Raw genomic sequence first — 72,089 nt, 5'->3', positions numbered from 1 at the left:
TCGTCATAGAAAATTTGTATTGTTTACGAAGTTCCCAACCAAAGATATATACATACTTACGTACTTAAATACATACAAAGTCTCTTTCGAAATTTTATAACAGAGAAGCTTTATATATTTAGATATGAAACAATCGTACTAGTATTTATGTATTTATTTTAGGTTTTAGGTTTTAACCAAAATCAATTCTAAAAAGATTCTGAAAATCCAATGATCCAATTGTACTCTATGGCTATGTCAAAATATATACATACATATATGTACATATATTTAATTGTTTCCGATATACATACATATTATATATCTAATTGTTTACTAAGTGTACATGTGATACAAACTATTAGGTATGCAAGTGTATTTTAAATCGTTTATCACATCCTCTATGTATTTATGCTTACCCTGGGTTGCAATATTTTTAATATTAGCAGAAATAGGAATTATAACAACATGGGATTTTCCATTTCAAACATTAGGTTTTGAAATGGGAAGGGTTAAAAGATTTTGACAGCTCAAAACACCTGGTGAGTCTCTTTCAATAATACTTTTGACTATTATCACTTAGTTTGTTCATAAACGAACCGGAGTGAATACTTGTACTGTAACATATATACATATGAAGTTAAACTTCTGTAGCTCGGACCACTTCAGTAGTTGAGTGGTCTTTATTAGTATTTGAAGTAGTTGAGTTTATGAGTCGGTTAATAATGCGAACATAAGAAAATGAAATGACATTTTGATTGCTTCAAAAAAATATATGTCTGAGCTGAAAGCGTTTAAATTTCAAACACTGTTAAAATAATATTAAGCTCTTGATTAATATTGCGTTATCTGTAGTGCAAAACTATGCAAGTTCCCACAGTTTGAGCATTTGTGTTATCGTTGGTGCGCCGAGCGGACAGCGACAGTTGCGCAACCACAAAATTGGTTTTACAAATAATTCATTGTGCGTTTTTATTGTGTTAACTTTTTTCAACTCTGTCCACTTTTTTAACATTAAAGCGAGTGAGTGAGTGTGTGTGTATATGTGTATAGTCTGTTTGGCAAAAGTGGCACCGTTTTGTGAACAACGGCCGAGGCTTGCGGGCTTATCGCGATCAACTTGCGCTTATATGTATTATTCACATTTAATATCACCAAAATGTGTTTTTATGCGCTATCACAATCATCAAAATGGTTTGAAACATTAGTCCAAAGGTCATATTTAAAGCGACGAGACAATTTAATCAATTATAATTATGTTTTTAATGATGATTACATCTGCTTATTGATATATTACTTATATAATCATAACATAATATAATATGTACAATTATGTATGATATACATACTTCTAGCTAGCACAAAATATAATCCAACTTTCATTAATTGTATTGCTTCTCGATCAAGAATATGAATAATAGTTTTCTAACTTACCAATCATACAAATGCAGCTCAATAAATTCCCTATGTAAATAAATTTGCTTATCGGTTGAGAGGTCTTTGATTTAAATTTCGAATAAAATTGAAAAAATCGATTCTATTTATTCGATGATTACTGTCTGAGAATAGATGAACATCTGAATGATTATAAAACTCAGATGACAGGGCTCGATATGGAAATTTTCACGAATGGGAGGGCTCGATAATTTTCAAAACATGATATAATATTTTTTATTGTACCTATTATTTACATTAGATATATTGTTAGATATTTTGGAATTTGAGGTAAACGGAAAACATTGCGCCCCTGTGTAATTTAATTTTTTATTTTCAATGAGTATTTCTTAATCGGGAATAAGATATTATCCTTTTAGAGTGTTTGAGATAGCCCGGGGGAAGAATATGAGCTCAATGGGCTACTGTTAGAAGAAGAGTATCTTTAAAAGTCTTCATATGTATATTATATTACATGTATTTATATTAGATTGACATATTTGATGGGTCAGGGTTTCTCAAATTAATTACTTGATACGTTCGCTAAATTCAAGTTTTCTCATCAGAGACTCGAAAGATTTTTAAATTTACGAAAGGATACGGAAATATTGGTCTCTGAATTTCACGAAAGGGAGCGGCGTTCCCATGCACTCCCGTCCATTTCAATCCCTGCCAGATGAACTAACTCATATCAGTGCGGCCGATTTTCTTTGAATTAATTGGCAAAATAGTTTGACCTGTACATTAAAATTGGTTACATCAAAATTTACCCATTAGGTATGTTTTCATGTATAAAAGTATAGTCTAGTTTTTCCTTGATTTAGATAACTGAACTTTTGTCATATGAGATATATGTATGTATGTATGTTTTCTTACTCGTAGGTAGAAAACTACTTTAAAATATATCTCAAATCCATTGAAGTGGATAACATTGGAATGAAGAAAGCAATGGAAAGTGGTTCGGTGAGTAGGGTGAATGTTTAGTGGTGCCATACAAATTGTGGGCACTATTAAACCAGAATTTGAAAGGTAGATACTTTAATAAACGAAACCATATGCCAAAATAAATACTTCTATTACTTGTGTTTTACAATCTTCATACATATGTACGAACACGTATAAGCCATTCCTGAACAATGCTGACTCGAGAAAGCATGTTGTGAACATTTAACATCCTCTTTCAGATAACGAGGTTCAACTGTACCTACGCTACACTATCAAGAGCTATCAAAGTTAATTCAATAAGTATGGTCCTGTCGGAAGAAAATGGTAGCGTAGTGGTTTTGCGCTGAATTTACGACGTGCAACATCTCCCGATTGCCGATTTACGATTTGGCGAGCTTTGGGCACGATCTCCAACTACCCATAAGCTAAGTCAATACGTTGATCGTTTCGTGACTCTCAGGCTGTGTTTGCCTCCTGCAATCAGGTCGTTGAGTGGCTGGGTGGTTGGGCGGTCTTGAGCGGGATGTATTTCAGCCACAATGGCGGTCGCTGTATGTAAATTACACACAGAACAATCCCGACAAGCACAACTATCTAGTTAACTTTACTTCACTCATTTACATGTAAGCTCACTGTGCGAGACTGCACCAAATTCAAAATGGAACACTGCGACGACACACAAAAAAATCAGAATTGGATAAACGTTGACTTACAACCCCTAGTAAGATGATTTGAATGGTAGTGTAGTATATCTCAAATGGATAAATATGGCTAAGGGACTACTTTTATTTTGAAATAATAAATAACCTTACTGATTTCTAACCATTGTGAAAGACTATGAAATGTCCAAGATTTTATTGTAAAAATTTGACAAATTAATCACACACACATTGCAAATATGCATATTCAATGAAATAAACAAACGTATTCAAGTGGAAGACTGTCATCTATATGAATTGATGATCTCAATTTTAATTTCATCTACATATAACAAAAACACGGTTTATAAAACAAGTCACAAGCATTATTGGGAAATCATTTTACTAAAACATTGAGTTTCAAGTTAATTATCATGACAAATGTTAGGCTTATATGCTTATTATTGTAGCGTGGATGTATAGAGGGATTTCCGAGATCGGAGTGAAAGACGCAGAAATAGTGGTAGAGGTTTTTTATTGTTCTTGATCCGTCGACCTGACAGCTCTGAATGAAGCACGGACCAAAACCGCCTAATATTTATATCCATCGGGTACTCTCCACACAGAAGGATCATCGGTAGATGATCGCGAGACATTAGTGATTGTTGTACATGGCTTTTTAATACGACGAGGCCTTTTTGTCGCGAACTCGAAATCAGGTGATTAGCGCTAGTACACCAGTGTTTGACGAGCGCCACTCATCTAATCTCTACGTTACACTTATATATGTATTTCTTTAAAAAAATATATTTACCATGGTGCCAATACGGGTTTTTGCTTCAAAGCGAAACCTGTGGCCAAATTCATACATATGTATTTACTTTATATAAATTTATAAAATTATTATTATAAATTTGAAATTTTATTAAAATAATGGTGACAAATAGGTTGCCAATTGTTTGGAACTGTTTTAATAATGAAATCAGATAAGTTGACAAACTTTTCTATGAAATGATCAATCTGAAGTCACATACATACATATATCCAAGGTCTGGCCAGCAGCCTTGGGTCACGGATTGAACCCATGAACCTTCAGTTGATAGCGTTATACGCTCACCACTGAGTTATTTTGCTAGTTTATAAAAAACATGTTTCGATTACCAATCAAAAATTAAAAAAAAAAAAAACAAAATCAAGTGGTAGCAAGTTCAAAAATCTTTAAGATGGTTGTCTTTCTTCAAAAAAATTTATGAAACGTGTTGCAGATAACTAGATTGTGTCAACTTTTGAAATAAATCTTTATAAAAGTAAAAGAAAAAATCGGCGCAATGTTCGCCTGAGCGTAATGTTTAGTATTTTACAGTCGGGTGAGTTTCCTTGAAGAAGCCAACAAGGCGCAGACACGACTATGAATATTTACCCTTATTAATTGTTGTCTCTCTAATTGCATACGGCCAGGGGTAGCAGTGCCAAGTTTACGTGAACGCGACCCTTCACTCAACGACCCCTGCTCGTATCATCCCCCTCAGAGCCAATAACGTTCATTAGTACTAACGTTCATACAAAATCCCATCACACAGGCACTTGCCTAGATAAATATATCCATTTTGAAAATTTGTTCAACTAATATGAAAATCAACTGTGACACAACAATTAAAATGTATAAATGCTATGCCACTCATCTCGTTATTTTTTTCATACTGGGATCGCATTCAATTTTGTCCGTTTGCGATGAAATCGTATGCGAACAAGTGCAAAGACTCGATTCAAATGAATAATAAATCATATTGTGTAATTTGTAACCCTAGATGACTGAGAAAGTTTTTAAAAATAGTATACTATTCCAAATTTTAACCACACTGTTTGAAAATAAAAAAATCTATAATTTAAGATATACCTCTCCAGCGTTTGAGAGTACGACCTGTTTTTTTTAAACTTTAGAACTTTAGGAGGCTAATCAAATGACAATTTTAATGGCTATTTATAATTTCGTAAACTTCAATTAGATCTTCTCTCATTTTTCTCATCTCCAATGTGAAGAGATAAATATATCATTGAACCTCTTCAATACAAATATGTATTAGTCTTTTTAAAACGAGGGTGCCAAATAGCATATAAAAATTTCAATTTAGATATAATATAAAAAAAAAATAAAATAAAACCAGTTGACTTATGTGACTTGTTCCATTCCATTCAAAAATTTTTCAAACATACTAAAAAATTCTTCATTGAACACGTTATCATAATTAAGATAAAATTTATCATTATTTCAATCAACAATTATGCGCTATTAATTTTTCAATAAAATTATAATTAATTGAAAATTAATCACTTACAAAATTTTACCAAAAACTTATCGCCCATATCGATCTTATCAATTTAAAATCGATTTGCAAAGCGTTACGTAGAAAATTTAAATAATTTAAATAAAAAAAAACCAACAGCTCTAATCACATGCCGTTTTTTTTTTTGAACCGACTTGCTTAAGCGCCATTTCGACTTGAAATTATGGTTATTCGATGGTTGTAAAAAGAGATGGCTGGCGTGAGAATTGAAGTTGCGAACGGCATAGAATGAATGCAGATACGTTAATTGTTTGAGAAACGCTCTTAAGAATTTACAAAGAGAGACACAACAACCACCACCGACCACCAAACACAGAGCGAAAGAGCGAGATAAGAGACATACAGATTTTAAGATTAATTAGTCGAATTAATTCGGTCGGTTATGAGCAGCCGCCGTAACGGTAACGACTCGAGAAGAGATCCGTTTAAACGACGACCCCCGCGAACAAAAACCATCTCAAACCAATCCACATCCCATTATACTTTATTACACATCAATTCGAAATCGACACACTGAGCGATAATTCGTACATACGTACTCGGTCAGTTATCATTATCACCACATAGGTACATACGATATAATCCAATATTGCTTATATCGACTCGCTCGTTCGAAACGACCGACGCGTTTTCGTTAGCGGTAATTGGCGAAGTCATTAGAGCCGATTGACAGGTGGTAATGTGGGTGTTTAAGGTGTTATCCGGTACTCCTTGTGTACTCTCCGAGTCTAACGACGAAGCCGCTACATATCACAAATGTTAATAATAATCGATCGAAACGAAATTCGTACTCGAGCTTAAAGTGATACGGTATTTTCAGATCACGATTCGACAATTTGGTAAGCGTTCGACAAATCGGTCAAAAGTTGGTCGGTAATAATTGGCGTATATATGAGTGTGTGTGTCGAGATCAGGTAGTGGTTTATTTATGTATGGATGTGTGGAAGTGGAACATATCCATTGTACAATGGGGCGCTGCAGACCAGTTTGTTGTACAATTTCACAGGTAACTTTTATTATCTATTAAGCAGATACGATCGCTAGCGGCTTGGGTTACGTGAACAAAACACAGACCAGATCCAGTGATACCCATCGCCATTTTCGTAACAAAAACTGCCTTTACATGTTATTAATTTTCGTGTTTCATTTTGCTGACAATCGACCGTGACAATTCAAGGCTCGGTAATTTTATCCTAGTGTGAATTCAATTGAATGGCAAGGTTTAAATGTGACGAAAGGGAAAATTATATATAAGTACGATGAATTCATCTGTATTTAAGAAAAGGAATTTCAAATTAAATATTGCAACATTATAATTAGGAAATTATCAATGCAAATTTCAGTAAGTGTATGGTGATTTTTATATATAAATGCCTGTCTATTTTAAATATAAACAATGGTATTAAAATTTTTTTTCAACATTTGAATATGTATTCATTATAAATTTTTATTTTTTATTAAATTTATATCTCTTGTTGATGTTTAATTCAATATTACTAATAATTATACTATTTTAAACATTTAAATCGCATAAGATAATAATACTATATATGCCAAAAACCAGATAAAACAAATTCTACAATGAACTTTATCTCTATGTACATATTTAAATAAACATACGATAGAAAATTCATTATAATATTTGTTTATAAAAAAAAATACATTTATATATGTATACAATACTTGCCGATAACATATAAATAAATATTAATAAAAAAGCATTTAATAATGGAAGTGAAATATTTTCCGACGTTGAATTTGCTTCAAATAATCTTTTTTTAACTTTATTTTGCTTTAACATCAACATTGTCAATTTTACAAAATATTATTAATATACATCGGTGTTTTATTTACAATTAAGTTTGAATTTAAATCTTTAATAAACTGCTACGAAAAAGTACAACTGGTTCACCGATTGGAAAGATCTGTCTTTCAATATGTGAGATTTATCTCTAATTTGAATAAATATAAAAATATATTATTATTTAACTTCATAAATACATAAGATCATATGTATGTATATTTTACCATGATGCCATTACCGGTTTTACCCCTGGCATATGGTACTAAACTTGTACATATATAAATTTATAGATTATAAACTGGAAATCATATTCAAATAGTGGGTAGGATATTTTTGCAAATTTGATGAAGGGCCGTTTCAACAATGAAATCAGATGAATCGGCAAACTCCGATACGAAAAAAATCGACTTGGTGTCAAAAATATCAAAGTCAGACCAGCAGTAGGTTTATAAATTCTCATCAATCGAGGTGAACCCAGGGTTTGAACCCTGGAACCTCTCGGTGGTTAGCATTAACGCAACCACCGAGCTACACTGCTATGCAAATATATGTACATATTTTCTGTTTTTAATAATCATACAAAGGTATGTATTCATTAACAAAGCTATTTGTTACCCATAAAAGTTGACTTCTATTAGATTTATTTATTTAATTTAATATTGAAAATGATTTTATTATTAGAAAAACATTTAATATAATATGTTGTACTTGGAACACTCTGTACGTGTACGATGCGCCAGTTACGTGAGCGCTCATTCCGATTGTGATTGTTCAGGTGATTGTCTGTAAATGGCCAATTAAAAGCGTTTTTAATTACCGACGCTCCCTACACGCCAACCATTTATGATAGTTTCTCCGCCAAAATAATTATATACACACAATTAAAATCAAAGGATGACAAAAGCACTCTTTAACTACACACACATACGTTTTTCAGATTGTTCATACGTATGTACATACTTGAGCATACTTAAGTTCTTACAGTAGTATTGAAGCAAATTTGTATACACTTGAAAAGGGTGGTAGCTGAGAGTGAAGCAAGGGAGTGTGTACTTATGTAGGTATATCCGTATAATAAAAAATAATAAGCGGAATCCTAACCGGACTTTTGTTGAAGATGTTCTTTATTGCGGTTGTTTTTAACATAAACGGAAACAAAACGAGACTGGAGGCGGCCATTATTCGAGCTGGCGTTGAACATTGTGTTGTGATACGAGATCAACGCGATAATGGACGACTGATTAGCTATTTGACGGCCAACAGAACATACCTACACATACACTCACATCGGCGATTGTACAAGGCGAGTTGAGCTTTGAGATCGTTCCATTGTCTCCGTTTCGAAATATCGTTTATGTAAAAGAAGCAATTAACTTCGATATAAACGAGCGAAACCATAATTAGAAAAACAATGTAAAGTCATACTAAGTAGAATTTTTTCCTTAGATATAAAGTGAAAATAGTTTTACACGTATGTATCTAACAGATTAGTTCCATCTAATATTATACATATAGATATGCAAACTACATTGCAGGCAATATATATACATATATGCTCATTAAATATATATATATATATATATATATATATATATATATATATATATATATATATATATATATATATATATATATATATATATATATATATATATATATATATATTTAAATTCACAGTATTGTATATATGTACATACATCCATATTTAACTGCATACATAAAATTGTACCAAAATGTCTTTTTTTGCTTTATATTACTATAAAAACAAGTATAAAAAGCTTGTTGAAAATGCCAGACGATGAAGGTTCATCTGATTTGTTGACCTGATTCGGTAAAAATATGACACAAGTTGCGAAATTCAGCATTTATTAATATTACAGACTCTAAATTTATCTATGAGTTTTATCTATTCTATGCAAGTCCAGAAATCGTATGGTGTCATTCATTCATAAGTAAATCTTAGGTATCTTTGTACTTAAGTACCTATTACAGATATGTATATCCATATAAATTTTAAATAACACAAAATAAAGTTCCTACAGTCTCCGTACCCATCTATGTATACGTATGTACATACATACATAAATCAATGGAAGCATTTAATATTATGTCCAATCAATATAAAGATGAAAAATATGAAATATCTTTATAAAAAAAATTAAATTATTCCAAATGTGTCATAATATAAAGAACACGCAAATAAAAAAGTTTTTACATATATTGCTAATGTATTTATGAGTCTTATAGATATGATCCATTATATTTGAAAATGGCGGAAGTTCAATTTTCGATTTCAAAAACACTACGTATTTCTGTTTCACAAATTGTTATGACTTCATTTAATTCAATATGTCTAGAATGTCAAAATGAATAAAAGTGGACATATGCCACTTTTAATTATTATGGCTCATATATAAAAAAAATAAAAACAATATAAAATGTCAATAACAAGTAGGTACCTATCAAATATAATAGATTCAAAGTCGTTAAGAGTTAATTGTAAGATCTTCTTGCGTTCATATTTCATACTCGTACACAATAATTGCCGGTTTTTAGTAAATTAGCTCTTAAGGAAAACTTTTTACGAACGCAATTTGCATTAATTAATCGCCACATAATTTATTACACCATACATGCTCGCTCATACGTAGGTATTATACATTGTGTATAGGTAGCCAGCGCGAGGTTCAAAAGAGAATTTATCGCGTTAAAAATAATGTTTTAACCGTCAGTTGAATTTTGGGCGAACGGCGTTAATGTATTCAATTTGCGTGCGTGCCGTGTTAACGAGTGTTTATAATAAATAGTGCGACGATAATTTATTATAATCGCTAATTTATAATATTTACAAACGAATATCGAACGCTAGGATCGTGAGAAAATGTAACAGCCGTGTGTGTATTAAGCTGTATCGAAAAATCGCTTAATATTCGTCCGTAAAAGTACTTCCAATTTTTTTTGCTCACAAAATTTGCGATACTTCTCTCTAGATTAATTTAAATAAATTTTCAATTTAGTATGTGAAAATGAACTTAATAGTAGTTAAAATTACTATAAATAAATAAAAAACAGGTAAAATAATTGTGATAAATTATTATAACACCGAGTTTAATAGGATGAATTTTCCTATGCTAATGTTAATAATAAAGTCATATTATTTGTAGCTTTTTTTTAATTAGGATGGCTCTTTTATTAATGATTGTTATAATTGTATTTTTTTATTTTTAAAATAACTAGTAAAACCATTCCATTTTCCCATAATTTGATTTAGAGTTTTTCTACTGGACTCAAATTAGATTCCCATTTAGAACATTATAACTAATAGTTTCCCATCAAAACTCGGAGTTTTTCTTTGACAAACATGTTCCATTTTAATTTGTGTTAGTAAGTATAAAATTAGTATTGAATGAAGCATTTATTTAATCATTCTATAGTAATTTTTTATGTTTTTATGTCAGAATATTTGAATTTGTTTGTAAATCTGGGTATCTTCCATTGTAATATATTTTGACTAGTTGAAATATATTCCATCTAACCAGATACCAACTACCGTTGTAGTTGAAGTGTATTTTCAGTTGTAATATATTTTAACTAGTTGGAATATATTCCGTCTAACCAACGCAAGTTGATTCATATTCCAACTGATCAAAATATATTATAACTGAAAATATAAATCAACTATAAATTGGTACCAAGTTAGATGGAGAGGTTAGGTTTTCATCAAAATGTCATTCGACTAGTTTATTTTGAACACATTCTTACAGTTATCATAATACGGTACTCATTTATTCGTAATTTCTAACAAATATTAGGGCATCATTGAATTCTAAAGCATTCGCAAAAACATCAGAGCTGTCAAAACTAAACTGCTATATTACAACTGGCGCACATTGTTGAAAGTGTATTTGTACTTGTAGAGATATAATTTACGAGTTGAATTTTATTCTTATATGAATGATTTAAGACACCAGTTGGAATATTTTATAACTGAAAATACACTTCGACTCTAACATATACACCTAAATATATGTAGATATATTATATGTTTATATGTAGAACGATGGGGATTGCAATATTCTCCCTATCGTATGGAATAAAAAGTTATTATTATTATTATTATTATAGAATTTTATAAAAAAGGAAACTATACTTTTTAATAAACTAGTGGTTTTACCCGGCTTCGTTCGGTATTTGTAATATAAACCGCTTAAACATGCCTAATCGAATAGCAAACATTTTATTAAATTTATTTTGAATAGTTTTAATTTTATTTAAATTTATTTTGAATAGTTTTAATTTTATTTAAATTTATTTGAATATTAATTTGTTTTGATATTAAATTTAACATCACAGATTCTACGAACCAAACTTTCATACACACATACATACAAAGTCTCTTTAGAAATTATATACATAGATATTACATGCAAAATAAATATCATTGGAATTTTCATATAGATATGTATGATTGAGGTCTACCTCACGGCACCGAAAGTCAAAAGATCATAAAAGCAAATATCGAAAATGGAAAGATCTAAGTCCAAAATTAAAAAAAGGGTGCATGGTAAACGGTACTATGTACATATATGAATTTAGAGGTAGGATAGTCACAGTGCTATTCATTGTTCCATTGTTGTAAATCCTTTGTAAAAAAGGTTCGGCAAACAATGCATTTGAACAATACGCGGAACCTTCTGGGTCCGGTGAATATATATTATAAATATCAGTGGCATGCGGTGAAATTATCTCTCTTTTTGTCATATACATAGCCTTGTTTAATGTGCGCACGCAGGATACGGGAGGAAAAGCCTGTTCCTCTTGTTCCTATTGTATCCAGCTCGCGCAAATTAAGTGAGGATGTACGACGGGGGGGGGGGGGGGGAGAGAGAGAGAGAGAGAGAGAGAGAGTTTTATCGCACGCCACTGATATACATATATACTAACCGTTTTTCATATGTGTGCATGGTAAACGAACATTTTCGATTTTTCGACTGTCGGTGCGGTGACGGTCACCCGTATGATTGAATAATTGTAACATAATTGTATTTGGCAGCCGTCCAATAGATAAAAGGTCACCGAAAAAAATAAAAAAATGTCAACGTCATACGATCGCAGTCGGAATTTTCCACCGAAAATTCCCATACAAAGATTTTCCGCGAAACAGAATCCCATCCCGTTGCAAGCAAGTTCCCATGAAAAACGGCGCGAATCGATACACGGCATAAATATTCATCGTCTATTTTGAGCGAGGTGCCACAATTGTAGCAGCGGCGGCAGCCGTGATATAAAGTCTCATCTCAGATCACTGCAGGATTCTGTGGCGCAGACGAAATCAAAGAGACGACTCCGCCCCCCACGCTCGTGCCCCACCCAACGGCGCGAACGAAGCGCAGCGATTGGCCGAAGGGATTCCGACCACCACTGCGATTGGTCAACGGATAAGAGCACACAGGTGGGGATCAAACAGTGCGGAGCGAACGGCTCAGTCGCGCTCAGATAGCGGAGTGGGGAGGTGCGCGCATTCGCACTCCGCTCTACGTATTCTACGACACATCGCTACACACCTGCGATCAATTCAAAATACATATATATATATATATCACACGGTGATAACAAGTGCACGGACTGATCCAACACCAACAAAACGAACAGTTTCAAATCAACAAGTGTAATAATATTAAATATAAATATTGTTTTTAAATTTGAAAGTGTTTTTAAAATTGAGAGACATGTACGAATCATTGAGAGTCGATGCACTTCCTATGTCGGTAAGATGATATGGAAGCGTCCATTGTTCGTAGTCAGTCGGACTCGTTGAGCGCGCGCGCGCGTATTAATTGCTCATTTCCCCTTTTGTATGTAAGTAAGTACCCGGTGTGTTTTTAAAAGCCGTCTGACGTAACCCGGGCGTTTTGTATGAAAAGTGAACGGATTCTTCGCGCTCATCCACCGTGACATATATATATACCTACCTATATACACACATATATACACGTGCAGTAGCTGCTGTTGTTGTTGCTTTAGACACGATATTAATTAATTGCGATGCGGATGTGTTGTTGAGACGAGTGTGGACACACGCTAGAGTGGTGGTTTGTCGATGAGGGTGGTTGTGTTGTTGTCGTCGTCAGCGCGGTGTTGACAGTGGGTGGTGTCGGTGTGGCGGGGGCGGCTCAGATGACAGTACGGGGGGGCGGCATGCCGCAGCAGCAGGCGCCGCCTGGGGCGCCTATGCCTCGCGGCGTTTCTCAGCCGGCGGCGCCGCGCTCGCGCTTCATGATCACCGACATTCTGAGCGAGCCCAGCAGACATGTGCACCATCGGCTGCACCACGACGACACCGACTCTGACTCCAGCCATCATGACAATTCCAGTGTCTGTTCGAACGGTTAGTAAAACTTCATTTATTTGCATAAAAATCAACTCTGCCTCTGAATTTGTATGACTGGCTGTCGTCCTGCGTGTGCTTTCCTCGTTGTTCTGTGCGGTGTGGTTAGGGTGAAGTTTCGTGATTCCGTCGGAAAGGTCAAATGTTAGTCGGAGGGGTTGTGGCGTCAGATGGAGGAGCGTTCCACGTGTGTGTCACGCTCTATTGCTTGACAAATTCACTTTAAAACGTAGACTATAAAATCTGAGTGCTTTTGAAACGATTGTTTAAAAATTTTTAGCAAATAATGATTTTGCATTGAAGATGTTCAGGGTTGACGAAAGGAGGGGTACATGGTATGATAATATACAGGGCCCAGTTTCGGAAAAACCCCGGTCGTAATATTATTTTATGTTTTTTGAAAAGTATAGAGCGTTATGCTCTATATCACCAAATTCACTTTAAAACGTTGACTATAAAATTTGAGTGCATCTGAAGCGATTATTTTAAAAATTCCAGCTAAAATTGTAGCAAATGATGGTTTTGTATTGAAGATGAACAGGACTGACGAGAGGAGGGGTACAGGATGGACAAATAATGATGGCGCAGTTTCGGAAAAATCCCGGTCGTAGCATTATTTTATGTATTTTAAAAAGTATAGAGCGTAACGCTCTATACTTTAAAAGATTGCTCACCAAATTCATTTTAAAACGTTGACTATAAAATTTGAGTGCATCTATGTAAAGCGATTATTTTAAAAATTTCAGCAAATGATGGTTTTGTATTGAAGATGAACAGGGCTGACGAGAGGAGGGGTAGGTGCAGGATGTGCAAATAATCAGGGCCCGGCTTCAGAAAGATCCCGGTCGTAATATTATTTTATGTATTTTAGAAAGTATAGTTCAGAAATAGTCGATATTTTTGCATCGAAGGAAGTCTGAAAGGCTGAAATCAATATGTTGTTTGTATTTGAAAATATTATCAAATATATTTTTGTTTATTATAATTGAGTGTAATTTGAATACGCACAATTTTTTAACTTTTTTATTATATGTTATAAACACTTAATTTTTTTGGAAATTGCACATGGTTTTTCTCTCGACGTAAAGTAAAATAAAATAGATTTAGAACTTTCTAAAAAAAATCTCAATCAGTATGTATCTGGTTTTATACAATTATAATAATTAAAAACTTGACGAAAGTTGATCATTTTGTATACATTTCAAAGTTTTAAATCTTTGTTAAAATTATGTAGGTATCTACGAAAAGTTTCCAATCTGGATCAGTTTTCAATGAGATTAATTCTAATAGATCCTTATAATTCTAATAAGTTAATACAAATTATGTACATATGACTTGTAACTAATTGTTATAGATGCTTATAGCAATGAATTTTATATTATATCTCATCTTATTATGAATATTTCATCTACATTTAAAAAAAAGGTATATACATAAATATATATAAATATATATACGTACATATATATGTATATATTTTGAACTAGTGCGTACGATATTTAAATGTTGCATTCAAAATATTCATTAAGTTGAAAATAAATATGTCCGTCGGAATATTAATGAACAATTCACGAGTCATTCACAACACATAAATTCAAATAACTAGGCTGCACTACAAGTACACTTTTAATAATAATAAAATTAATTTTGATAAGCACACTGGATTTGGCATGTTTATGTAGCAATTAAAAAAATTTAAAACAATTCAAAAGCGCAACACTAAAATCTTTCAATTTTAGTTTCGAACAACTAATTATTTAAATATAAATACGCTCTAAATTATCTCTGTTGCATTAATAAACTACGTACAAAAAAATAAAGACTAAACATGCAAATGAGCTATTTATTCAAATCAAAAAGTTCACAGTTGCGCCAAGTATTTAGAGACGCGTGAAAATTACTCGTGTGATTTATAATAATATCAAATGCATAATATAAAACACCATATATATTATATTTAAAAGCGCACTGTGAATGTACGTATGTATGATATTAACTGATGCGCAAGACGACCACGGGCCATTAAGACACGGTCGAATTAATACGGAAACTAAACACTCTATTTGGATAACGGATTCAAAATCGAGACGATATTTTAATTATTTAAATAGAAACGCAAACGCGCGGCCGAAAGACAATTTTCATTGTACATATATGCATATGCAAATTAGAGATTTTATAAATAATTTCATAGAAATCAGATCGATCCACCGATTACTATACAGCGTTTGTAAAAGTGTGCGGCGGCTCGCGCTCAAACGCCTTTTAATAACCCGTCGCATGTCCATGTCGAGTGTGCTTATCGTCACGTTATTAATTGGGGTCCATGTCTAGTGACTTTTTTTCACAAAAATCATCGTCGTCGTCGTCGTCTGACGCCGTAATATCTCAATAATATTGAAAACGTTCGTTTAACGTGTCTACCTATGTGAAAATTAACACAGCGCGCGCGGAACCGTTGCATTTGAGGGGGATTTTGTTAACACTGCACTAATTATTGCCGGGGACGGGAAAAAACCAACGGAGCGAAAACCGCCTCATAAACATAATTTTATTGCGATGTGAACACTTTCGGTCTTTACAAAAAACTCAATACTGGGAAAATATTAAATTTAGCCACTTTTTAAATTCAAATCGGCGATTGTCAATGACGATCCATTTAAAATCGACAATTATTTTCACATCATGTATCTATGTATCTACATATTATATTTCCACTCTCAGATACAATTACATATTTTTATAATTATGATGATGTTACGAATAGAGACTAACATTTTATTTAGAAAATTAGGTATAATGAAATTTGTCGCACAAAATATTTTTATGTCAATTGTTTTGTATTTGTGATTTTTAAATAAATAGGTTAAATTATTATTAAATCGAGAGGATTCTTTACTTCCAAACGAACTAAAATATAATCGACATATGAGCCGTAATATGTATTTGAAAGTGGCGGAAGTTCTATTTTCAGTTCCAAAAACACTACTACTGTTTGACTCAATTCACAAATTGATATTAATTATTTTAATTCGATATGTCCAGAATCTCGGAAAAGCAGAATAAACGTATTACAGTCCACCGGAATTTTTAAATATTGTAAAACTCAAAATATTATAGATATTCAATGCTTTGCGAGATATTTCTCGAAATTAAAAAAAGTGAAAATAACGGCTCATATATCTATTTATCCATTATCAATACGATAAATAACATACAATATGTAAAAAGATAATTATATATACCTACGTACATATGTAGACATGCTTTAAATGTCAACATTTAAATCTTTCCCCATCTATATATTTATATATCTACCTATCTATTTTTTTATTAAACATTTAGATGACATATTCATAATAAGATAAGATATATCTATAAATAATTAGGAAACTTTTCGTAATAATAATAATTTACATAATATTCACAAGGCTTTAAAACTATTAAATGTGTATAGAATTATCAACTGTTGTCTCATGTTTTTAATTATTATAACTGTACAAAGTCATGTACTATTGAATAAAATCATCTTCTGCAATCCTCCTCAGTTCCTATCTATCTTGCGCAATATTCATCCATTGTGTTTTCCTTATATAATGGCATATACCTATCAATCAAAATCGCGCTAAAATTCAACTTTTTAATATACGTGCATTATAAAAACGATTATCATTTTACCTAGCTATCTAATTTTCCGTTTCAAAACTGTATTAAAAAAATTCTAACATCCATTTCCATATTAACAGTATCTAATTATCAGTCGAAAATTACGGCTTAACCTGGTTCAAACCATTTAAACGAAATTATATTAAGTAAGTGTACCTATTTAATTAAATCAGATAAAACTCGGGAAAGTCAGGCGGAATTTCAAAACGACCGCGTCTCTAACAATAAATTCAAATATCTATGCATACGTATGTATGTATGTACTCGCCTATCAAAGATCGAAGAATATGCATTGTGTTCGCGGACTCAACACAAACTTATCTATGCTAATGAATGTCGTGATTTAATTTTCGTGCATGAAATTGTAATTACATCCGAACAAAATGGCAGATCGGCGACGGCAGTTTTTGGCAAAACGTGCGTCGAGAATCTAACAGTGTGGCGTGTATCTATGGTAAAAAATCAGTTGTTTCAGTGGCGGCGGTCGCTTAACAGGAAATAGGGGAGAAAACCGCTGATTATAATTGTTAATGTCGTTAATTGCCAGTGGCGGACACGAACCGAACCGAACCGAACCGGCCACACTGGCCGTTAGACAACACGACGCTATCACTGAGCCATCGCACGCCAACCGACAAACAAATGCACTGCTGCACAACCTGTGGGGATTTACATACATATTTCGTTTACCTATGCTCCCATGGGGACAGTGTCAATCCTGAACATCTGTCAAAAAAATCTGAGCTTTTCATCAAATCTTTTAAGAAAAAATCACAGCTTCACAAAACTTTTGATTGAATTTTAATGCGTACTACCAAAAGTTATAATATTTAAGAACTTTGCTGTTTATGATGGTTAAGAATATGGCTTTGATCTCACGATGGCGTTAAAAGCACACGAAATTTTAAATAGAAATATTTCCTCCCCTCGAAGTACACAATATACATATGGAAGTCTACAATATATAAACATCAATATACGCAGAATATTTTTACAATTATTGCTCACATATACAATTTTAATGTCCACTTATTTTTTTAATACATATAAAACATGCCCGATGATGATAAAATACTCCTTACGAGTATCTTTCTGTAGCCTTAAGAGGGCTGGACTCCAGCGCCTTGTCCATACAAACGTATTAGACTTCTCCCTTCCTCAATTATGGCACTAGAGAAATTATTTTTAATATGCTATTTATATCCACCATAGGCATATTTCAATTTTTTTTTGATTAATTGATTTTTGATTTATTTTATGTTTTGATTAATCAAAAAAAAAAAATTGGAACATGCCTATGGTGGATATAAATAGCATATTAAAAAATAATTTCTCAAGTGCCATAATTGAGGAAGTAAGAAGTCTAATACCTTTGTATGGAGAAGGCGCTGGGGTTCAGCCCTCTTAATGTCTGATAACGAATAAAATTCCGAATTATACCTATGTACATATACATGTATATCTGTATCAATTTTAATAACTTTCGTATAAAAATTTACCAACTACATTTTGTGACATTTTCAAAGTTCTTCAATACAGAAATAATTCCATGAAAAAAACATAACATCGCAGAACAAATCTTGTCTATAGAATTATAAATTACACAGTGATATAAAATAGATTGACAACATTTAAAACGAAACATCTTAAGTGGATATGTGAATCAACCAATAAAATTAGGTGTATATATTTTATCAACCTACATATTATTTGTATTGTATTACTGAGATAACCATTTGAAATTTGTCAACATTTTTATGGATGTTGATAGAATTTTCCAAATTTTTTTCATCACTTAAAATATTGTGAATATCGATTATATACTAAAATGTAAAAGCATTATGTCCTTCTGTATGTATCTAATTTTCTTATCTTTAGCATTCAACACATTAGATAAAAACAAGCAGCTTAGTTTAGTGGTTAGCATGTAATGCTTTCAAACCAAGTAAACACGAGTTCAATGCCTGCCCGGTGCTGCTGGCGAGACTTTGGATATGTGACTCCAGGTCGATCTTTTCCTATCAGAGTTTGCCAATTTGTCTGATTTTCTTTGAAACGGTTTCAATATATTGGCATTCGTGTCATATTTCTCGCAAAAATTAGGGTTTTTTAGCATTTCGAAATTCGCCGATTTATAAAATACTAAATATTAAAATTTAAATAATTATATATAAATTTAAATAATATTAAAATTCGCCGATTTATAAAATACTAAATATTAAATATTAAATTTATTAAAATCTAAATACACGAGTGCCAAATAAATACGCCATTCCTGCTATTGGTAAATGCCAACGTTGTTCAGTGTGAAAACGACGATGTGTAGTCGGTGCGAGGAACAGGCGATGTTTTCGCAAATAAAACGCATGTAAAATGTGCAATTATGAAGTGTTCACTGTTATATTATGCGCAAAGTGACTAGACGTGTTACTATTCGATTGCACAACTTCAATGATGTTGTACAACGACTTTTAACGGGCTACCGTTGAAATTTCGCTTCGTTGTAAAATATAATTCTAATTATTTTGGTTAGAAATAAGCACTGTCGTGTATCATAATTAATTAATTCCTTATGCAATACGATGTTTAATCACCGACAATTAACACCGCAAAACAGAACAATATACACCATTTTAATGTACGGCATTTGATTTTGGCCGGATCATATGCACATTTTCATATTATGTAATTTTTAGAATAATTTAAATTATTTAGCATTTTACTTTAAATTGGTACAAAATAATAATATTTCGATGGTAAATAGTTTTCCTTACATGCGTGTATAATATAATATACATAATTTATATCTTGGGAATGAAGTATTTACTAGCGCGTTTACTTTTTTTTATAATGGTCGATTTATGTATCCTGTGACACCTGATGAATATATGAAGTGACATAAAATTTAGTTTCAATTCATCAAGGGTATAGAAATGTATAAAGACTCGAAGAACTCATAAGTATTTTTTAATATGTACATATTCAATTATGTAATAATAATTCACTCACCCTTGAAAGATTCTCTCAATTCATAGATTAATGTAGTATTGTATATTATTTGAAACTATTCATGTAATAAATAAAACAAAAAAAATCAATGCTAATTATTTTTAGGTACAATATACATACATATGTACAATATAACTCTAAAACAAATGTAGAGTTAGAATTGAAATAATAAATACATACGTACATTTATCTAATAAGTAATGATTTTAATCAATATACAATAGATATATGTACTTATTTTGCTGTGAATAAATATTAAAACGAACTGATACAACACGTGTGTGTATAAAATGATTTAAAAAAAGTGAGTACATAACAATGAGCAAAATCAACGTATCTATAGCGATAGCATCGCATCCATTATTGTACAAATCGAATTAGGCGCGAATTCGAATCGGCGGAACGTTTTAAATTAATCGTTTTTATTCTGAGCTCCAGTGTTGCCATTGTTCCCTGGGTAATTTAATATCCGAAAGGGAGCACTTTCGTCAATTTAAAAGGAGTCCATTTCAATTGGGGAACGTCGATTGTTGTACAAATTATTGAGCAAACTCACCCCATCCATACCCATTCTCGTCCTCCCAAGAGGGACTCGAAGCTTTCACGAGGAGTTTAAACTTTTTGAAATGCGATATGTACACATAGAGATGTTTCAGAGGATATGTATATCCATTATCATTTGACAAATGTTCATCGATATACATACAGAAAGCGTATATTTTTTTGAGATATGATTTGTAACTAAAATGAACTAAGTTTTTAGATGGAATAAGTATATAAAAAGCTCTGTACTTCAAGTCTGAATACCATACATTTTTGAAGAATGAACTGTCTCTATTTTAGAAAATCGTATAAAAATTAAATACTTTAAATTTATATGTATAATAAACTATCATCATCGGAACATATATGTATAATAAACTATCATCATCGGAATAGTATATTTTATTTTATTTATTATACCGCAGTGTCATTAGTCATTACAGAATGATCCAATTGTAGCCAAAAATATAAGTTATATTTATCTTTTATTTTACAGGTATGCACCCATATATTCATATGTATGTATATATATATATATTTTACGTTAAACACGACATCTATGGTCAAACATTGTACGGAAGTATTGTAAGTATTATACAAGGCAAACACAAATATCTATTAACATCCATCGACATATAAATGGTCAAATTTGCAGCATTTTATAAAAATAAACGACATTTGAGATTCGAGATTTGTAAAGGTTGTTGTTGTTTGAACCATTTCAATGAAAATCAGATCAATTGACAAAATCTGATAAGAAACGATCGATCTGGGGTCACATATCCAAGATCTGGTTAGCAGCAACCGGTGGGATTGAACCCGTGACCACTTAAGCATTTTATGCTAACCACTAGTCTATGCTGATGGTTATGTATATAATGTATAAGTTTTACTACTATCAATAATTAAAAAGTTTCTGATGTTTGAATGAAAAAAAAGTGTCATGGTAATGAATATAGGAATTATATAATAGTCTCAGACAGTTGACTAAAATATTATATTGATTGCTGATTTATTTGTTTATTTTATCCAAATTGTTACTCGCTTGATATATTCCGCAAATTATTATGAAGGTTTCTGCTCACGCGTTTTAGGCATCTTAAAAAATCATAAAATTATCTCTCGCGCATTCAAACGCCACATTACTATGCCTACGTACATATTTAACCGGTTAAACAATTCCCATAATAGCTTATTAGATAAAAATGGGCACAACTAGCTTGAGGGACATTTGATAGCCGAAAGTATAGGTCCTCGTTGTGCCCAAATTGCCGCCGATCACTATACCATATCATCACTATACTTTTCGACATTCCATGTGCATATACTAGTCGGCCAAAGTAAGAAGTGGGCACTTGTGATTTAACCCTTTTATAATAAGTCGCAACGTTTTTCCGCGGCGGTAGCTTCGTTTAAATAATGATACAGTGATGGAAATCCTTATAGAGTTTGCTCTGGGCGACTCTGATCGTCGGTCAATTATTTAAATGCCGTCTCTATCTCTCTCTCTCTCTCGGCGTATGAGTCTTTGTATATTTTACAGATGGTGGTTCAGGTGTATCATTAGACCGTAGAAACGGTTTAAATTCGTTTTATCATAATGCAATGGTGGTGATTCGAGTTTTGAGCGTATCATACCGAAGCTACCGCTCTTAACCTTTAAGCGTCGCTTTTCGAAACGACTCGAAAAAAAATGAGTACGCTTTAAAATCGTACCTAAGTGCTGGTTTTGGAATATTTAAATAATAGTATATACTATACGGCGAAGAAGCGTCGATAATTCAAATCGTAGGGGAATAGCAGAGGGAGGGTTATGAATTTTTTCGACGGTTCAAATCGGACATGTTCGGTTCATAAACGGCAATAATTATTTACGCTTTTATTACTGTAATTTTGTATTATTGTTATGTTGCACAATTGTGGTGGTTTTTGTAAGTGTCGATAATGTCGACTTAATAATACATAATAAGCGAATGCATAAAATGTAATCGTGCATTAGAATATAGGGTTTTTCCCTTTATGCGTATAATTATATAATTGCAATTAATATTGAAAATAGCATGTATACAAAACTTGACGTAAAAACAAGTACAATTTAATTAAAATTAATTATTTAATATTAGTCATGGCCGACATATACCTATGGGAATAAAATTCAAGGATTAAAAAAAAATACATTTTTTATTTGAAATCAATTACTTACATACATAAATATATGTATATGGAAAATAAAAGAAAATCATGCCAGATAATCTACATGTGTGTACTTAGAATAAATTTTGATGTTTATAAATAGATATTAAAATAACTTTTGAGAACCATTTCATCATCATCTATAGAAATTCAACATTCATCTCTGTTTTGCGCAATTCTCATACATCTTACCCCACACATTTTCTTAATTTTATCTACCCATCTTCCTTGCAGCCTGCCTTTTACATTCCTCAGGTACCATTCAAACACTTCTTGGGTCCATCTTTCATCAATTTTTCTAACTACGTGACCCGCCCATTTTCATTTCAATCCCTGCATTCTCTCTACTATTAACCTTGTCATACTGCTCACCCACGTATTCAATTTTCTATATCTCCTAGAACTATTTACACAACATTAATTAATAGGGTATTTTCATTAAAATATTTTTTTTTCAAAATAAGGATTTTTAACTTTAAGCTTACTGCCAGTATACCGACGATATGTGAACTCCAAGTCGATCATTTCCTAACAGAGTTTGCCAATTATCTGATTTCATTGAAACGGTTCCAAAAAATTGGCAATCGAATTTGCTGATTTATAAAATGTTTGTCAAATTTATCCATAGATGTTTCTATGATGCTCTGTATAATTGCTCTATACATAAATTGTTTATCGATATTTATAATTATCCAGAAAGGCGCATTGGGGTTTACCTCTTAGGCCTTCCTGGTATATCTATAATCTATCTCGCGATTCAAAATAAGATCTTAATTTCCTTCAAATTGAATTTCCATCTACATAGATAGAAAAGTTTCAACTAATCCGAATTTGAAATAATTGAAAATAATGTCAATTCTACAACACAAATACACATATTTTTTATACATTAGTGCTAATTTTCATTCCGAAATTCCTTCAATCAAATTTCAGCACACCAAACCGACGTTCGATATAAACATCGGAAAAAATCCAATGCACGATGTGTATACAATTAACGTGTAAATCAATCAATCGCGAAATTATTATCGATAGAGCGAACGAGTCGAGCGGTAAGAGGCGCAATTAGTTAAATATATTTAACCGACTAGCAAATGGTAACGTCGACGCGTAACGATGGTTTTCGACGATAGCGTAATTTTTAACACACTTTATTATGCATGAGAGAATGCGCGCTTTGATGCACACAAACACACACAGACAAAAACCAACTATCGAGGAGAAAGTGGTAAAATTCATGTGTCGAGGAAGCGAGCAATTACTCATACACACACAACTGTGTAAAAATATAATTGCGTTTAGCACAATTTGCGTGTTTTATAAGAGTCACTCATTATCGTATCGCATTGTTGCACTGGGTTCTTGTACGACGTAGTGAAGTAAATTTGTATGTAATGTGTGTATTCTCATAACTGAAGGCGAACGGGCGTTAAAATTGAGAAACGGTTCGTAATTGCATAATCAAATGCTGCTATTAGCCATGTGGATTAAGTGCATTCATTTTGCATCGCAGTGTTTAAATATGTCGCGAACACAATTACGAGGAAGACGTGAGGTGAAGAGAAAGGCCTCTCGTTCTTGCACAATATATCCAACGTAAGAAGTAATTCAATACGTAATTGATCATCTGAATATGTCACGCGATCTTCTTGCGATCACCTCGAAACGGAAATGAGGGTATTTTTCGATTAAAAAATTCCAAAATGAAAAATTTGCTTCCTCGCTGTATTGTTTCAGTGATTAATTGCTAGAAAATTACTATGGCAATCAGTTCAAATTAAAATTTATGACATATTGTATTTAAACCTCGTTTGTATGGTTCAAATTTTGCAAATCTTTGATCACCTCATTCACTAAAATATATTAATTTATTAGAATCTGTCCTAAAACAGTTCATAAAATTTATTAAATATAAATTTATTCAAGTAGGTACATAACTATCATGTCAGTAGCATTATAATTTATATAAAAAAATATTTATTAAAACTGTATGACCGAAGAACGATTTATGATTATTTGGTATTTTGAATGACCTCATCGACTACTCCGAATTAGTGAGTTTAATTAGATTCCATGTACCAGGCAGATGAATTAGATTTAATTTTATTTAAAAAACATTCACATGCTACCATCATATTTAAATAAATAAAAAATAAAGAAGAAAACAAAAAACAATAAAAATTAAAAAATTAAATGTACGTAACCATCATGAAGAATATGGAAACTGTAGGCATATTGAATATATGTAGAATATATAAACTGATATGCCTACAGTTTACTACCAATTATTCATTAAACTCAACCTTGATAAGATTGCATAGTAATGAGTAATGGTAATGAGCTAAGTTTATTCGATTCATTTATCGTCAATAGATGTACATATAATCATATAAAAATATTTTGAACATGTTGTAGTTCTTTATTTTACATATATTTTTCTAATTTTTATTATTAGCTATATTTGTATTTGTATTTTTTCATTTTGTAAGATGGTAATTTTTTAACCGTATGTTATTATAAATAAAATCGAATAAAAAAGTCAACATATATGTACATATACATACATATATAATAAGATTATTTTATTATTTTTTGTAGACTTCTTAGGTAGCTATCTGAACTATTTGATTTCAATATTCGACTCTAAAGATAAACTTATTAACTAAATAATTCAGAATAAATTTAAAAAAGAAAATTAAAATAAAATATGTACTTAATAAGAAAATTCTAATATACATCGTTGTTACTATTGCAACTGCGTTCAGTTCAGGTAATACAACTATGCTTTATAAATTAATAAATTTATCATATACAACCATTTATTATTTCGACCAACAGTTCATACATTGTACGTATCTACATACTATATGTATACGAACTTTTAATATCAACTTTGGAAGATTATAAGGACAAAGTAAAAAAAATAAATAAATAAGCATATGTATCTACTTATAGTTAGCCTTGTGAGAAGCAATCTTGCGTGCTTTGCATCGGAGACCCGATCTTGGTAGATTGAGTTCCAACATGTCCTTTTGAGAGTTGACGAAGTGAAAAATTGCCATAAACGGATTTTGAATGATGCTGCCCACATTCGCCCGGTGGGACACTTCGATCGTCAACCGTTCGTATAATGCCTGCACGTCTCCACATGTACATTGTACAAGGGTACACATAATATTTTGTATATGTGACGTTTTTAATGTCCTTTTTAACCTGAAGGGGGAGACGCGAGACCCTCCTGAGCACCTCAATGGAATTCGGGAATTAAAAAATCAAAAGTTGAACAAGAGCACGTGAGTGATCCGTGACACATTAATCCGTTTACAGTTTTGACGACACATTTCCACGGACGCATTGTCGACGAGGGATTAAGTCCTCACCGTGTGACATTTTTCAATTCGGAAAAAAATATTAAAATGAAATTATGTATATATGTATAATATATAGGTAATATACACACACACAGTCTCGTATGCAACGTATTTGTTTACGCACCTATAGGATGTAAACGAAATCAAAATTGCTATAAATATATACTACAATAGCAGATATAATCTCATAAATAGAGATAGCAAATGGACAAACGTTTTCATTTTTTTTTTATTGTACAGAACGTACAGAATGTTTCGAAGTATCAAATGATTTTGTTTTAAATATTTACTTATTCTGCTCGCGATTTATTGATCGCCTTACTTCATAATCATAAAATAAGTTTTTATATTTTAAATTCGACGAAATCTGAACCATAAAAATATAGCTTTTAATACTATTGTAAATGATTTTGTTTATTTTTTTAAAGCAAGAAAACGACTAGTACGTACATATGGTCCATCACTTGAAAGTTCAATTTTCAGTTCCAACTAACACTATTTCTGTTTGACTTAATTCACAAATTGTTATCATTTATTTTAATTCGATATGTCCAGAATCTCGGAAAAGCAAAATAAACGTATTAAAGACCACCAGTATTTTAAAATATTGTTAAACGCAAAACATTATATTTAATATTTGTGAGATATTTCTCGAAATGAAGAAAAGTGGACTTACGGCACTATCAATTATGACGGTTCATATAGGTATATAAATATGAAAAAAATCTATTGAATTAATCAAAGTGGAACGATAATATGCATTAATTATTAATTATCACGAAAGATTTTATAGTCAGCCTGTATCGTAATTGTAACACAATATCATAATACGCGTTATTTGTTATAAAGGTCTGTGCGTACATACAAACAACGTATAGGAATATTTTAAACGACAAGAAGGGCACATTAACACACAAATATACGTCTCTGTCGCACTTAAACACATTTAGGCGTTTAGAAAGAGTTAGACATATAAACGTTAACGTCGACCGTTTACGCTACCGGATTAAATATTTGTACAAGATTACGGAATAACTAAGTCTTCCACGTCGAGGATTAAACTAAGTAAGAAAAATAAAAAGTTTTGTCTCCATTATAAGATGGTGGCGAGCGATCATTCTGAGATTGTCAAACATTTTGTCGAACATACACAATTTATTTATATACATATATCCGGGAAAAGGCAAAGCGAGCATTCAAATTCGATTCGCGATGCACCGTTGGATTGAAAAGTGCAAACTGCACTCGTTGCAAATAAAACGTGTGCTTTCACTGTTGCCGTCGACAACCCGATCGCTATCTCCGCAAATGAGGGGGAGGGGAGGGATGTGCAGTTTATTGTTCGCCACGATCCACTTCCTCCTTCCTGGGACAGTGAAATCACTACTATGCATAGTCTCGTTGGAAGATAAGCGGCGCCGAAGAGGCGCTCGATCGACGCTAATCGCCATTTTCCTGGTTTGTTTGCTCGCTAAATTTTCACACGGAAAATCAGCATGAATTTATTAAAACTGGAACCGTAAACGAGACGCTCCGGTTCGAAAACCACAAACCTTCTTCATTACACTTTATGATCATTTTATAATACAAGTTTTTTAAGTATCTAAATATGTACCTATACATACGTATCATAGCTATGGTAAAATTTCAGCCAATTTAGATCACATATTGTGTCCTGAACACGTTTCAACCGCATGTTCACACTTTATTTAGAAGCTATATTTTGGCTCCTTATATAATATCTACATATGAGCATATCACGTACCTAACAATTTTAAATAAAACGATGTGCTTTCAGTGAGTAATTGTTCAATTCTGAACTAAAGCTGAAAAGTACCACAATAAAATACCCGACTATAGAATTCAATATTCATTTTGAACAGAAATTGACAGATTTTGAGACATCGACCGAACAACCCCAAGATATAGAAAAATCGCGCGATTTAAAAAGCACATACATATATCTCCGAATCTCAAGCCAATCAACTTTTTTTATTACAAAATTCGTGTCAAAAAGAAAAGTCATATCTCGTCTCTGAACTATTTTTCGTGTCGAACAGTGTAACATTAAAAACCTAATAAAAAGTATTGTAAATAATAAATATTATTTTTAAATTAAAATTAATAGTGCTAATGTACGTTAATATAAAAAAAGTTTTGATGGATAGAAACAAAATACAGTTTAAAAAAATACAAGTTTAATATCGAAATATCAATCAAATTGACTATAAAAGACTTTTTCTCTAAATCTATTTGAATTTTTTTTTATGTCGAACATGATAAGGTATAATCCACGATTTTTATTATGAAAAATATAAATATGGGACTATATACGAATATAAAGAGTAGAAGAACGCCGTTTTTAAATAAAAAATGTCAATTTGCCAGAAAAAAAGATCTTCGATCAATGCGTTTTGCCAGTGATGATGTATGGATGTAATGCACTCAAAAAAGTATGGAACGCTGTATACTTGGCATAACGATGAGAGATAGGAAACGAAATACGTGGGTGACATGTATGAGAAGGGTAGTGGATATAGTGGAGAGTCACGTATCTAAAAGAATGGACGAAACATGGATAAAAAAGTGCTAGAATGTTACCCGAGAAAATGTAAAAGGTAGAAAGGAAGCTCCCAAGAAAGATGGATAGATGAAGTTAGTAAAATGGGTGGTGTGAGATGGATGAGAGTTGTACAAAACAGAATGGAATGGAAACGTAATTTAGAGGCCTCCATCCAGCAGTAGATGGTGAATGGCTGTAAATGATGATGATGTACATATGTATGTAAGTACCTTGTACATGACAGAGGTGTACCGGCAGGTTTATTCGTAGCGTCATTGGAAGATCCACTCATCTTCAGAGAATCTCCAGCTTTCACCTAAAATTACAATTAATACAATTTTAGTCAAAAATAGCAATCCACATAAAATTATATATTTTAATTGTGTAAATAATGGATATTCAATAGTTATCAAGATTTAAATTCAATATAATTACACCGTGTTAATTCCATAAATCTCGAATACAATATCGTAATAGTTAATTTCAGATTAAATGTTATCTATTGAATTAATACAACATTTCTCAACAGTCGATACGAGATTGAGACTCATTTATAATTAATTATATGCAATCAGCTCGATTCGAACAGAACAGAAGCAAAATCTCATCCATTAACATATTCCGGTCCTGTTACTATTTTTTTCCTTCCCGCTCCACATCTACATATGTACATGTAAAACATAGAACTAGCTACCGTAGATATACTAACAAACCCACCGAACGAGAAGACCAAACGAAAAAAAAGAACTAACAGCGGTAATAATAGTAATATTTTATATAGGATTATAAAAACTACCCGTGTTGAGTCGTTAAACCAAATAGCACAGTTGTCCAATGACGCAAAAGCAAAAATTATAGGCTTTCCGAGATTAATTAATATACCACTATTCGAATTTGCTCGTGTGAGATTTACACCGATTCGACTCTTTTATTATACGGAAAAAAATAACGTAATGCGTGAAATCATAGGGTTTGACGAAATTGCATATTTAATTTTTAATCCACGTAACTTGATTTTGATAATCGGGTATTCATAGCCATTTATTCTACGCGGTTACAAACTGTGACTGTTGGTCAAAAAACTATTAACTATGTAAGACGTCGATCGACCAGTAATTGAATGTTAATATTTAACGTATCATCACGCTATTGCCCGTCATATTCATAGGTCAAACAATGGACAAAGCTTGACGTGAGCTTTTTTCCATCACAGAATACTTGTTCACCGTGAAAAAATTAACAATTAATACACTTTTGGGAATTCCCCATTATGTAATAAATTGCGTGGTAATTATATTTCTCTCATAGATACGGGAAAAATAAGTATACATTATACCTTTATACTTGCCTATATCGATTATAGAAACACGTCACGATTTTTTTTAATCCCTAATTAGTATACATATATGTATTATAATTGGACGAATGTATGTAATATATATTCAGTTTGTAATTATGAATATACTATATAATATTCTTCAAAATTATTAATTCATTTAACATGAAACCGCTTTTTTAATAATAAATGAATTTATAACTTAATTAAAAAATACTTTTTAAGATATATTTTTTTTTAATTTTATAATACATTCCGCGTGTAAAATATGTATAATATAAATTAACACATAAACGATTGCATTTATGTAATTTCCTCATTGCTCATATATTGATCATGTTCTAGTTTAATTGCGCGTGTAATAAATATTTGCATGATAATTTATACATGTACAATGTAATATTTTTTTTCATTTTTCAGACTATGTCGTAATATTACTAGGCGTTCAATGTAGTAGAGGCGAAATACAATTTATTAATTTTTTTTCATTAATTGAAAATTTATTTAAAATGGTTAAAACCAAAAAAAAAACATTTTTATGTCATAAATACATATATAATATATATACATATAACTATACTTATATGCTTTTTTGGGTGCATTTGAATCTAATTTGCGATAATTGCATTGCATATTCATAGTATTATAAATTCGTACATAAGTGTCCACCACGTAAGTTCTTTTTAAGCGTAGTTCATTTTTCCAGTATTATTCTATTGGACTTTTTTTTTATCTATATACGTAGTCAACAGAGATTTTCAATATAAAATATAATATGTTTTTTTAATATAAAATAAATAAACAAGTACTAAGTATGTATTGTAATAAAATAAATCAACATCAATGTAAATATTTTCCTGTATTGTAGATAAGATCAGTCGTTTCCATATTTCTCTTTATCGGGGAGGTTTATACCTATTATTTTTGTATTTAGGCTTTCATTAACATTAAGAACATCGGTCCGTCCGTCCGTAATAAACATTATTTGAGCTATTCTATTTTGAGCTATTCTGTTCCTTCAAGAGTATTATTTTTAAATAAAATGAATATCCCTGCTGGCAGCTAAATAATAATTTCTTGACTGGTATTCGTATTAGTCGAAAAAAAATGGTTCACTCCCAAAATATACACTAAGCCCAAAAAGAGCCTACTTGGCGAGCACTGATGTACAAAGCTTGGTGGTTGCGTTAATTTTAACCACCGAAAGGTTGCCGGGTTTGATCTATGAATCCCAAATACGAATATTCTAATACTTTTTATACGAACTTATTTTTTTTATTTTCAATCTAAAGCACATTTAGTTCTATTTGATATTCCGGATAATAATTCTCTTAAAATTTTAATAATATTTTAATAAATTCTTAGAAATACAAATAAATAATTTAAAGCTACCGATATTCGATATTCGACATTCGAATATATTTGAATATTTGGGATCCCTCGTTTGATCCCGTGGGTTGACCTCGATTGAAAAGAATTTATTCGAAGTATTTCTGCAGTGCTGCTGGTCAGACGTGAATATTTGTGATTCACTTCATATCAGAGTCCAATTTATCTGATTTCATTGTTGAAATGTTTCCTCATCAAACCGGCAAAAACCATCCTACCCATTATGTCACCACTATTTGAATATGATTTCAAAATTAATATGTATATAAAATGAATATATGTAAAACTCGATAGCGGCAATATAAAAATTGGGTCCATCGGTTATGCCGCAATTTCCCAAAATGTAAAAAAAAGAAAAAGAAAATTCAGATCAAAGCTATTATTATTATCAACATCAAATGAAAAATTTAATCACGGTCTACAATATGTTCCCGGTCAATTATTTTGAATGTCCAAAAGGCAGTTCCTTTCATCGAGTGACTAAATAAAAACGTCAGAATGTATATATGTATGTATATACATATGTAGGAATAATACACACGTGTACGTGCGAGCAAGTGTATTGCGTGGCATTCGAAAGTGTGGAAACTCCACTAATTTGTTCCTAGGGCCTGTGTTAATTTACACGAGGTGGAGGTTTGGGGGAATGGGGAGGGGGTGGGTGGTTCACCAAATCCACCCACCACCCCCTGCCACTGAGCGGCCCAACCGTTCACCCTAACTCTGCGGCCACCGTTATCGGATAATTTCCATCAGGAGATCCTGGCGCAGGATAAAAACTATTTTACAAAACGCTCCAAAATGGTGCCGTGTAGCTATTTCTCGCTTGTTCGTTCGTTTTACGGCCGCCGACGTACACAAAGCCTATTCGAACCAAAGCCTCGTAAATAATTTACACATAAAATTTTCGCTTTTTATTATTGCGCTCTGTGTAGAGCTTTTCGGGGTAGGTGGGTGCGCGATAAGTCGCGCTTTGGCCAATTCATTTTCTTTTACTTATTATTATTATTTCGGGGTTTTTTTTTTGTTTAAGAAAAACTGTGAAGAAAAACGGGTACATTGTTATCGTCTGCTTCGCGTAATTTGTACACCAAACTATAAAACATGCTCAAATAAAACTCTCTTAAATTTCGGGGACAGATTGAGAGATTTCTTTATACGGATTTGAGCGATACATAACGGACTTGCTCTTTTTAACACTAAGTAGAAATAAATAATTTTTTTATTACCTTCACATAACTGTTCTTTCATAATAAACTTCAGACCTCTATAATAAATTCATTTTTAAATCTAATCAAGCTTTTGCCAAAAACCTAATAAAAATATTCTTTTTTTTACATACTCATATGTACATACATATAATACATCAACGTTTTTCTTTGAATTACTTTTTCAATACAATGTTTTCAGGGTTTTTACACAAGGTTCGTTTATACCAGTACATTTGAAGCCGGCAGCTGTACTGGTACATTGTCTGGCTCAATGTGTAGGTGTCGTATCCGAAACACCGGTAACCGACACGATCTATTCATACTAAACAACAGTACATGTCATCGAAACGTATCAAGCAGAACTGGCTTTATATTGTAATTGTGGAAATATTCACACATGACGTGATGTCAAAGTGGCGAGTGCACCCGTGTTAACAAAAATGCGCATGCGCATATGCATATATTCGGAAACGTCATATTGTGACAATATTGACCAAAGCAAGCAATATTGCGCCATATCGTCGCGCTCTGTAGTGTATATGTGAGCATATTTTACCTTACACTCGTCCAAAACATGTATGAACGTGCTGAAAACGGACAGTGCTGTATAGTTTGAATAGAAGTAGTCTTTTCCGTGCATTGCTGTGCCTAGCTTTTGACGTGCAGTGCTGGATAATTTCATACATAGTGCATATAATTTGGAATGTTGCCTTTTCAACTTTTAGTTTGGTATAGAAAATAATTAAAATGATCCAAAAACATATCCACTACTTTTTATAACCTTCTGGTGTCAATAGAAAAAAAATACGGAGAAAATATTGTGTTGACCTATTCCAATGATTTTTCAAACATTTACGATTTTGTATATGTAATATATCCAAATCAATGTAATATAGCCAAAATTAAATAAAATAAGGTGTTTTAGTTGAATTAAAAAAAGGCAAATAGACACATATACGAATAAAATATAAATAAATCAACAATGATAAATAGACACAATTTAAATTCTTCTAAGGAAATATCACATTTGTAAATTCAAATCGGGTTAAACGTTATTTATATGCATTTTGTACCGTTTGCGAATAAATTCTACATACATAAACTTTTTTACGTACTTTTTTTTTAGTGTAATATAATATAAATAAACTAATTTCGCAACTAACTCACCCGTAAACGTCCTCACACATGCAAAGCTTTCGTTAAACATTTTCAATAATATTACTACATACATATATATTTTTTAAATATCACATATCGGAGAATAAATAACGGCAGCAAGGTGTACACATACATAAGTTTCTACAACGACCGGTGGCAAATTAGAAAAATGACCGTAGAAAAAGGGCATTACTGCGTGGTTAGATTACCACCCCATATTGTACAGTCGACGCGATGCTAAATTTCACTCACCCTAAATTAAAAACGGAATGAAACAACAACATAACAAATACATAAATTTCAATGATTAAACAATGAACTTCAACAGGCCATGTCGAAGATAAAAATCCTGCATCTTCTTCCTGAAATTTAATATTATTAATAAGTATTGCTTTACAAATACTATGCATGTATGCATGTATGTATATGTTGACCATTTTTGAGTGAATTTCAATTGAATTTTATTTATTTATTAATTAGACGAATTATTTTTCGCCTCGTTTTAGCTGTACGAAAGCCCGTAGTTTAACATATTGCCCACTCTTCGCAGATTACGAATCTCGTAGCGGTAATTTAGATCGTAGGCACGCTAGCCCGACCAAACGCTACGATATACATTATTGTACGATTCGGCCAACAAACACACACATCATATTTACACACGTTTTATCTCGACGCTGATTTTCGATAGCCGACTACTAATGCCACATCGACAGCAAATTGATTATGCCATTAATTATTCATTAACTAGCCCAAAGTAATGATAACAATGAGCGAACATATTTATTGACCTATGTACGAATAAACTTCATAAGCTGTGAACCACATTGTACGTACATACATACATACATTCACAATATATTACTTTCAGTATAATATTATAGTTTGTGGGTGTAATAATTTCTACCGATAAGTACGTATGTATGGGGTTTTTTCCCATTCGTGTCGTATCAGCAATACCATCGGCTCATGCTTTTGATTTGATCCACACCAGATTGTGGAATTAACTGAGTTGTTCTAAAGCGCGTAATTCGTGGTGATAATGAGCCGATAGAGGCGAACAAAATATCCAATTATACACAGTAAAGTAACGCAATGCAGTTTGCAAGTGTGTGGGAAGATTGTAATAATTGAATATTTATTACAAAATTTTACGAAATTAATTGCACTCGGCGTAATATACGTCTTTCTCTACAACAAGGAGATAGAACGAGGGAGAGTGAGCTTGTTGCGAAATTTTACGACCGTTAGTTTTGCCGTAGATTGTGAGATAATTTACAGCCAGCGGAACATATCGTGAACTTTGACCGTGCTAGAAAATTTTTCTCTACAATTCTATGAATTTAATTCTTCTGTTGTTAATGCTCTATTACGAATAAAAAAAACCAACGGAATGGAACAGTTTTTAAGTCAGTAAACTCATTACCGAAAGATTAGCGATTAAAATCTCAGTAGGTATAGAAAAGAGTTTAATAGCCTTTTTTGATTTTATTTTTTAAATTCAAAATAATTAAATATTATTTATTGACTGAAATTTATCAGATCCAAAGCTAAGACATCTCCCACAGACGTATGTACAATGTATGTATGTACATATATCGAAGCATAGAAACTATTAAAAAATTTTTATTTATTTATTTTTAATTTTAAATAATAATCTATGTAAGTACTTATACATTCAAAAATTTAACCAAAATTAATTAAAAAAATGTACATGTAGTCAATGTAATGTAATATAGTACATATGTATAATATGTACATATATGCGATGAAAATCATAGTCTAGATTGAAATCTGTCGCATTTATACTAACTTATGGAAATAAGTATTTAAACCAATGTTTTATTGCTAGCTTTTGTTATTACTATAGATTTTTTTGTCCAAAAAAAGAAATAAAATAATACATCAACCCGATTTTTGGATAAATACATTCTGATCTCCAAATCCAAATAGAATATCTATTGTAAAATCTACTTGTTTTTATGTGAAACAAATAGGGATGGGAAACCAGTTTATATAATAATATTTTTATTTTGAAGTGCAATTATAGATATCTATAAATCGTTTCTGAATACAAGCGTTCCTTTCCTCAAATCATAAAACCACACACATATGTACATACAAACCCCAATAATATCAACTTACATCTCAACCACCACGCGTGATTTTTAGGATACACACGAAATGCCTTTCTGTCTTTCGTTTTCACTTTAAGGCATTGGGGAGGTAGGAGGGCAAGGAGGTGGCAATTAAATAAGGCAGGTGCGTGCTCTCTCCACGGGGGTAGGTGTTTAGGAAGGGAAGCGTTGTGTTACGACCGCACTCTTTGTATTTCGAGGGTGGACCGTGGGGGTGTATGGGGGGGGGGGGTTTGAACAGGAAGAGCGTGATTTCACATAGAACATGTAAATTTTACATCGTTTGTGTAATAGGTCGCAACGGGTGAGTATGGGGGCTGGTGTAAAATACTTGTAGAGTCCATGTGTGTGTGTGTGTGTCTAAAGTGGAAATTAGATTTTAAATTAGGTTTTTTCCAGAGGGTTGATGGTGATAATCATCGAGCCGGGAAAAACGGAATGAAACGATCGTTAATTAGATACGCACACAATCGTATTGAGACTTTATACCTAAACGATTTCGTATACATTTCTTTATAGGGGAACAGTTGAATTATTTTCCACAAAGATTTAAAAAAAAATCGAATAATATAATTTATTATATATAAAATAATTTCATTTGATACATTAAATTTTGCTATGTATTTGACAAATAGATATATCTATCACACATACATACATACAAGAGTTAAAATGAAAGTGCAAAATCGTTCGACTTATATAGTCGAATCCACAAATGTATACGATTGGTATTTATTATTATTGAATAAATTAATTTGCCGGTTGGTGTGAGTGCGGCTTTATCGTGCCAGTAATGATGCATTTTAATGAGCTCGTGCTCGAACGTTCGAGCACGAAAATCGTAAGATCTAATATTGTACAATAGTATAATAATAACAGTTTGATAATCGTGTGTCCCGAAGTTGCGTGTTTTACATATTATTATTACGAATCGCCAAAAAATTGAGACAATTAACCGTAAAAACGGTAAGAAACACCCCCTTATAACTCTACCCCCACCCGTTCTCCTTCTTTTGCCTTTTGACATTTAAGTCGTAAATTAAAGTTGACATAATTCGCTTTTCCTTTTATTTCTCGCCGGAAAACGGTTCGAATTGATCGTGTTGTTTTTCTTTTTATTTTTTGCAAAACACAGCGATTAACTTTAAAGTGAAACGAAGTGCAATCGTGAAAAGACAAAATATTCAATTGATATTTCAAATTTGAAATATATACATACATACTTAATACACAACTGTAATAATAATGAAATATACAATATAATAACGAAAGTTAAAAACGTTTAGCGATAAGCTTTAGAGCGCTTTAGGGCAACTTGAAAATAAATAAATCTTGATTAATGGAGTAATCAAGCTACATATAATCGGATGTATCTATGTATATTATATTTTTTGTTAATTTCAAAACATTCATCGGAATTAGCGTAGATAGACCGCCTTAGAGTTGAGAAACCGAACGAAATGCATTAAAACGGCAAAAAGAAGTCTTACGCAAAAATTCGCACATTAGAATGTAAATCAATTAACATGATAGTACATTAATATGTAATTGAACAGATAGACACATGTATAATAAAACTCAATAAATAAAAAAACACGTCGAACGCATTAAATAAAATGCAACCACGACTTAAATCCGACGGAAGGGGGGAGTGAGGGGGGGAGGGTACGATAAAAATAATATAAAAAATGAAAAAGATCGTAGTGCACGTTTTAATTCGCATTTACAGAGAGTTTGGTGTGTTAAACCAGTGCGACCTCGATATAGTGTTTACGCCGTAATGGAGCGCGCGTTTACGAAGAAATGGCGTGACGATGGCGATGGGGTTTTCGGCCATTTTTTCCTTCCCTTTTTTCGGGTGGAAATTGTTTTTCAGACGTGCCATTAGTTGGTCACGGTTATAGGCTTTCCACACATTCGTATAATTTGTGGAACAATTTCTTTCACATCGACTAATGGGGGAAAATAATACCCGCGAGCCGGGCCGCCATCATCGCATCGGACCATTGCCTTGTTTTTACACACACCTTACTATTTTTACTATTTATTTCATTTATATTCGCCTTTTTTTGACTTTGCCCTCCGTCGAATTTTTACTTAAACGTGAAATGTTTAAATAAATACGTTCTCACGCCGTAAAGCTACATATAAAAAGTATCGAGAGATGCGCTCAAATTACGCATGAAATCTACATGAATGCTTCAAAAGCTCAATTATTATAATAGTCGTTTCAATTTATATTGTTATTTAAAATGAGACACTTTGTCACGTACATATGAGCAATTATTATTACGTTTGACATTGAAGTAAGATCGTGCATTGTCTATACAAATCAACATTGTTATATGTGAATTTATGCCTAATTGTACATTTAATGCATATTTGTTTCATCTACATTAACGTTTGATTCCACAACGTATTGCATAGAATAATTATTATAATACTACTTCGTTACTTGTAAGGTTTGGAGAGTTCTAATTAAAATTAAATTAAATTAATTGAACTAAATAAAAACAATTTACTAACCATAATCTTCTATTACATATAGATGTTACAGTGATTTCAAATTAGCTGTGAAAGTATACTGGTGTTTTAGGGAATTCATATTCCGAATACTTTACATTTACTAATGGTACGTCTATTAATATTGTATGTTATTTTTCTACTTTCAACAAAAGTGTTTCGATATCTTCTACAGTACATAAATATTCAATCACATCAGAAGACCAATTTGATAATGTTAGAACAACTTTGCAGTTTGTCCAAATACAGCCTGATATGGGGACAGTTTGATTCCTAAATTTAATGGAATGCCCCTTTTTTCATAAATTTGATAATCCTCATTCCTTTCTTCCAATTGGTGCTGTTTCGATCTAGCATCCAAGTTGACAGCAATGTCCTGATTTGTGTGATATGCTTCCAACTAAGTCGGAGATAGTATACTTTCACTGAGGAATACAGATTCACTGTAAAATATATACATAGATGTTATAGAGTTTATCCACTATGCAAATTTGCAGTTTTCAATTAAGAAAAGCTTCTAAAAAGCAACGTCGGCCAATTAAAAAGTGTCACATTTTATCACTATATCCCAATAAAAAACGAATTCGACACCATACAGTTTGAGAATCGGTGTAATTTACTAGCGCACAGTCAAAGTAATCCATGTTAAGTGTCATTCCTTAAGTTAATTCGTGGTAAAGTGCCACGCGAAAGTAATCAAAACACGCCATTTACAAATTAGTAAATACACACATACACACACACGTATTTAACACACACACACACGCAAATGTTAAAAAATTCAGCATTAGAAATGCAACGATGGGGTTAACCTTTATTTTAACCCGTTAAACACGCGTTAAACGTTGAAGTAATAATCGCTCACTACAAACCTTGTTAGTACTACTCGCATGTAAATAAATACACCTAATTAAAATTCTAATTTCAAATGAATATTTAAAATATTATAATACAACATTCACGCGACCGAATTTCCGTATATATGTACATATGTATCTTCATATGTACATATAAATACACAAAATGGAAATTATAATTAAAACTAGCCGAATTGGATTCGCAAAAATATTCAAATTAAAAATCGCGAATCGACAATTCAGCCGAATTTTTGAGCCATGCGATTTAAATTAAACAGGAAATCAATTTTCGCCGTTTGACTTCCGTACACAGATATGTAATTAGTACACAATTTTTTTTCAATTTTCGTTGTAAATAATATCTATTATAATATACGTATATATTTTTAAATAATAATAGTCGCGTGAAACCATTCAAGTGATTCGTCAATTACGCGCGCGGTTCACTTTTCGTCGGGTGTTTGAGGCTCTTGAGGATGTTGCGGTCGCTTGTGGTCGCTCATATCACGCATGAGGTCCTTCTTTGCGAGGATCAAGACCTCTTGTGACCTCATTCGTACCCTAAGTAGCCTTTCCTTGGGTCGTTTTGCTCGCTTCGGTGGCCGCAAGACGAGGCACTTGTAAAGCTTCACAGTGCGTGCGCGTTGAATGTCACTTTTCACGTATCGTGCTTATGCAAATTAATTAAAACGTTATAATATTTAAGAAAAAATATAGTCAGAGATACGTTTAACTGATATGCAAAATAAAATTTTAATTCATATGATAAAAAGTTGATCCTTTTTTTTTTGTTGAAAAATGTGCACTCAGTACAAAATTATTCATAGATCAACCATATCTGTATTTTGTTCTATTAACTGAATTACATATGTACATACTATTATTATAATTGTATTAAAATATGTATATATATATATATATATATATATATATATATATATATAGTGCACAAAAGCTATTATGATAGTTCAACAGTAAATCAGAGTAGCAAAAAGTTGAAAATTTCTCAGTAAACACTCATTGAACTGAAACAATATTAGACGCAGAAAAAAAACAGATATAGTAAAAATTATAAAGAAAATTAGCTTCAAATGACAACCCACTAATACTCTTATGTATTAAAAAAACCAAACCAAACTTTAATAATATTTCTAAAACTCTTATGTATTAAAAAAACCATTACGGTGCAGACTCACAGAGTGGTACGTGGCACTTTATTTTTATGTAGTTTTTCACATGCAAAAAAAAGCTAGCAGGCCTAATCTATACCGTCGCAATCCTTGGAAAAAAATCACCCCCTGGAGTGTTTGTGGTGATTTTTTTCCAAGGATTGACATAGGTTTGGAAGAGATACTAATATTTGAAGAAATATATATGAGAAACTTAATAAACGAAATAAAAATATCATACGAATTAACAATGATATGAAGATACGCCTATCACAGCTGGAAACTACGAGCACGCATCGTGCCACACTCTCGAGTATGTTATTATCATTAGGTATTCGAATATGTAAAAGTAGGAAATATTGTGTTGTATTATATGAAAATTTGATATTAACCAAATTGTTGTTGAAAGTAAAATATTTATAGATATGCAAAGTCTTCTATAGTTAATATTTTAATATTTTAAACGGAAAATTTTATTAAATTTGGTTATATCATATAATATTATGTTTGTATGTGCGTATGTCTGCATGATCATACATATAGAATCAAAATATATTTAATGCCTTCATATGTAAGGACTAAATTAATGTACACGTAAAAAAAATCTAAATATGAGCCGTTGTATTTGAAATTGGCGGAATTCCAATTTTCAGTTCCAAAAACACTATTTCTGTTTAACTTATTCATAAATTGTTATCACTTATTTTAATTCGATGTGTCTAGAATCTCGGAAAAGCAGAATAAACGTATAACAGGTCACCGATATTTTTAAATATTGTTAAACGCAATACATTACATATATTTAATGTTTTGCGAAATATTTCTCGAAATGAAGAAAAATGGACTTCTATCACTTTCAAATATAGCGGCCCATATTACATCGATTAGTTATACAAAAATGTCTGTAAAATGAAATATTGATTAAAGTTTTCCTTGTACGATATTATAACAATGTATATTATTTTAACTGCAGTCCCGCAGTTTAAATAATATGCAGTCCAGGAATATCATTATCGGCATTCAAACAAAACTTTTTGTCGACTGTATCATTGTTAAATTGGTAGCATTTAAACGGGACGAAATAGAATAAACAGAGTGAAAATAGTCGAGTTTTTCCATCCCATTTCACGGATTTGCGGCCGATTGTTATTTTAAATGGTGGCCGATGACGCAACATGGCGTTCGAGGAACTTTTTTTCCTCTACCCCTCGATCTCTCGATATCTTCACGCACGTACACACCACAGACACGAAACAAATAAAAATTCGTATTGTTTTTATTCGGATTCGATTCTGTTTACACAGCCTTTTTATTGTGTGGGTAAAACGCTCGAATCGAGGACCCTCACACTTGCATACAATCGAGCAAGACGAATCTAAAACGACCGAAACAATAGATGGATCGTTTGATTGATATGACATCACCATATACGTATGCAGAAACACTTATAAAACATAAAAGGATGAAGAGTGACACTGATGTGTTTATCGCATTTGTATTATTGACCTTTCGTAAATATGCAAAATCAGAGAAAACAACATACCAGGTGAAATCAAAAGATCGTGTGGGATTAACAACCTTCTTCTTTATATATTATACATACATAGAGAATTTTTTAAAAAGAAAACATTTGGTTATATTTTTTTTGTAAGCGAACACGTTTTAGAAAGCCTACACACAATACAGCGTGCACACATTCCGAGAGAAGTATATACATATATTATACAATCAGTAGGAACGTGCATTTGTATGACAATAAAATACCCGAGTATCAAAAGACCATCGTCTACCTCTCTCCCCAGGATAAATCTACCCTAGCCGTATTCCAAATCAGCACACGAGATGATTTGTGTGGCAACGAACCGGTTGACATTATATTAAATTCGTTTGCGATTCGCTGAAGTGGTTGAAAACGACATTATTGTATCTTAATCCCTATCGCGTATTCCACCAATGAATTTTGAGCTATTTCGTTAAATGAAAACCTTTTTTTCACACCGTTGAAAAATAGCTGTCAAAAGAGCATACATAAACAAATTTTAATATAATACTAAATATATACATATGTATGTATACAAACGTATTATTGAATCGTTGCATACATTCAGTATTGGCTCGCGTTCAATACGGTAAAACGTTTTCGCGATTTTTCATCCGATTTTCATGTGTCGAAAAATGTATGCAAATAATTTACATCGTTTATGTATAATTTGAATATGAAACATTTCGAAAATGCGCACAGTCATAATGTTGTTTATCGTTTATTCAATCGAATCAATCACCTTCACATATTGACCGTTTTTTAATACCGAGCGATTTATTTTTATACACAGATCATTTACGAGTATGAAGTAGCAACTAATTTTGACTTAAGTTTTGACATTCACCTGAGTTTACAATACTAAATTTTACTTTTAATCACTGGTAAAAATATGATACCTATACCTTTAACCAGGGCCGACTAGAGGGGGGGGGGGGTTAAGTTCCAGGACCAGGACTACTCGAGGGGCCCCTTGTCAGGACATCAAATAGACCGATATTGATATTATATACTATTCTACATAAAATACATGTATTTAATGCTAGATAAATTTACTACTTTTCGTCCCAAGCATTCTTTGTATTCATGTGAAATCGTACCTGTTCTATTATACTTTCTTATTCAATTATTTAAAAAAAATAGCAACCAACATGTACAATGTAATATTCTAATAGTTCCGATACATTTTTGGCATATTAAAATATACATCTATAAGCCTTTTTTTAGTTTGTCATAAGGCCCTAATTATAGTTGGATATTTACATATTAGATATAACCATAGTTGGATATGTACATATGTATTTACTAATTATACTTACTATGTACGTAAAAATATGAAAACTCGATTGGTTTTTTATGATAAATAATTTAAAAATGAATAATAAACTCCGATAATTTAAGGTTTCCATACGTCCCGTTTTGGCCGAGACAGTCCCGTTTTTTACGTGCTTTGCGTTCATCCCGTCGATTTCGTAAAACTATTTGATTTGTCCCATTTTTCCGTCCACTGATGCACAGAAGAATTTTATTTTACATACATATATTTCCATATTTTTCCTTTTTTTGCCAAATCAATTTGTTTCCGGAATACAAATTTTTGCATATAATATTTTGAATACTATATTCATTTTAAAGAAACATTCAAATATTTTGTTGCGCGATTTATTTTACATGTTTGTGAAAATAAAATCGCTTTGTGCTATTATTTTCATCATGGTTATTTTTAAATAGCCGCAAAATACAATATCATATTATATATACATAATCTTGTTTTATATTTAATTTTCCTCTTATATGTATATAATTTTGGCCATTAAAGAAACCGAGAATATCTTTATGGAAATTTTGTAGTTATTTTATTTGTTAATAGTATTATAATAATTTCTTAACAATATTAATGGTTATTTGAGGGAAAAATTCATAAAATTTTTGGACGTGCATCACATTTTTTTCATAAGGGTGGGGGGGACAATTATTTTGCGGAACGTCCCGTTTTGAGTCCTGGGAATTATGGTCACCCTATCTTATATGCTTAATTGACTTATTTAAAATTTTATCAAGAAACTTAAATTATTAACTTGAAAATTGTCTTGTATATTTGCATATTCTATGTAAATAATTAAACCAATTAAAGCTGATTATATGATCCCCTTATTCAAGTAAATTGGTGTGATTAGAAATATTTATTTCGAGTAATATAATGAATACATATATAAAATATGTATAAATTTCTATGTCAATGACCACAAAATCTAATAATATATGATTCCATAGATTCGTTGTTTACTTGATTAATTTTTCTCCCCAAAAAATTATGTCCGCAGGAAAAATCTAAATAGCTAATCATCCCCAAAATTTACCCAAGTTTTCCGTGAGCGTAAAATAAACAGAGTGACATTTATTTGTGTAGTAATACATCGTTTGCTCACAAGTGTTGACACACAAACTCAGCAACGCCAACAAGCGTATTACGACTGTCAATATTTACATTTGCCTCGACACGCATAGGACTATTGAAAAACGACATCAAACAACACTCTCCATACATTGAGCATTCCTTACTTATGAGCTAAATTTGAATTTCAGGAGGAAAGGAAGACTCTGACGACATCGGATCAGCGGGAAAAGGCTGCTCGGGAGGTTCACTATCAAAAAAGCAGAGGAAGGCCAGAACAGCTTTCACCGACCATCAGCTGCAAACTCTAGAGAAGTCGTTCGAGAGACAGAAGTACCTGAGCGTTCAGGACAGGATGGAATTGGCGGCCAAACTGGGCCTGACCGACACGCAAGTGAAGACGTGGTACCAGAACAGAAGGTCAGTGATATTCAGATCAATATTTACCGTACCCAAGAATTACACTATAGTACTGGGGGCGACGTCGGGGCTGCGCCTTTGGGTCATTCGGATAACTCGGATCATTCAGTCTCTGACCGGCCTTTCATTATCCCGAGTACCGGCTGCGGATACAAGGTGGCGAGCATGATATATAAAAATAATAAATAGAAGTAATAATACGGGCGAATAAGAACAAAAAAGAGGAGTAGAATAGAGGACAATGGAGCCGATGGGACCCGATCCAGAACAAAAACACTAAATGGGCCCCCTCCAAAAGTAAATAGATCGTTTTTATTTTTTAAACGACGCGTATCCCGTTCCAGAGGAACAACGTATTAATTCGATTTTAAGTATGATAGATACACATAATAGATAAATCAGCGTCAGTTGAATGATTCGAGTCGTTCATGCTGATGATGTCGATCGTGCGATCGGCGAAACTAAGGAAATGCTATGTATTTTATTGAATATGAATTGTGCTGGTTTTAATTATGTTGACGCTTCCACTGCGATTAAATCAATTTGGAATGATGATTGATTCAAACGTTTTTGTTACATAAACAAGTACAACGATAAACGAGTCGGTTAATACAATTAGCAATATCGTGCTGATTCGAATTTATTCGAACCTATGAATAGAAAAAATATGTTTCATACCTCGACTGTTACAATATTACGGAAAGTTTATATTGAATTCATAAAATTAACATTTCTCAAATAAGTCATTTATAATAATTTTATGTGATTTATACCCAAACAAATTACTAATAAGCCAAAAATTAAATATTTACGATGAAAACTCTTTGACCTAGTTCATTTCAGTTTGTGGACTCCATCATCATCATCATTATCGTCATCATTTACAGCCATTCGCCATCCACTGCTGGATGAAGATCATTTCAACACGCGTCTTTTCGTCTCTGTTTTGGGCAACTCTCATCCCACACATTTTTCTAGTTTCATTCAACTAACTACCCTGTGGTCTTCCTTGCACCCTTTTAAATTCTCTCGGGTATCATTTGATTACTTCTTTCCACTTAATCCTCGACAGTTTTTTTACTTTATTTTCATTAAAATGCGAATGAAACTAATCTATTTTCAACTTTAATTTAAAATTTCAAATATAATACTTATAAGACATTTGGATTACAAATAAAGAACTTAAGAATTAACCATAAATATTTATTTTTGGATTAGTAGATACATAGTTTACAAAACAAAAATATGTATATTCTTCTAGTAGAAACATGATAGTTCAAAAAACAATTTAAAATATGTAGTTCATATTAAACTTTTCATATAATTACTAGACGAAACCAATACACTATGTATAATAAATACATTAAGGGTACATCGAAAACAACAAATTTTGGAATTTGGAAACACCTCTAGTTGGAAAATATGTTCTATATAATGAAATATCCATAAAAATTCTAAAAAAACATATTTTTCCTGCCACCAGCCTATTTAAGATTGTAAAAATCGTAAATTTTACCGATTTTCGAAGATTTTCTTTGAATTTAAGCTCAGCTGTAGTTGTTTATTTTTTTGAATTTACCTCATCATATATATGGAATAACTTTACATTTAAAAAAACCTCATATGGGATGTTTCTTCATATGGCTAAGGTACGAAAAAAGTCTGAAATTTGGTCGCGCGTAAACGCCAATATTAGCGCGTCTCCAGTTCATTGTCGATGTTCCTTAAACAGCACTGCCCTAATATATGTACATACATACAAACAGGCAACAATCGACACATATCCAATTAATCAATTCCAAGAACAACCATTATTAAAACTTCATTATTAAATCCACCATTATTAAATCAATCGAATTTTTCAACAACATTAGCAAAACCGTTCCGTCCACGTCGCCGGTACGGCTCAAAACAGGTTATAAACCTAAACACCTACGGACACACACAGTAGTATAGATCCAGCGGCCACACCATCTCAACAAAAGTCGAATGCCGTATAATTTGCACGTCGCGTCGATCTCGTATAATATTGGAGTTACGATGCTCTCGATCGGCGGTAGGTGTGTCAGCGAGGCGCCAGGCGTTGATGAGTCAGCAAAAGCGGTCCGGTAGCCGATCACAGAGGCCACACACCCTCATCCACGGCATACACCACGATCTCCGACTACCACAGTTCGTCCCGTGGGATGCAGAGCCCCCTCCCGAACCGCAAATTTTCCATTTCGTCCGACCTTGGCTCCGATATATTGATGTAATGATGATGATGATGATGTCGGTGATTCAGAATACACGGAGCCGTATTAAAAAGCGGTCGGTCTTGTTGCGGTTTTCGGCGCTCTTATAAGTAAACACAAAGCTAGCTAAATGGACGTTTTGACGCGCGCCGATTCTCAAATGAATCAATTATAATTCATTTCAACGACTAGAGCTTGTCTATGCACTATGAATTTAGTCCTTGGATATGATTTAATAAAATTTTCGACTTACATTTTTAACTTCGTTCATAATGCTATTGCGTAATTATAAAAATAGCATTAAATTATAATTGAACTCAAATGTATGCATGGAAATGTAAACACTGAGACTTTTTCATTAATTTTAAGTAAACATGAAAAATATAAAAATGTTTCTTATATGCAAGGTGGATATGAATGATCGATAAACTTGATAAAAGATATGATTTAATGCGAATTACATACTTGAATGCTTAACTTATTTGAAAAAGGGGAACATTCGGGGGTAATATCATTTTTTTTTAAATAAATGGACTTAGTTTTCACGTTAGATTTTATATCATCAATATTACACACTATTGATTTATGTCATTAAATTTTATGAGTTTGATTTCTTATTATACAAAAACATCTATGAATTTGGTAATATAAAAAAAATCATTTAGAAAATTGCGTCAAAGTAAGAATCAATTTTTCAATGACATATGAAGCCTTATGTTTATACTCGCCTTCCTTATACATGAATAGAATGTTTATAAAATCATTAAAAACCTTTTTTATCTAAGTAAGTATACGAGATTTCTGTTTAGAAATCTTTTTGATCGTTCGCACCAGGATATTGTAGCAATACCATATTATTTTCACTGATCAGTTCAAATTGTACAGTGAGTGAAAATCGTATAATATTTAAACTGATCAATTCAGATACTTGAATATTAATCGTTAGTTTGAAGCTCTAGATTCGTCCATAGAAATATTACACAATATGATACCAAAAATAAGCAAATTTTAATTATATTTTATTTTAGCTAATAAATTTCACACACACTACGCGTTTCGATTACGCTGAATAATTGCTTTGCAAGATTAAAACTTAATTAACAAAATGATGAATCGACTTGCATTCGGATTGCAACGTGGTCTTTTAAGCTTATTAATATTATTTTGTACGTAACATTGATTTTTGACATAATCATTGACTAACAAATACAATTACCATGCGATTTAAATTTTAATTAAGCGAAAAAAAATCGTAATTAAAATAGCGGATACTACGTTTTACGTAACGAACGCGAATTTTGGCATACCTTGAATAATAAATGAATAAAAAATTCTAAAATGTTTGACAAGCGCTCATCACAATAAAAACCGTCCTAACAATCTTGATAGCATCACTCGGGCAAATGTTCACATTACGAACTTAATTCAACATTTACCATAGCGATGAGTTTTTTTCATCTTTAACTTACAATTTTTTTCGCACAAAAGAATACACAACTGCTTCCGCAGAAATGATTATGCGATTAAAGCGCTCATTAGTAATATAATAATTCGTAGAAGTAAATTATACTCGGGCGCATCATCGTGTTGAATACGATATCAATCATACACGAGTCACATTATATACGAGCACACATACACGTTCGAGAACAATTATTATTATCGCGGAAAAAAAAGAAAAGGAAACTTACTTATTCAAGTTTCCGTTTACGGTAGCCGCCATGTACGGACTATGGGGGGAATCGATGGCGTTCTACGAAACGCTGAAAGGTCTTTAGCGTGTTGTGTACCGAAGTTTAGTTGCCCAATTACTTTCAGATCTTTCCTACGTAGTCTACAATTTGTTTTTCTCATCCTTTTGACGGTACAAATCGGTTGCCGCCCATCGAGACGATCCTTTGTCCTGACGGTGCCGCCAAAGTGGTTTCGGATATGACTTGACACTTTTGTTTCGATCGTTCAAAAACACAACCACTTTATTAATGAGTGTATTACAGAGATAGTTAGTTCGCCAATCAAAGCGCATATGGCATACTGACTATTAGGCAAAAATTAATTAAACAAAAAATGTTAATTTAAATTTAAGAAGGTCTTACATGGCAATTATTATTATATTTTGAATTTAGGTCAATAGCCGTATAATTGCATTTGAAATTAAATTAATTAATCGTTGCAATAAAAATAACATAGCCTATACGACAAGTAATTGCCGGTGGATTTCTAATGATCCATTTAATAGAGCAAACACTACTAAGTTAATCAATCATTCATACATATCGTATTAAAAAAAAATATACATTATTTTTTGAATTGCTTCAATAAAATACTATTACATTAGATTGGTTCTAGGTTCGTCGAAAATTTTATGCTTATTATAAAAATTAGACTATGATTGAATATGATTTTTTTAAGACTATTACTATATTATACGTACATACATATATATGTATATGTACAAACATATACATACATATGTATGTTACCGTCAAAGTATAATACCAGTTGTAATATATTGTATCTGGCGTTTCAAACAATTCATATTCGAATACAAATTAACTAGCAGATATATGGTACATATACATATGTACATATTTCCATAAGCAAAAATACCGTTTCACTGGTGCTCGCCAGTAATTATATATTAGCTTTGACAATTTAGATTATTTTACATAATGCTTTATGATTCAACAATGCGTTAATATAACATTTCATATTACGGTAAGCCTAAGAAATACATACATATTTATGTCCAAAACAAAACTTAGACTTTCCGACTCAAATTACTAGTCAAATGACTTTTTAACTAAAAGCATTATCTACTGTCAGGAAAATACATCAAAATCAGTCTAAAGTTCTGTGAGTCATATTAAAAAAGTAAATTAAAGAAACTGAATATAATGACGAATAGGAAACATATCGACTGATTCTGAGCAGTCAGATTGTTAATCCATCCAAAGATGAAACATATAACTACTTAAAATATATTACAACTGGTACTACCCTTTGACTGTAACATATATAATATCATACATACATACTATAAAATTATTTAAAGAAGGATGAGCGATAATTACTTAATTTTTATTTTATTTCTCAGAATATCTTTCAGATCCTAAAGTACTTAAAAATCAATTATTAACTCGCTCTTGAAAATCACATAATAATAATTTTCGCGGTCAACTATTTTTGGCGGAAAAACGTTTTGCACAATTATTAACGTATGTACATATGTACATAGAACTCGACTCGACCGCGCACACGTAACGCTTTGTACGACATTGATTAAAATTTAAAGGACGTAACTAACGACTTCCTTTGTTATTTTACATACATATATAACCAATTTCGAGTTAATTGTCTTCACGCGAATATACATTCAAATAATACGTATAATTCAACCTAGCAATAACACACAGAGGTGCGCGCGCGCGGCAATGAAATAAGTGGTCAGGCTTCAGCCACTAAAAACTTTCGAATACAATTTTGGCGATGACAAATGGCAATATGGCGTGATGATGTGCAATACACATTTAAATAAATTTCACATACCGCCCTATACACGTTCGAATATATACATATATATATATTATTTCAATTTATCGTCAAAGCCATACACAAACACGTGTGTGAGCGCGAGCCTTCAGAGCGGAATTTTGGCGCAGGGGCGGATTCAGAAGTACATACATATAGGAAGGGAGGGCACACAAGTTAGAAACTAAATTGAAGACTTAATGAGTGGACTAATTTACAATTCACTATGTGTATTATATTTTTTTTAACAGAATTTTCGGCCCCGTAATGGCTATTAGCGTGTCGGCGAAACGGCTACTGCTCACCGGGCCAGGTAGCAATAAGCGAGCCGGCCCTATTAAATACTCATTACATTTGCATTACCCAACCCCAACGTCGAATGGGGGATTCTTAACCTGCCGGTCATGCCAATTGATAACAGTCTAAAAGCGGTCAGCGAACACACACTCACACAGGTATACACAGGTGTGTTTAGATCTCGAGTGATCGACCATCGAAAGTGACGCGATCATTTATCTGGGCAGTCGCATCATTCCAATTTTATTTTTAGCACATATGAGTTCAAGCTCTGCAAGCCCGTTAAAACTTTCATAGACCAAAGTCATAAAAAAGCACGATAACACAATGTGATATAAAAACTGAGATTGACTATTAGAGAAAGAAATATACAAATTAAATTGGCGTTACAGTATTATACCAGGGCTGTGGAGTCTTTTCAAAATGTATCTACACCGACTCCAACTTGAACGATTTTAGTTAGATCGGTTTTTCTTGCTATTGTTAATTATTAGTAATAAAAATAACAGCAATGTTCAAATATAAAAAAATTAAAGGAATTGAAAAAATCACTAAAAATTGACATGTAACCCAATTTATTGAATTATTGGTAATGAAATAAGTATAAATAAAAAGTAAGTACGTTCATAGTGTATATGAATTCCATACAGAAACAAATCAATTCAATAAAAATAAAAAATAATAATACAAAAATAATTAAAAAAATATGAGACGGTTTAGGAAACAATCGGTTTTGGTTATATGTAATACATCAAAATATGTATGTATGTATGTACATTTAAATTCATGTTTTTATAAATAAATTATTATATTTCAATTTATTATTGGATTTACTTCAAAAAATTGGAGACTTTAGTTACTATTAATTAAAGAAAATTATAAAAATAAGTCAAAGTGGGTTGACTTTTTACGACTTCTACTCTGACTCCGACGCCACAGCCTTACCCTGGTAATAACAAAGTAGAAAAGATGTTTAAAACATGATATCAATGGTAATGGTTTGATTAATAAAATACAATTTTAATGAAAAGATAAATTGGAATAAATAGGTAATTTAAAACGATTATGCATACGAGTATAATCATATACACAAAGGTAGAATTTCACCTTGAAACAGATATTTCATTTTAATATTTTATAATGTTAAAGAAAAATGGAAAACAAAGTCAATATTTAAAATTTTGAGTTGCATTAAAAATATTTTTCAAATGTCAATATTTGTTTTAATGTCATAAAGTTCATTTCGAATATGAACGATGTTAACAAAATATCAATATCACCTAATCACATAAAAAAGAGCGGAACACTTCAAATTCAACGCGAAAGCCCAAAGGTCATCATTAACAGGACTTGTAGGCACACGTACGTAGGACATTTGTCACCGGGACGATTACGGTACGGTGACAGATGTCAACGTGACGGCAAATTCGATGTCAATTGTCAATTAATGACACACAACCACACGCACAAATGACAATAGCCGCCTACGTTTTACAAAGCTCGAACCCTTTCCACATGCCAATAATGACCGGTCCCCGTCAACCGCGAGTGACACGTTAAACACACACATTTCTTTCAAGTTTCATTTCCTACACTTTTATCATATTGTTATTTTTTCATTTATTCGATTCGAAAATGCCTTCCATTGTGTCCGATAATACGTTCTAATTGATTTAATTAGCGAACTCGGAGCCGCCACGCGATCCCACGCAGATAAAAAAAAGAACGAACCGGTCGGTTTCCCGGCACTCTTCCACGGTACGTATACAAATTAATTTGTGTCTTTTCGGTACCCGGGTATCGTTTAATGGGAGATTCTCTCTGCAGTATGAAAATTATAATGCGAACGTTCGAATTAAACACAATGATGAAATGAAATTATTTTAATTGCCCGTTAGTTAGCGATGTTAGACGAGGCGGTTAGGAAAGTTTCCACAAAAAGATGAAAACCATATTTTCGCGCGTAATTATCATCTCGCTGATTATTTATATTTAAATACACCACTGTTATGCGAACTCATTTTTTTAATTTTTATTTTATCATAATTTACATAACAAATTTATGTCGTTAATTAATATTTGATTGGAAAAAATACACGTTGTTTCCTCATACATATTTTTTTCTAATTATCTAACGGCAAACCGTCAAATTACAATTGGCAAGTCGTTCAAATAATTATAACACATGCGATTTAATTTTACAACAAAAAAATATGATGGCAATAAACTATTCGCACACTTACAAAATACTTCATTTTTATATCAAGATCGCACTTCGATGATGTCGATTCGATTTGCATAATAACCGGGAAACGCCGGGCACTGATTTGAACTCAAACGAGTCAGGAAACGAATCGACATCTACGTTTGTGCCAATTCGAATTTAGATCTCGCCTCAACAATCGTACACATAGATTTGCATACAAAAAAAAATCGCAAAAGCACACCAGTAAAAATATATACCCACTTATGCCATAACGATAAAATTTTATTATTATTACAATAAAATCACCATATTGATTATATAATTGAACAGTAAATAAATACAAATACTAAGAATCAATTATATTTAAAAAAAATCCCCAAAATACACAGACACACACATTTTTTCTAGATCATGAAAACGTGATCAGTAATCGATTCCGAGTTCGAATCAGTCAAAATCTCGAGTTCGAATTTTCACATGATCACAAAACTTCATCTATTGTTACTACGTACATATGTAGATAAAGTAAAAAAAGTGGATTTGACCGCTTAAAAGTAGAATTATATTCTACGTCATTGCTTAGCGCTGCTTCTACGCATATTAATGTCGAATACAGGTTCATAAGAGTACGAAAAATTTAAAATTTGAACCAAATCCAAAAATTAAATGAATTAATAATCATTCCAACGTACATGCGAGTAGGTGTGTGTGTAATATTTTTTATGTAAAGTTACACCATTACTAGCGTCTCACTGCGGTGTACAACGTATTACGTTACCCAGAGTTCCGGCTGGAGGAAGTGCGCCATTATCGTTGTTGTATCTGAAGCCGGGGCGATACTCGGAACTCGCGGCTTCCGGAAAATCGGCCACTTACAGCCGGTTCGACCGGATTTAGCGCCAATATACATAAATATATACAGGTACAGTCATACGCCGCACTCGCACCTCGAATAAAAGCCAGTTCGGTGATCAATCTTTGACATTTCAGAAGATTAGTTTGTTTAAAATACATCAACCGACGAAGTTATCTATGCACATTAGAATCCTTCAAATGATTGTCGCGTGTAATTGATCGGTGTAAGAGAAAACGGCGATGTCAACGTGCGTCTATTGAGCGGGCGATTTATTTAAATGGTTCAGCGTTTCTTGCTTTGAACGCGTAATTTGTATCTTGAATTAAACATAAGGCAGACATTTTCAATTCCTCAATTAAAAAGATGTAAGATATTCCATTTGAGATAATGATTCTTGGATATGAATCCGTTTAATCAAATAAATATAAATACTATCCAGGTTGACAAGAAAAATGTTCAAACGGAACCCAAAGGAATGTAAAAGGGTGTACGAAAGCCACAAATGAGACGTGTAATATTAGATGATAAGCCACAGCGTGGTGCACTGTTAAATATATTTTATACCAATAGAGAGGTCGTGGGTTCAAGTTCCAGCCAAATACGCTGCTGGCTAGATTTTGTAGTTAATAAAACACAAATCAACCACCTCCTTTTAAAATTTTCCGATTTTCTAGCTTAATCGTTGTGATGGATCCAATACATTGGTATCGTGACCTTCAGTTTCTCGCACATTTGAGTCATTTGCATCACGATTTTATTTCAACTCACATATAAAATGCTACCTACATAATTTTTTTCTGGCAAATGTGCTGTGTATCGAAAAAAGTTTTGTTGATTGTCCATAGATGTCTATTGTATTCTATGTTCCGTTATTTTTGAAAAATTGTTAGTACTTATGTACAAAAATAATCAAACCATATGTGTCACCTTGGAGTAATTCCTGTCATGGCAAATATGATGTACATATGTAATAAAATTTGAACAATTTCAGTATGAAGTACATACAGGTACTTTCCATCGGAAGGAAAATTTTGTATTCCAATTCACGTCACAGCCGTTGCATGCATCATCAAAATTAGCCTTAACATAAATTGAACAAAATAAATGTGATTTTTATCTATAAAATTTACAAAATGAGCACTCCTGTCGTATGATTGAGCGTCAGGTCAGTACTATCCGTACATGTAAGCCGTGGCAGGTAAAGGGGGTCTTTGTTGCGGGCAAAGTGTTTTGCACCGTGAACGTATCACGGAATCCGTTTAGAAGCGTTTAAACCGCATAATTTGCAACAGGAAAATGCATATTTTACCGACACGAAACCTTTGCATGCCCTGCACCACTTAATGGACGAGGAAAACCACCCCGGGACCTTGTCTGGAAAGCCTTGCCGCGGTTTTTCCCACACGGTAGCCGAACGATATAAATGCACACCTTTTGAAAATTCATACTTTCTGAAACTGCATTAGAACTATTATGCCGCAAAAACCTACTAACAACTTTATCTGAATATACGAGGTGCGATCAGAAATTGCGGTGGATACACGCATTGCACTACATAAATTAATCAAAATTTGACATCCCATTGCCACTGATTATGAGCTTGACAAATTTTAACATGTTCAAATACTGTGCGGTTCAACTTTTATATCAAATTATAAATGGTAAAAATTCATATTGAATTTCTTTTAAACTATAAATTTTCATAGTAATTATATGAATTAAAGTTGCATGTAAGTTAAAAAATGAATCAACATTAGATTTAATTGGATTCTTAGTCTCATTAAAAACGTACCAATTTCTTTATTACGCTTTTGTATTAAAAATAATATTAAAAATTGATATGAACAATTATATATATGTACATACAAATGTATATACATATATGTATGTATGTCAATATTTTGCGAGTAAAATGTTAAATTTTTCCTTCAACTTTGCCAATATTGTATTCCATAAATTATAACATATATTATAAATACGTATGTTACTAACAAGTATACATTTTGATCGTCCATGAACATTCTACATAGTTAGTTCATACACAAACCAATCTGGCCAGTGTATACAACATAACAAAGTGACAAATTAACTAATTTGTTCACGCAAAGTATAATATTTAGATCAAAGATTAGGCACTCTCAAATATTTTTCCCATCCTATAGATATGTACATACATATGTATCAGTGGCGTGCGCTGAAATTCTCTCTCTTTTTGTCGTACAGCCTAACTTAATGTGCACGAACAGGATGCAAGAGGAACAGCCTGTTCCTCTTGTATCCTGCTCGTGCACATTAAGTAAGGCTGTACGACAAAAAAAAAGAATTTCAGCGCACGCCACTGATATGTATGTATGCTTTCCTTGGGTTGCAATATTTTTAAAATTAGTGGAAATGGGAATTAAAGTAACGTTGTAATGTGGATTTCATATGATTTCCCATTTAAATACTTGGCAATTTTGACATCTCAAAGGTTTTGTCAGTTAAAAATTTTGACAGCGAAAAGTTTCATTCAACACCTGGTGAGTTTATTTGATGAAAGCATTTGACTGTTAGCACTTCAATTACAACGAATAGTTTGTGTGTAAAATCTAGTATGATCATGAACGCACCGGAGTGAACACGAACCCACCAAACCTACATACATATGTGATTTGTTTAATTGCATTAGATAAAATAACCTCACAACTTAGTTGCCTCACACAAAGTAGCAGAATCGTTGAAATACATATGTACGTACATATGTAACTAAAATTTAAATTGAATCCAATATTTTTTCATACATATCTACATTCACCGCATTTATAACGCAACCGGATCTCATTAGCATAACCATTAAATTGTCTTTGGAGATGTCACAGGATCCCCACGCGAGGCCGGAGGGTTAGTAATAACGATGATGCCTAATATCATTTAAATAATTGGCGACCACCCCTTGTACCATACAATGAGCAAAAAAATATATAGATATGTACATATAATTCGGCGACGATTGTTGGCATACTACTTACCCCCGCAATAGACGTTAATTCAGGGTTGTGCGACAATGGCGAGTACGCGAGGGATGGGGTACGTGAATTGATCCGCAATTTGTTAATGCATTACCGCTCGACTGGACAAACATACAATTGGGACAAATTTACAATAATTTGATAAATGCTCCACTCGAAACTTCTGGCGCATTTAAGGGGTTCAAACGGGTACATGCTTATTCTCCATATATAGACATATCATTGCGGGAACTTTATATGATGAGCTCGAGCGCTCTCTCGAGAGGGTTAACGCTCAGTGAACAGAACAAACAAAAAAATCGTCAAATTTAAATTAATTTTAATAAAATCATACGAAAACATCTGCCACTACTATCTAGATTTTATTTTAAAAAGTTGTTTTTCATGATGGACCCAATTCTTATGTGTAAATTCATTGAGATTTCCAACTACTTTTTACTACATGCAAGTGATGTGCATTTAAAATTGTTGCATCTACGTACAATGTATAATAGGTACACATTTTGAATCTTAACTATGAGAGTCAAACTGGAGTAGTGATACTAGGGCAGTTAGTCACCCTTCACCACACAAATAATCCGTATATGTATTTATTCCTATTATTGCTATTGCACAGTGATTTATTTACGTAATTGAGTACGATAATGGAGCGAATAAAAAAGAGCGAAACTCATCCGTTCGGCACGGGGGAACGCTTGAATGTGCAAGGGACGTTTTTCTTAGGGTCAGAATGCAATTTCTCGAGAATATAACTGATAGTAGGGTTATAATATATTATCTGAATGCATACAGAGTGAAAATCATTCAGAAAAAAATAAATCGTAAAAAAAATCAACAAAATATATATGTACATACATAGATTGAAAATTTATTCATACAAAATTATATTCTATGAAATTACCTCAAATCATTAGTACATTACACCGTTTAGTTTTACATTACACCGTTCTATTTAATACACATGCTTTATTTACATTCATATGTATAAAATTATGTGAATTTTTAGTCATGAATTCAGTGTTATTTAATCATAAACCACCTTTTGGTTAATTCACGATTGGCAAGGGTTGCTTTTGAGCTGCGCAAAACTTTAATTATAGTGATCTCTCTCTCGCTGGGCACGAATTATTCACGCTCCTTACTCCGACCGCGAACAATTATTGCCACTTGACAATTTATTGTGCCGAGCTTTCGAGTACGCTGCGGTGAGCTTTAAATTTATAATTTATTGCTTTCGTGTTGAGAGAACGAACGGCGAACATAAAAAAATATATATTCGAATGTAAAATACACGAATAACCCCTCCTCCCCCCGCCCTTCCCTCCCCCTTCTCTCGTACTCTCCGTTGATTTTACCCTTTGAGTCGCGAAAAAAAGGGGAGGAGCAGAACTAACGAAAACTAGACGAAAATAACATATATCATCGTACCGTGTCCTATTATGTGTGTTTAACGTACATATACGATTCCAATTTGAAATTGCGTGTTGAAATTTCACAAGCTTTGTATGTATCATATGTACATATGTAGGGACGACTAAGTATGTGAAATATCCCTACACGCCATTCATTTTTTCCTTTTATTAATTGTTACTAACAGATATGACACCTCGTTAATATTAATTTAAATGTGTTAACTGTTGTGAAGGGTGCTTCATGCACGCGCATCTATCATTTTTTAAACATTCGAAATCATCATCTAAATTAACAGTACATTGTACATAACTATCATGTAATATTTAAATACATTGAAACCGATTATGCAATTTAAATAAAAAATCTAATATTGCAAGAAATCCAGATAATAATGATATTTTTATATATTTAAAAATAAACAAATTATTATTAAAAATAAATAAATGTGAAATATTAGCTGTTATATTGCAATAAACATTTTGTGCTGTGAAATATTTTGGGAAGGGTGGTTTTTCATCGACTATCTAAATCGGTAAAAGGAATATTTCGCACATTCGTTGCTATGAATTCCGCTCATACGGAATGTCTGGCACATGAATTCTCATTAGTGTGATAGTTCGTGTGTGATTCTTGGTGGGTGGAATTTTCAAATGCCAGATATTTGAATGACATGTGTGAAATAGTCACCAAATCATCTGAAACTATCCATCACACAAAATATAATATATAAGAAAAAAGAAAGAGAAATTTTAAGAAAAATATCAAATCAAACAATCATTTCAATTATGCAACTCAGAAAAACTATCAAAATCTGACAAAAATGATTCATTTGAATCATTCGAATGCTCATATTTTAAAGAATTGAAGCCATCGGAAAAAAATGAATAATATTTCCAACTTTTATTAAAGCCAAACGTTTTCAATCATGAACCGAAAACACGAAATATGTAATATTTTCCTAATATTTAATGTAAAAATATTTTTTTCTCAACCAAATGATGCATTCTTAAATGATTTTGGTTTTATTTTCATTTATTTATTTAAATTGATGCACATACAGAATAATATATAAACAAGAAAGCAGTTTAGTGAGACAAAAAAAATAACAAATACAAATAAAAATATAATATTCCATGTAGTGTGCACCACATGTAAGTGAGCACCACATTTTGAGCGGATATTTTTCGAATTCAAAGATTGTTCCTTAAGAGTACTTAAAAATTTGGCGATATGGACTTTTAGATATTTACCGAAGCAGATTTCAAATTTCAAAGCCTAGAAATATTGTATTCATATTGATTGAAATTAAATACAACTTTTATTTATTTGCAGAACGAAATGGAAGAGACAAACAGCAGTCGGCTTAGAATTGCTGGCAGAAGCTGGGAACTACGCCGCCTTCCAGAGACTATACGGGGGCGCTCCTTACGGATGCTGGGGCTACGGAGGGGGCCAAGGCCTAGGCGGGGGCGGAGGCAACACGGGGCACCCAGGAGGAGCCCCGAGTGCAGCAGATCTCTACTATAGACAAGCTGCGGCGGCGGCCGCGGCCGTTACCCTACAAAAACCCCTGCCTTACAGGTACAAAATCCGACATAACATATCATTATAAACATACATTGTAAAATTCACTTCTTGAACGTATTAATTTAAACAATTTCATGTAAATTTCAGATTATATCCCCCGGCTATGGGAGGTTTGGGCGGGATCCCGCCGCTTGGATTAGGTCTTGCAGGACCTTCGGCGCCTTTAGGCGCTCTGAGCTCTTTAGGACTTTATGCATCCCCGATACAAGGACCCAGAAGTCCTAGTCCGGACCTGGACCCTGGTTCGCCTCCTCCACCGCCACCACCACGACCTCAAACGGCTTCCGACGCCGAAGATGAACCCATACAAGTTTGAACCAAGAAGTTCGGGTGAAAGTGATATAACGAAAACAATCAGACAAACAAAAAAGTGATATTATTAGATAATAACAATATTTTGTACGATACAAAATAGCGTGTATATTTAAAAAGAAAACGAGACATTCTGAACTAATATATGTATATTGATAATATAAACACAAATTGTTTAGTGTTAAGCCATATAAAAGAGAGCCGCCTAATGTGTAAAAGATTAGGTGCAAAAATGTACATACCATTTTATATATTGAAAAATTAATTGTACGTCAACGTGTTAACATCCTCATGTATATTATTATTATTATTGTTGTATAATATAATAAATCAAAAAACAATTTATTTCATTCTCAAAAGCTTGATGTGATGACATTGTACGGCCATTACGCATAAAACGTGACGCAAAGATACACTTTTATATTGTAAAACATTAACAAATTTGTGAGATTTTATTATGACGTAATAATAATAATACAAAGAAAAGTATGTGTGAGTGTGTGTTTTTTGTTACCAAAGCAATGGAAAAAAAAACTAAATAAATATGCTTTGAGACAATATAGTTCAAACAAATGTAATTTGCTTTAGTGATATGCGCTTAAAAAAGTAAACACAAAAAATGAATTTTTGCTATATACTGAGAGAGGAGATATTTTGTGTCTAATAATGATTGCATATAAATAATTATTGTGTACATATTTATACGTTTTATCGATATGTATTTGAAATTTAAAACAAATAAAAAATACTGTGTTATTTTTTAAATTATAAAAACAAAAAAGAAAACGGATGCTTATGTGACATAACAGAATTGTAACATTGTTAACTGAAAATTAACAAAATTATGAAATAAAAAAAATAATGAATAATAAACAAGTTGTTTCGTAAATATTGAACATTGTAAATAAATTGGCGTAGTGTTACACAACATAATTGATTGTAATAAAAAGATGCGATGAAATAATTAAATGAAAAGAAAAAAAAACAATCAAATTGACTCTGTTTTATTTTCACATCCCATTCATAAAAATAAGCATAATATTACATGTACTCGAGATTGCATAATTTTACATAGCAACCATAATCATTTTTGCAGCAAAAAAAAACATATATCACATATGTACATATGTGTGTGTGTGTGTGTGTGTGTGTGTGTGTGTGTGTGTGTGTGTGTGTGTGTGTGTGTGTGTGTATTTAATGCGCTTTGAAACCTTAACTGTGTAAAATATTTTTACTTGATAAGTACCATTCAAAATAAACGAATCGGAACAAAAGCAATAAAAAGAACTCGCAACTACATACAATCATACATTTCCACATACCTACATATGTTTTTATATACATACATACATACATATATACATGTACAAAGTCTTTTCTTTTAAAACCGATCGAAGCCGAAGGAACGGGGTGTCTCCGTCTGCGCGCGAGATGCAATCTGATTAAGGCGACGAACGAACGGGAGGAGAGGGAGGGTTGGCGGAAAGCGGGAGGATTCGGGAGGGTTAGACCACGCCCTAGAAGGGCCGGATTCACCCCACCCGCCCACCCCCAGCCTGTACCAAGCCTCCCCTCCTCTCCGGCCTGTACGTGAGAGGGATCCCTCATGAACCCTCCGGAACGTGAGCCCCGGCTCACAATGGCCGCCTACAATGGGGTAAGTCAAATCCGACGGGTTAACCCTCCCGAGGCCAAGGTCTTAACCTGTCAGATTTGGACGCACACATACGGGAATTTGAGATTTTTTTAAAGAAATCGTCTCCGCGATGCAAAGCCCAAATAAATGAATATTTTCAAGAACGTGCACATTAAGTTTATATACATATGTAAGTACTCGATAATGTGTGTGTGGGTAATAATATAATATTTTACGGTTTGTCTTAGTCGTTCGTTTCATAATAACTGACAAAAGCATCCCCGTGGCGCAGATCAAAGTAGTCGTCCGCGCTATGAAAGCTTCCCGTTTCACGTGCCGAACTCCGAAAAGGGACTCTCAACCGGTGGATTACACGTATTTATATTGTAACATATCATGGAAATAAAACTTAATTTTTACTACTGACACGTAAACAATTTATTCATAATGATTTTGTTAAATAGTAGAATTGATGAACATGCTGAATATAATGAAACATTACATAAGATATTAAAACTGAATCAATTTGTTATTTCAATATCAATTTATAAATACATATGTTTCACTTACAATTTGGTAAGATACATACTCTATTTACATCCAACAAAAAAATTGACAATTTGATTATTATTTTCTATCAACCTATGTACAAACATATATGAGCCGTTATATTTGAAAGTGTAATAAGTACGCTTTTCTTCATTTCAAGAAATATTTCGCAAAACAAAATTTAAAAATAATGGTGGCCTACAATACGTTTATTCTGCTTTTCCAAGATTCAGGACATATCGAATCAAAAGAAGTGATAACAATTTGTGAAGTAAGTCAAAGTTTTTTTGGAATTGAAAATTTGATTACCACCACTTATAACGGCTATAAATCTACCTGTGTATGTACATATTGGTAAACGGATTATTTCGCAAACACGACAATAATTGCCATGAAAATCACAAACACGGAATATCTGGCACTCGAATTCTCGTTAGTATGATAATTCGCGTTGATAGCTCTCGATGCATGGAAATTTTGAGTGCTAGATATTTCGTGATTGAGATTTTAGTGACGTGTGCGAGATCGATTTGTGCGTAATAATCACAAAACCGTACATATTAATAGTGTTTTTATCTCAGAAAGAAGTTTTAAATCTATAGGAAACAAGCACATGTAATTGAATGATGACCAATAATTGTCAAAATATTATACATCGAGTACATTCATGCACATTTAATGTGTTTCTTTCACCAGTGCGAATTGTGAAATAAAATAAACCACTGTGAGATAAAAACATTTAAGTAATTTTTTTTCCTAAATTTTAGCCGTTTTATTTTCTCCCATTCCATTTAATTTAATCGTAAGCTTTTCGTGAAATCCATATCCGTTTAGTAATCAAAAGAGATAGAGGTGATCAAATCTATCCACCACAAATTAAAATTTCAATTTTGTTAAATGTAGATAATAAACGCATCCTCGAACATTTGCTCAATAACAATAAAAGTGTATACGTGCGTACATATAATACATATATACCTATGTACAAAGGTACAAAGAAGAGAACGTATGTATGTACATATCAAAATATACGGATACAAAAATGCTATGGCACATTCCTTCCTAGCTGACAATCATTAAATGAGTTTTTCATACACCCATGTATTTTTTTTTACCGCCGATGAATGGGATAATGACGAATTTTTAACAATGTAATAATACAGGAGAACGGTCCGATCCGCGATCCGAAGTTATGAATCGCTGACGAACCGCTTACGTGTATTCATGTTGTATGTAATAATGATTAATTGATCGGATCTAGTATAGTATAGTAGGCGGTAGCATTTAGGCGAAACACAATCATGATTGGATTGTGCCTCTTGTGATCCGACTCAATTTGGTCCAATTATTTTCCCTCTTGTCGACTACCAGCCGACATCAGACATGTACTTACTTATATACGTTATATTATATTATACGTATATGTATAGTATGTACATATGTAACCGCGTGTATATGTATGCCGTTGGTATATAAATATTTCGACGATACTTTGTTATTTATCCGAGCGGTCTCGTTCAATTCGCTCGGATTGCCCGGTAGCGCGCGTACCCAGTTCGAAATGGAATTTCAATTTCCAATTTCAAATAATCAAATAATTTTGGAACGTTTATTTCAATCATCGCAGATTATTAGGGTTCGTGTTATTCGATGAGACGGTGAGACGGTAAAACGACGCAAACCCAACCACGATACTATTTATTTGCAATATTATATAAAATCACTTCTTACCGGTATCCATATATATTCTAAAAAGTAAATATATTATAGTAATTTTATCATAAAAGCATTTTGAAGGAAATTCGGATATTTGAGTAATTGGGATATTTTTATTTTAAATTAATATGCATTTACATAAGTTGAAAATCAGCAAAAATATACTGAAATTCAGGTGCACTCAATGCCAAATTTAAAAATTGCAAGTTACATAATATGTAAGTGCAAAATTGTAAAAAATATATAAAGTAATACATATATTTGAAAAAAAAATTCCGAAGTTATAGCGAATAATCTAAAATAAGCCATGAATTTCAATAAAATCATGGACAATAATTAACCACAAATTTCCATTTATATAAACAGACTACATAGTAATAATATTTGCATAATCATTTTATTAAATAGTTCGATAAACTATTTTTCGATGAAAAATTATTTTATGCGGCAAAAGAGCTTCCATTGAGTCTTTTAAAAATTGAATAACATATTTATTCATATAAACTATCCTAACTTTAACTGGTCAACTGATTTAAATAAAATCCATAATATATTTTTATTTATCAGAAAAGTAATTTTACACAAAAAAAATAATTTTAGTATCAAAACAGTGGCTAAAAAAATACGACTTTGTGTGTTTAATGATTTTAAAGGGTAAATGAATTAATTCCAGTGTTAATAATTTTACTCATGTGCGATATATTTGTTGAATATAGGAATTTATTTATTGTTGATTACATTCAACTAAAGTTGAATAATTTACTTTTGGTGCGATCTATTTTTTATCATTAAATGGCGGTGGTCAAGTTTCTATTGCCCACAAAAAAATGGTTCATTATTGTCCAATAAAGCCAGAGAGCAAAAAAACGGTTGACAATAGAAATTGACAATAGTGAACCATTTTTTGTGGGCAGTAGAAACTTGACCGCCGTCCTTTAGTTATGATATGAGTAAAATGAGACATTTCGACGATTCTTTATACACAAAAAATGGGTCTAAATTGTCAATTACTATTGTCAAACATGTTTTTTTGCTCTCTTGCTTTGTACGCTAATGGAGAGCTCTATTTTTATTTGAAAAGCACCAAATCATTGCCGAAGTTTGGTTATGAGTATAGTACACTATTTTTATAAAAGTGAATATGGTCAAAATAAAAGTTTATTTATTTATATATTATCTTAGCTATCATGCTAATTTAAAAATACATCTCAATTACTTAACTCTAAAATTTATAATTAACTTATATGTACTGTCCCTCACAGAGTTGTCTCTTCGCACCTCGTTCAATTAAGTTGCACCCATAAATATGTATATTATATATGTATGTACATATGTACATATATTCGCTTAACAAATATTGCATTATGTGCATACACATAAATAACAAAAAAAAATCCAAAAAGCATACGACATCTACAAAAAATTACCAAAAAATACAGAGCTGTCCAAAAGTTTCCACTAGTTTTTATTTACGACGAAATCAGCATACAACATTTTACAGATAGAGCTTGGAACAATTTGCGCGAGCGGTGGCGTCTGCGGCCGTAATGCGACGTGATTGGTTCTAAATTTGAATTTGAAACAATGCTACCAACATTACATACCTACACACATACATTCGCATTGCGATAACGCGCCCATTTATTGCAAAATCATTACGCGGCACAAACGCGCCGAGCCCGGTAAAGCCACCTACTATAAAGATGACCCTCACCGTACATACGTACATGCATACATACTACATACAACATACTTCGACCACTTTCCTCAATCGACATTTACAATGAATACGTGAGAACACTTTGGAGGGAGAGGAGGCAGCAAAAAGGATCACAACGTCGAAGCTCTCGTCACAGATAAAGCTCGTCACAGTTTCACGTTATTAATTGGTCGCCTTATCGAGGTGTTCGACCGAACAAGTTCGCAGATAAGTGGAAGAAGAGGTGTTCGTGTACAAGTTTCTTGTATCTCCGAACTGCCAACGCCCGGCAAACAGATCACCTTATTAAATGAATAATTATGATTTATATTATGTATGCGCGTTATCAATAGGATAAATAGAAATAAACACACACGTATAAACGATAATTTTAGCCAGATATCCGACTGTAATATTGCATACGTATGTATATGAATTAAAAAAAAGAATAATAATTTTGCAACGGTTCACAGCTATGTATTATTACATACAATATAGTAGCGGTCGTTTGACCGTGTAGCGATATGATGACTTATTACCCATTTGTTTATAATGTCGAGATTCGATCGCGGTTGGTGGGATCGAAATGATTATTTTCACAGCGGCCGGTAAGTGCTATCGTACCGCGATGAGATTCCACACGAGATAACTCTCCTATTTATTGAGAAGATATAATACTACACTAATATACTACCGTGTGCGCATTGTTTTGTTCTTGTGCAAAAGCGGACAAAGTCCAAATATGTCCAAAAATTACATACAAATTATAATTACAAGCTACTTATATAAATATAGTATGGAATATGAAATATTATACACATTATAATAAACATATATAATGGCAATTTTTTCCAAACATTATGTATTTTGCAACTATGAATTCAGTTCAATCGGTATACTATGTATATGTAGGTATAAAACTGTGAACAGATTCTATTCTAAAATACAGAGGAAAGGTTTTCAATTGTTGATATTTCCAATAATGATATTTTTATAATATACTTACATATGTAAATTACATATTACAATATAAGCGATATTAAATGATAAAATTGACTTAAAAAAAAATTTTTTTTCTTGACTTAGACCACTTTCATATTTATGGGCACATATGTATGTATGGCTTGGTAAACAAATATTATATGTCCATTTTTAAATCAAATTTTAAGTTTATAGATGTTGGAATAATTCAGGTTTTTCCTTTCAATGTAATTTGTGTGGTGTACATAAATTACCTTGAAAGGAAAAACCTGAATTATTCCAGCATCTACAAACCTAAAACTCGATACTTATTCAAAAATGCACATAACTATCTGTAATATAATAACACTAAGATTTTAATATTAATAAAATATTGATCAAAATTTGATGATTTCATTTCGAGAACTCCAACCAACAAGACACATTGGGAAGCCATTTTAAAACAAATATTATATTTCGAAGTTATTTCAACACAGATTAACCTAAACACAACCTGCTTAAGATCTTCGGCTTAAAGAGTCCTTAGTTTAAATACTTTCATATAAAATTTATTATGAACATAAGATAAGTTTTTGAGCTTTTTTCCTTTTATGCTGTACACGTGTATATTAACATTGAAATAATACTATAAATAAACAAAATTGTAAAATAGAAAATGATCAGTAGATCAATAATTATTATAATAGACATATAATATGTATCGTGAACATACATACAACATTTATAAACAATAAAAAGCATTTCAAAATCAAGCTATTTCACTTTGAAATCACACAAATACGACACTCAAAAAAAATTTTCGTTTCAACCAAATCATTATTGCTTCCGTGTTTTTATATAATACATTCATACATACATACACACAATAGACAAAAATATCGTTTCCGGACAATTGATCGCATGACCATTTCATCACGGAGGCTTTTTATTGCGGGGACAACTCACTGATATTTCATGCCAATATTTTTTATCCACAATATTAATATTTAATTTCATGTTGACTGTAAATTTCGAAATATATATTGAAACCGTTATTCAAATATTAAGAGCAATGATTTTTTTAATCATACATACATATGTTCTTCTCTTATACTCTTAATAAAATTAATTAACGGCTTTCTAGCTTTCTTTTATCAACAAAACAACAAATTGTATATTTTGTTCGAAAATTTGTATTGCCGTATTGTTAAATTTAAAAAATAGTTGCATGAAATCTGTCGGGGAGTTGTCCCCGCGATGAAATGGTCGTGCGATTAAATGTCCTAGAATCAAATATATCTATAATTTGGAATATTTAGTGTGAAAATGAAAAAAATAGTGTATTTCAATCCAAACCATTTGAAAAATTTCGGTAAATTTTCAGACTTTCAATAAGTACGACTCTAGTGAAATACGGACTTGGTTCCGGAAATTTTCTTCAAACGGACTTGGTTACACCATACACATACACACAATTCCTAAACACGCATTTCCTATTAAGCGTATTATTTATAGAAATATGTACGTATAAGCATACATACCTACTTATATAATTTGATATAATAAATATAAGAGAGTATATTTGTGTATGTGTATCGGGGGAATTACGATGACAAGTCACATTGATTGATAACGTCCTCAGTCCACCGGTGCCGGTTAACAGAAATTTGTCATTAAGGCTCCTGTCCTGGTCGAATACCAAACTTGTACAATATATATATATGTATACTGTACAAGTATACACATACACACGTCGATAATACAATTTATAAAAATTTTCACAAGCAAAAAAAGATTTAAAAAACACCGAAAGTTCCACATTCACTCAATTTGAACTTTCAATACAATGAATTAATTCATCTGCGTGATTTTAAATGAACGCCCGTGTGTACAAACACCCATGTTGACATTATCCTGCGGAAATGGCGATTATCCATACTCGTTTGCCCGTCAATAAATAGCCCGGTGTGTTCTGTATCGAAATTTAATTGTCACGCACCATAATGGCATGGCGTTCATAGCAAATTAGTTGCGATGCAATCCATTGATTAAACAGATCACGGGCAATCAAACCAACTGTATGCCTAGTATAATACAAAGCTTATACCTACATATACATATGTACATACCCCATGGCTTAACTTTGACTCCTACAATATAATGAAAGTTTAATTATAAAATGTGATATAACAAAGCATCGAGACAATCAAGCAAATACCTGGAAAATGGACTTGTTTCACATTCGAAATACATAGCTTACATATGTCGTAAGCACGTGTTCACATACTAGACTGCACCGGTCAAAATCTAATATATTCTCATCCATTTTGGTGAAAGTGGAGAGGTTTGCGGATGCGACAGACAAACCAGAGGGATGAGAGGTGGATGTGGGGGAAGTTGGTGGGTGGGAAGGGGGGGGGGGGGGGGTTGGAGTGGGTTTGGATGGCACAAAGGCTTTGGAAGAGCCAACCCTAATCGAATTACATCTAATTAACGTCACCGGCGAACTCAGCCACAACTTGGATGACATGCAAATTGACTCCAATTCAATCAACATTATCCCAACCATTGATACACGTTACGCGCTAACGACGCAAATTTTCAAATTTTCAATATTCACTGCAAACAGCCGATATCTTCAAAAAATATTTGTTCGTGAAGACGAAAATTTTCTTATTAATTTTTTTATCTGTGGCCATTTGATAACATAAAGTTGCAATATTGTAACTTTACGATCACACAACAACACACTACCTTCCGTGTAATTAAATCAATTTAAAATACGCCGGACAACATTTTATTTATCGTTAATTATGCAAACGAGCCATTTGATCGCAACGTACGCGTGTTGTTATAAACGAGCGCATATTCATCACGCTGTTGCTGATTTTAATTAAATATAAAATCATTGACCAGAGCAAAGTATGCAAATTGTTAAATAATTTTTTTTTCTAAATAAATTAAAGATTTTTTGATTATAAATCGGCGAAAATAATGCATATTAAATCGGTATAAAATATGAAATTTTCGTACTTAATTACGAAACGGCGTCGTTCTTACCTAGCTCAAATTTAGACAAGTTTCCCTATAGATCCCGTCAAAGTGACGAATTAATTCGATTTAGGGGATGTTGGCCCCGACCGCTAATTATCCGCAATGTGTAAATTCGTCTAAATCACCTCCCAACGCCACCCCTTTACCCTTTCCCTAAATCTGCCTCCCTCCGATTCTGTCACCTTACTTCTGCGAGCGCTCGCCTAACCGATTCGTTAGTCAAAGGCTTTCGAGGTGATTCAATTTGGAATTCTTATTGATAATTGGATTATTAGGGACCGGCTGGATTTCAGGCGGCTAATGAACGCGGATACGTAACGAGAAAATGGAAATCCAACGGTGGAAAACGTCCCGAAAAGTCCCCGTGAAAAACATCCGCTCGATCAAAGGAAAACTTAGTCGTGTGCGCGCGCGCGTCAAATAAAACTCTCGTTTCAATTATTTAATCAAATATCTACCCATAATATATAAGCGCTTTTCGCCATACTTACCATTTAACAGGGGTACTCAACTTTTATGTATTCAACGTCTACATACATACATATGTACATAAGTACGACAGTACATATAAGTTAATTATAAATTTTAGAGTTAAGTATAATAATTAAGATGTATTTTTAAATTAGCTTGATAGCTAAAATATATATAAATAAATAAAATAAATAAATATGTATGTACAAACTATGTATATGCAGGGCTTTTTATGAAAAAAGCTGCCGGAACATACTTCTTGTTAAGCTTTTACCAAAGAAAAGTAAATTCAAATATCATTTAAATGAAACTTAAGGCAACTTTTTATATGCCACTAAGTTAGGGTTGCTATAGGTCCCAGTTTACGGGGACATGTCCCCGTTTTGAGGCTTACGTCCCAGTACTTACTTCAGAAGGATATTTGTCCCAGTTTTCCATTGATATTATTTAAAAATATATCTTTCCGATAATATATAATTAAGTGGGTTTGCACAATGGTAACATACGGCTAGTGGCTATATTTGTCAAATGGTAACGCTGTATTCACTAGCCCGCCCATTCTTCAGATGTAGATTCATAATTTGCCTTTTTGTCAAAGTCGGACGGGAGCTCGGTGTTTTCACCTATTTGCGTTGAGATTCGGGAAGACAAGTAGGTTTTTCCAATTTTTTCTTCAAGTTACCAGGTTACCTACTTATTTATTTCATAATATAGGTGATTCCTTAAACTTGAAAAATATTTACAACCATTGGAGGAAGAAAGTGTCATTTTTCTGACGACTACACAAAGGAGTGATCATGTATTAAATAAGGAATGAATACGAAGCACTTGCAGTACTATTGTATTAATTCAAAATAGTGGAAAATTCAGCATATTGAATCCGAAACTCATAATTCAAGATTGGTATCTGTATCATCCGCCAAAAATATTTCTTCTTATTGATTAAGCAAATTTCTCAGGAAGATCTTGTGATATCTGCTGCGGAATTAACAATCGCATACAAAACTGTTAAGCATCATCAGACATTCAATTCATTAGATTGTACATCGAAGCTTAATTTCGTTATGTATCACGATTCCAAAATTGCGAGTAAACAATCTGTGGCAAGAACGAAAGCAACTGCCTTTGCCGAAAGCAACTGCCTTTGCCGAAAGCAACTCATAAAAAATATACTGGCACCTCATACTGTGGAAATTATCAAACAAGATATGCTAAAAATTCCATTTTACGCTATCCCGGCACAGAATGCACACGTTGAGCATGTATTTTCATTAATTAATACTCAGTGGACAGATGAACGAAATAAGCTTTTAATTGACACAGTACAAAGTATAATTCAGTGCGTTTTCAATTATAAAATGTCAATTTTATAATTATGTAAAAGGGAAAAAGGAACTCCTTGAAAAAGCGAAAATGTCAGAAAAGTATGATTGGGCTACGAAGAGCAATGAAGATCAAGTTCAAAAAGTTGGAGAAGAGTGAAGACAAGAGAGAATGAGTATAATAAAATATGATTCAATTACAATCTGTTAATATTATATTTAAA

General features: G+C 32.4%; 1 protein-coding gene across 1 annotated transcript; it reads left to right on the top strand.

Moving 5' to 3' along the window:
* The first annotated feature begins 13,343 nt into the window (after positions 1 to 13,343).
* On the top strand, positions 13,344 to 61,423 carry LOC143920463 (homeobox protein B-H1-like). Its single transcript, XM_077443349.1, has 4 exons — positions 13,344 to 13,533; positions 44,789 to 45,014; positions 59,892 to 60,140; positions 60,234 to 61,423. Exons 1-4 carry the CDS (start codon positions 13,344 to 13,346, stop codon positions 60,460 to 60,462), a joined length of 894 nt encoding a protein of 297 aa, XP_077299475.1. The 3' UTR covers positions 60,463 to 61,423.
* The last annotated feature ends 10,666 nt before the right edge of the window (positions 61,424 to 72,089 follow it).

The sequence above is a fragment of the Arctopsyche grandis genome, chromosome 12 (genome assembly GCF_051622035.1).
Source record: "Arctopsyche grandis isolate Sample6627 chromosome 12, ASM5162203v2, whole genome shotgun sequence".
Taxonomy (NCBI): domain Eukaryota; kingdom Metazoa; phylum Arthropoda; class Insecta; order Trichoptera; family Hydropsychidae; genus Arctopsyche; species Arctopsyche grandis.
This window is presented reverse-complemented; position numbering and strand designations above follow the sequence as displayed.

Bases quoted from the DNA above. Each gene is read 5' to 3' on its own strand.
- LOC143920463 (XM_077443349.1), top strand. From the start codon at position 13,344: ATGCCGCAGCAGCAGGCGCCGCCTGGGGCGCCTATGCCTCGCGGCGTT. The intron at 45,015-59,891 runs GTCAGTGATATT...ATTTATTTGCAG, and splicing joins ACGTGGTACCAGAACAGAAG to AACGAAATGGAAGAGACAAA. The intron at 60,141-60,233 runs GTACAAAATCCG...TGTAAATTTCAG, and splicing joins CAAAAACCCCTGCCTTACAG to ATTATATCCCCCGGCTATGG.